Consider the following 69596-nt stretch of genomic DNA (forward strand, 5'->3'; position numbering starts at 1 on the left):
AAAACTAAACAAATCCAACATTTTATGCAACCCTTTAAAATCATTCAAAACATAATTTCTTCATAAAATCTAAACAATTTCAACATGACATGTTCTCAAACTCAAAACATAATTTCATAAAACATAAACAGTTTCAACATGACATGTTCTCAACAATTTGCATAATTTAAATCTCTACCGCAGAACTTAACACTTAAATCAATTCAATACTTTTCACTCTCGTACTTTTTCTTAAATATCATTGATATAGTTTAAATATAATCGAAGCTAATCAAATCATCTCAAAGCATATACATTTCATAATATGGTTGGTTCGGTTTCATAAACAATATATATATTTTTATCAATCCATTACGTATAAAAATATATACTTTCTCAGTGAGTGGAATACCCACCTTGGCTGCATTGGACTCCAACCCGAACACTCCTTGGACTCTAGTCACTTGGACTCTACATTGGAGAACCAATTAAAGTCTCCAATCCGAACATGATCCTGCAAACATTGGTATCGTTAGACTACACTATTGAATCTCATACTCTATAACATCCTAACTACCCGCATGCTCACACGTCACATAACCCGCGTGCTCACACGTCGCGTTACCCGCTTCTAAAGCTAGCTAGGTACCTTAAACTATTATTAGGTCAATCATTGATTATAGGTCCACATCTTATCTTGTTTATTACTACACAATGCATTTACTATTTTTACTAGTGCATTTATTTTTGTTGTTTAACATTATTATTCATAACCCTTTTTATGGCCGCTTGTTTTATTTACCAAGTTAGCAATATATTTTGGACTCATATATATGCATATGTACATACATGTACACATACAACACTTAAACCTAACCAATGATACTCTAAAATACTTAGTATACATGGGTAGGTGGATTAGGTACTTAGTTTCCTTATTATCATATTAGCTATCAAGTCTTATAGTTTGTTTATCCACTTAGGCTAACTAAGTGTATTCGGTCTATATATGTATATAGACATATATGTATATGATGCTTATTAATGCCAAGCACAACCCCAATACACTTGGGTACCCCATAATACTTGGATAGGTGCATTAACCATTTAATCGCATAACTAAATAAATCGGAACCTATTAATGTGTTTCTATAAGCCTACTAACTTATACTTATCAACTTAAGGTTATTTGGGTAATTTACAACCCTTTGTTCTTCTTGTCTTAACCGCTATATTTAATACTCACTCTTTATTAATTACTAGCCATCTAAGTAATTTAGATTATATAACCCTTACCTTATTTAACATATTAATTTAGTAATTCTCATTAGATTAGATTACAATTACATACGGTAGTATATTTATTAACTAAAGCCAAGTATTGTTCTTAGGCTCTAGGTTTGTAATTTATTCCGTTTCTTTAACCATTAAATACAATTACTATTATATTTACTACTTTGTCCTTTTAACTAAATGTCCTCTAGACTATGTAACCATAATGATTTAATCAAACTAAACTATCAACTCGTATTGCAATATTATACCTTGTGTCCAATCTTGATGCTTATTCATTGTATTACCCCTATATTTATTTCCTATTTAAGATTACCATTCTTAACATTCACTTGTTCACAAACAATTTCCAATAGCCACAACCATGTCAAAGGATTAGCCCACACTAAAACCTTCATCCACATAAAGTCTCCTAGCCAAAATGAGCCTTAATTATTAAAACAACTCCAACCTTTCGGTCCTCTAATACAACACTACCTCAATTCCACTTCGAATTCTTCTTCAATCAACCATCAACAATCTATTCTTAAAAATCACAACCACCTTCACATCAAACCCATTGGAATTAAGAGTTGCCAAATCAACCCAAAACACCAATCACTCCAATCCAACATTAAACTCAATCTCTAACAAGTAAACATAAACCATTGACATCATCAAATCATCCATCACACCACCACCATCTACAATTTATCAAATAACTAGCAATCTATATCCTCCAACAACCACATACCCAAGTTAAGGTAAAGTCCTCACAACCAATCCATTATAAGTTCAAATCTAACTTCTTACTAAATAAAAGCCTCAAGACATAATCAAAACACTCAATTAAACAATCGGAAGTCAAAGACCCCAAGAGAACCAACCAAAACTCCACACAATCACAACAAGGAGATCAACAAAACCTTTTAAGATTCAAATCACTAATCCAACACAAAATATCATATAATCATAGCCATCTATAACCAAAATCACAAACCAACTCAAATAAACCCCCAAAACAGGACACTTTCGAGCCTCTACACCCTACGGGTTCCATCAAAATCATTAAGAATCACGTACATATATTATGCCATTCAATTTCCAAAACAGAGGAAATAAATCAAATACCAAAGACCTAAAATCCATCTCCAATTCGGCTAATACCCCCACATGAACCCTAGATTTCAACCTATAAATCAAACTCCAAAGATAACCCAAATCAATTCTATGAAAACCCATACCATAAATTCGAACCCATATGTTGCAACAGTAATCATAATCAACCGGCCAAACAGTAGAGAAACCCCAAATAAAATCATGAAACCCTAATTTCAACAATCAACAATTAATCTACAAAATTAGCAACTAGGAATTAACAAGAAATTACCTAGAGGATTTTCCTAGAAAATCCACCAGAAATTGCTACTGGACCGCCGAAAAATCGCTCCTGGAGGACCGGGTCTTCCTCACGGTTCAGCGGGTCATGGGTTGCAGGTCTCGGGTTTGTGGGGTTCTGGGCAGTCCACTACCGACAGATACCACCGGAGAACGGCCTCCATCCGCCGAAAATCGCATCTCAAGCCGCTGGATCGCCTTTGGTTCGGTGGGTTGTTCGGGTTTCACACAGATGGGTCACGGGTTCTCGAACCGCCCGGGTTTTCCCTCTCGGGTCTGGCGGGTTGTGGGTCACGGGCTTGCCGGAAATCAGCTCCCCTTGCTCTCTCCGTCGGGTCTCTAGCTCACGGATCCTCCGGATCCTCTCTCCCTCGATCTCTCGGTCTCCCTCTATCTCACGCTCTCTGTCTCATCTCATTGTCTCTCAACTCTCTTTTCCTCTCAATCTCCCTGAGTCTCTCTCACTCTCAATCTCTCTGTCTCGCATCCCAGTGTCACTCGGGCAGAAGGAAGAACTAAGGAGAAAAGAAGAACAGAGGAAGAAGAAAGAAGAACAATCAAAGAGAAGAAGCAGTCGTCGACTGCTATCCACCGAGGAGAAAAAGAAGAAAAAGAAAAGAAAGAAAAGAAGAGGAAAATTAAAATGGATAAGGGACACGTGGCAGGTTGTAAATGGTTGGGAGGGATTTCCTTTTATTCAAAGCCCCCTACTTATATAAATTAAAGAAGAACCCCATTTTATTAAAACCATATCATTTATTAATTAACATTTGACCCCCTGCATATTTTTAAACCACACATTTGTTAATGTAATTAATTACTCATTCAATTAGGACCCACTATGATAACTATAATTATATTCCTATTATTTTATCTTAGGCTTATTTCATTTTGGTAATATAAATATCATCACCTAAAATACAATCATTAGTCTCACCATTTAATAAATACAATTTATTAAATGCTAAATTCCGATTAATTTTTCTTGGTCTTCACATGTACACTTAGGATTATGGTTTATGGCTATATATAGTGATGAGTGTCAAATATTGCATATGTGAACCCCTTAATTTGCATTTACTAAACCTTTAGCTTTGTTATTTTCTAATGTTTTTGGCTAGTTTTGGTATTTCAGTATTTTGCCGGTCATTGAGAGAAAACAATAGCTTTAAGGTGAAAGAAAGCACACTTTGAGAAGACCTAGATGATGTGGTTATGTTCAACCAAATCAAGAAGATGACTAAATCGAAATTTCTCTAATTGGAGTCAAAAGCGGATTGGACTAAATTTCAGATTCTGCCTATGTCACAGTATTTTGACTATAACTTTCAGCTCAAATATCAGATTGAAGTGAATCAAGTGGCGTTGGAAAGATAACTTAATTTTATACAAATCATAATGAAATAGTATTTTCCTAATTCGGACGTCTTCTATGCTAAAAGTGTCCCGTAATAAAAAACCACAAATCTGGACGGATTTGGAGTCATTTTCCTTCTTGGATTGAGTTTTAAGTTTCCAACTCAAACTAGGAGACTAACCTCCGATTTTTCTAGGAATTATAGGGCTTCTAGGATTTGTTTTCTCCCTATAAATAGACCTCTAAGCCTCAACAAAAAGGGAGAAAAAGTGAGAAGCTAGAGACCAAAATATTCTTTTCTTTTTAGTTTAGTTTTTCTTTAGGTTAGGTTTTATTTTTAATAGTCATGTGTAGCTAATTTTTCAACTAAGGTTGAGGAGAAGCCTCACCATTGAAGAGCAACAATATTTTCATGTAAGTTTATACTATCCGATTTTATTTGGTTTAATTTTTCCTATGTTTTACTTCTTTTCAATGTGTGGAATGATTCTTAGATATCTTTTGTGATTCAAGGATACATTTGATGATTTGAGATAATTTCACATAATTGATTGCTTGGGTTTTTATTTATCAAAACGTTGGATATTCATTGTGTTTCGTTCTACGGATACATTTGATGATTTGGTTAATACCGGATATCTTTTGTGATTTGTGCAAAGAACAGATTCATTGAATGATTTAATGATTTTTTGAAGCATAGTAGAACATACATAAGATTTGTATGGTGAGAACTTCGGATGTGTATTAATGAACATAAGAATATGTTGCTATGATTTTGTGGGTGTGGATTCCAAAACCTTAGTATCTTTTCTTTTGTTTTATTTTACTTTATTTAGTTTATGTTGTTTTTCTTTTTATAAAAAATCAAATATTGTTTTGGAACTAGGTTAAGATTCAATTAGTTTAGAAACTAAATTGTTCTTCAAAAACATAATTCCCTGTGGGATCGACCTCGCACTTGCAAAACCCTTTATTGCAAATGATTCGTGCACTTGCGAGTACAATTAAAATTCACATCAAGTTTTTAGGGTTAGTGTTTATGGCATAGTATATACACTTAGGGTTGTGGTTTATAACTATATATATATAGTATATACTTTTAGGGTTAGGGTTTATAGCTATATATAGTATGTACACTTAGGATTATAGTTTATAGCTATATATAGTATATGCACTTAGGGTTAGGGTTTAATTTTCTAGTTAAGTTTTAGTTTTAATTTAGGGTTTAATGTAGTATATATACTTAGTGTTAGGGTTTAGTTTTAATTTATAGTTTACGGTTTAGTTTTAGAGCTTAGGGTTTAGCTATATGTACAGTACACACACTTAGGGCTGCATGAGTTTGTATTTTTGTTTATGTGGTTAAATTATATATATATATATATATATATATATATATATATATATATATATATATTTAATAAAAATGCTACAATGGACGACGTGTATTTTAAATACACGTCGCCCATTGGGGACGTGGCATAATACCACGTCCCTGATTGGACATGTGTACTTAGTACATGTGTCCAATTGTTTGGCTAGAACAGCTGTGCGGGAGTTCTCCCGCATGCCACCTGGCTGGATAATTTGATTATAATATATATAATTTTTTATAATTGTTTATATATAGTATAATATTTTATAATATATATATATATATATATATATATATATATATATATATATATATATATATATATATATATATATATTCGAAATGGGTAGCTTTTCTCTCGGTATAATCTCTCTCTCTCTCTCTCTCTCTCTCTCTCTATCTCTCTCTCTCTCTCTCCCCCTCACAGCGGCACCGGCCAGCTCCCCGGCCACCGCGCGTCTGCCCTTCCCGCCGGTGACACGCTCCAGCTCTCTCTGCTCGGGTATCACTCTCTCTCTCTACCTCTCTCTGTGTATCTCTCTCGAACATCTCTACCTCTCTTTCTGCCTCTCTCTCTACCTCTCTCTCTCTCTCTCTCTCTCTCTCTCTCTCTCTCTATCTCTCTCTCTTTCTCTCTCTGCCTCTCTCTCTAATATCTCGCTCTCTCTCCCTATCTCTCTCTGCCTCTCTCTCTCTCTCTCTCTCTACCTTTCTCTCTCTGCCTCTCTCTCTCTCTCTCCCTCTATGTAATGTAATGTAATGTTTGGTTTTTTTTTTTTTTTTTTGGTTTTTAATTTTTTCCCCAAAAAAAATGCAGGTACAAAAAATACAAGAACCATATATTACACCACAGAGTACAGGATCGATTGTGAGTAATTTTCAAATTTGGTTTCCTTCATTTTTTGGCTATAATAAATTTCATACATTTTACTGTATTTGTTTATATATTTTTCCTAATTATTTATCATTCCAGTATTACTATATATTGTTGGGTTTGTATATATATTGTTGTGTCATTTTTTTGGTGTTGCTGTGGTTGGTTATTATGCATGAGAAATATGCATGCGTACAGTTTTATTTTTTTGGTGATATATTTTACCATTTACAAATTTGTGTTGTTATTATCATTTTTGGCGATTATCATATTTTGGTTTTTAGCAATTCTAAAAAACTGAAAATATGGAAAAATGAATTCTAAAAATGGTTCTCATATACAAAATCACTTTTTAAAAATAAAATTCTGGAATTGTTTAAACTAAAATAGAAACAAGTATATCGTACTATTTCAACATTTTTGGCTATAGAGAGAAAAATAAAATTGAAGCAAAAATAAAAACCTTAAACCCTTAAAACAAAACAAAAACCCTAACCCTAAACCCTAAAAAAAACAAAAAACAAAAACCGTAAACCCTTTTTTTTTTTAAAAAAAAAATCCTTAAACCCTTGAAAAAAAACTAAAACCCGAACCCTAAACCCTTAAAAAAAAAAACCTCAAAAAACACCCTAAACCCTTAAAAAAAATAAAAAAATAAAAAACCCTAAACCCCTTAAAAACAAACAAAAACCCTAATCATAAACTTTAAACCCTATACCCGTAAAAGAAAAAAAAAATAAAACCATAATCCTAAACCCTAAAAAAACCAAAAAAACCCTCAACCCTAAAAAAAAAAAAAAAAAAAAAAAAAAAAAAAAAAAAAAACTATGAACCCTAAACACTAAATCCTAACATCCTAACCCTAAACACTAAATCCTAAAACCATAACCCAAAAAAACCCAAATCCTAAAAATGGTTCTCATATACAAAATCACTTTTTAAAAATAAAATTATGGAATTGTTTAAACTAAAATTGAAACAAGTATATCGTACTATTTCAACATTTTTGGCTATAGAGAGAAAAATAAAATTGAAGCAAAAATAAAAACCTTAAACCCTTAAAACAAAACAAAAACCCTAACCCTAAACCCTAAAAAAACCAAAAAACCCTCAACCCTAAAAAAAAAAAAAAAAAAAAGTCCAAAAACTATGAACCTTAAAAAAAAAAAAACAAAAAACAAAAAACAAAAACCGTAAACCCCCCCCCCCCCCCCCCTTTTTTTTTTTTAAAAAAAAAAACCTTAAACTCTTAAAACAAAATAAAAACCCGAACCCTAAAAACAAAACAAAAACTTTAAACCTTTCAGAAAAAAAAAAAAACTAAACCCTAACCATAAACCCTAAAAAAAAACTCTAAACCCTAAACCTTTTATTGTAAAAAAAAAAAAAAAAACCTTAAACCCTTAAGGAAAAACTAAAACCCTAACCTTAAACCCTCAAAAAAACCAAAAAACCCTCAACCCTAGACCCTTAATTAGAAAAATCAAAACCTCTAAACCCTTAAGGAAAAACTAAAACCCTATCCCTAAACCCTAAAAAAAAAAAAAAAACCAAAAAACCTTTAAGAAAAAACTAAAACCCTAACCCTAAAAACAAAACAAAAACTCTTAACCCTTAAGAAAAAAAACTAAACCCTAACCCTAAACCCTTTATAGGGGAAAAAAAAAAAAAAAAAAAAAACTTAAACCCTTAAGGAAACACTAAAACCCTAACTCTAAACCCTCAAAAAAACCAAAAGACCCTCAACCCTAAACCCTAAAAAAAAAAACCCTAAACCCTTAATTAAAATATCAAAACCTCTAAACCCTTAAGGAAAAACTAAAATCTTAAACCCTAAAAAAAACTAAAAAACCCTTAAGAAAAAACTAAAACTCTAACCCTAAAAACAAAACAAAAACTTTAAACCCTTAAGAAAAAAACTAAACCCTAACCCTAAACCCTTTATAGGAAAAAAAAAAAAAAACCTTAAACCCTTAAGGAAACACTAAAACCCTAACCCTAAACTCTCAAAAAAACCAAAAAACCTCAACCTTAAACCCTAAAAAAAAAAAAAAAAAAAACCCTAAACCGTTATTAAAAAAAAATATTAAAAAAAACTAAAACCCTAACCCTAAACCCTGAAAAAAAAAAAAACCAAAAAAACCCTCAACCCTAAAAAAAAAAACCCAAAAACTATAACCGTAAAATTGTAACCCATGTTCTTTATTTTTTACAAGTTTATACTGTAAGAAATTTGATTTGTTTCAGTCTCTTAACCATATACAGCGCAATATGAACAAGTTTTGGATGTCAGCATGTAGGGGTATGACACAGTATAACAACGGGTGTAGGGCGTTTGTGGCATTTTCCATTAGAAACTGTATGGCCGTCTAGGGCTGGCAATTTTGACACGACCCGACAACCCGACACGAACACGACACGAAATTAGCGGGTTTGGGTCTACCTTAAACGGGTTTGGGTCATAAACGGGTCTACCCGTTTATGACCCGTTTATCTTGGTTTGGCGGGTCGGGTCGCGGGTCACCCGCAGGTGACACGCCAGACACGATTAACTTTTTCTCTTTTTTTTTTTTTCTTATTTCTTTTTTGGGTTAAAAAAAAAGAAGAGGAGAATGGCCTAATGGAAAATTGTCAAATTGGGGGGAATGATTTGAAAAGTGAAAAGTTGAAAACAAAAGATTCAAAACTCAAAAGAATCAAAATAGTGAAAACACAAACAAATATATATATATATATTCATAGATTCTTAAATTCTTAAATAATATCACAAGTTTCTTAAACTCTTAGCTTGTTAATAAGTAGTAACTTAATATATATATATATTCATAATCACTTACTAATTTTATGTTTATTTTATCTATTTTTATGTAGAATTTTCTAGCATTTGATGGAGTCGATCCTGATGTACAAAAGACTCAATTGAAACTTTATTTGGATGAACCCAAGTATTTGGAGAAGAACACGACATTTGACATCCTTTTATTTTGAAAAAGAAATGAATTTCGTTATCCTGAAGTAGCTGCCATGGCTCGTGATGTTTTGAGTATTCTTATTTCTACTATTGCTTCAGAATCCACTTTTAGTATTGGTGGACGTGTGATTGATCAATATAGGAGTTCACTCAAGCCTGATATTGTTGAGGCATTGGTTTGCACTAGAAATTGGTTATATGGAAAGCAAGGTAATATAAGTTATTTGCATATTTAATTTCTTCATTTACTTGTATTTTTTCATCTTATTTTAATGAAATTAATTTCTTTTATCTTTTGATATAGAACAAACTTCAATGAAGGTGGATAACGAAAAAGAGGATGTTTTGACATTTGATAGGAGATCCCCTATTTTTTCTTTTGTTCTTATGTTATTGTTTGTATTTTAGCATGTGAGGCAAAATGGTACAATCTGTTAGATTGATATTGAATTGTAGAAAGTAAATGATGTTAGTTGACATCTTAAACTTTTTTACCTCCCAATGTAATTATTCTGTTTTTTTCCTTTAGGTATTGGAGTTGAATGACAAAGATGGGCATGTCAAACTAACCTGCGTTGGACTCAATCTGATGGACAATTATAATGCAGTTTGTTGTATTTGTAAATTTGTAACGATGATGTAGTGTTTTTTTTTTTTTTGTTATTTGATTAGACAATTAAACGTATTAAGTGATTTGGTGCTAGCCTACTAGGAGACTAGGAGTAGGAGTATAAAGATGAATTACTAAAATTATTATTATTTCATTTAAATACCAACAAAAAACCCCCCAAAATAATAATAATAATAATATATATATATATATATATATATATATATATTTTTTTTTTTTTTATAAAAAAAAAAAAAAAAAACTTTTAAGCTAAACGGGTAAAACGGGTCGTGTCGGGTCATGTTGACCCGGTTCGACCCATTATGTTAAACGGGTCTCACGGGTCGTGTCGGGTGACCCGTGAAATTATCGTGTCGTGTCGTGTCTGGAGCCCCGACCCGTTAACATAAATGGGTCGTGTCTGGGTCTAGGCTAAACGGGTCGCGGGTCTTAACGGGTCGTAAACGGGTCGTGTCGGGTGACCCGTTTTGCCAGCCCTATGGCCGTCGATGGCCAAATTTACTGCCCATGCAAGAATTGTCGAAATAACCAGCGTCACACTCTAAATTACGTTCTTGCCCACCTGATAGGAGGTAGGGGGATGACTCCGGGATACAATTTGTGGTATATGCACGGTGAGACCACGATCGAGTCTGCTGTTTGTGGTGGATGTTTGAGTCATCCTAGTGGCACAGATTCGGCTGCCGGTGACACTGAACAGCGTGAATTCACAGAATAAGGGGGACCTTGGAACAGGGTGGTGACATGCGCGCCATGTTGCGTGACGCCTTCGGCGTGCACGATGTTGCTGACGACGTCAGTACGGATTTGGGGGGAGTTGACGAAGGAGCCTTTTTCGGGGACGCATTGAAGTACCAAGAGTTGTTACAGACTGCCGAGAAGCCACTTCACCTTGGTACCAAGCATAGTAAAATGAGTGCTACTGTATACATTTACAATTTGAAGTGTGTTGGAGGTATTAGTAACAAAAGTTTTCAGAGATTCTCAAGTTTATCAATTAGTTGTTGCCTCCTTGTGATGAGACATTGCCAGTTAATACGTATGAGGCGAAGAAGTTCCTAAGTTCCATGGGTTTAGGGTATGAGAAGATTCCGGTGTGCCATAATGACTGTATGTTATTTTGGAAAGACAATAAAAACTTAGATTCATGTACCGTATGCGGAGAATCTAAGTGGAGGGCTGATACACATATAGGTGAGGATGGTGAGATCATATCATCGAGGAAAAAACGATCGATAAAGATGTTGAGGTAGTTTCCACTCATCCTGCGGTTACAAAGGTTATTCATGTTTGAGCATACTGCACCCTATATGAGATGGCATGCAGAAGGCTGCAATAGGGATGGCGTATTGAGGCACCCGGCCGACGGTGAGGCATGGAGATCGTTTGACCCACTCGTGTCTAGTCGTTCGTGAAGACCCACACAAGGAAGGACGGCACTTACCTGAATGAACATACACGGGTCTTTATGCGTATGCTACTGATTTATTTTACTAATATTTCTAAGTTATGTGTGTGATATGGCATTATTCGATATATGGGTATTTCATGTTGATGATGTACAGGAGAGGATAACGCAGAGTTTATCCAATGATCCAGCCGCCATGCAGAGCGTCTCAGCAGACACGGTCCGCTGGGCACTGAACGACTTGTACGAACAGGCGATTGGGAGGCCTGAGCACACGGGGAGGGTTCGGCAGGTTGGCCCGAACGTTACTCCTGTTCGGGGGATGTGTTTCTCATTTCTCATACATGCCTCACTCACAAGAGGGACTATCTCAGGGCACATCTCGGGATTGGGCCGAAAATGCTCGGCAGATGGCGAAAATGCAGGAGATGCTACGTGTTGAGCGAGAGAGGAATGACGTCTTGGAGCAGTGCATGCGACAATTCGAGGCCTTCATGTCCTCTATGGGAGTATCACCTGCATGTGTTGGTGCTCAGCAGTCTTCACCTGCAAACGTAGGTAGTACGTCGTCTGTTAGTAGTGCATCTACAGGTATGATTTATATTGTGTATACGACGAAATTAATTTTAATTTGTTTTCATTACCACTTTAAATTTGCGTATAATATTATATGTTTTAATTGCTTTTATTACTTGCAGGTAATGCGACAACGATTGGTCCGTTGTCGCCTATTGAACGACGGCTGAGCCAACACTCCCCTGTTCCTACACCATCGCCTGCTACACCATCCCTTGCGCAGCAATCGCCGGTTGCCGGGAACACGCCTGAGACGGTACCTCGTGATCTGCATGGACGCTCTTCGGATTTGTAGATATTTTGTGTAATTGTTTTTGTTTGTAACGAATAGGTTTATTTTTTGTAATTATTTTTCATTTGTAAAGATTTGCGTAGTTAACAAATACGTTATTAATTATTGATTTGTGTAATTTGAGTTTGTCATATTTTTGGGTAAAATAAATATTGCGTTATTTGTGGTCAGAAATAAGAAAATTTTAAAAAAAAAAAAAGTAATTAACCCAAAAATATTTTTTTAAAAAAATGAAAAAACTAAATTAAAAGACAAATTTAAAAAATATTTAAATTAAATTAAAAATAAAATTAAAGAATTAAACAAAAAATTAAATTAAAAAAAATACAATAATTTTTTTTTTTTTAAAAAAAAATTGCCACGTGTACTATTGTTCACGTGTCTGACAGTTGGACATGTGTATTCCAATACACGTGTCCGACAGTCAGACACATGTATTGAATTAATACACGTGTCTAAGCAGATACGAGTATTGGAATACACGTGTCTGATAGTCAGACACGTGTATTTAATACACGTGTCCAACTGTCAAACACGTGTATTCCAATACTCGTGTCTAATCTGGCACGTGTATTAAGATACACGTTTCAAAATGTGCAGTTAAACACTTTCTGATCTGACACGAGTCGCACGCGTGACTATTTACATGTGGCAACCTATTCGACACGTGTACAGTGTCCGTACACTGTTACTACTCTCTTTCATCAACTGCAGCAGAATACTACGTTATCAAGAATACTATAAAAACAAAGAATTATTCAGAATTGGATATGTAACCAAATACATAACATAGGCCTGCAAGCTAGACTACATTTACTCCCAAAAAAAAATGTCTGCTAGAACAAATGGATTATACAGGCTGCTTGGAATAGGAAAAAAGAAAAGGTAGTAAATTACCTAATCATTGCAAGTGCCTATTGTGAAATGTTCAAACATCTAGGATAAAGAATTTCATTTACTTATACATATATAATTTTTTTGGGGGGTGGAGGGAGTGTTGAGGGGAAGGCTCAAAGTAGAGCAAATTTGCTGGCTTTTACTTGTATATTCCCCTCTAAACATTAGCGGTGTGTCCTTTTGTTGTGGGGCAAGTGAATTTTATGTTTCTTTTGCAGGTATTAGGAACAGCATCGATGGTCACTAAAACTGGGAAGCATGTGATGTCCTGAATATTATTTCTCATTTTAAGAATAAATTTAATGGGATAAATGATTGAAATTAATTTTACGACTAAAAAATACAATAAAACGTGCATAGAATATTTTATGGTCTAGAGAAATAATTTATATAAAAGAAAAATTGTAGAAGAGAAATTAAAAAAAAAAAATTAATAGAAAATGAAATAAAAGTAAATATATATATATATATATATATATATATATATATATATATATATATATATATAATAGGAGGAACAGACCTGCGCCCCACATTCAAAGAAAATTTGTGAAGGGCATTTGCCCCTCACTAAATAAGGCCATGTGGCCATTTAAAACTAAAGGGGCCACTTCAATTTTAAAACAAGGGAAAAGACCGGGTGGTCCTTTTAGAAGAAAACTGGACGGCAAGGTTAAGGAGGCAGTGGCTCTTTTGCGTCAGTTTTGAAAATCAACACCAAGGGGGGTTTCTTCATTTTCTCTTAGGGATTTTCATAGAAAAACCATAATCTATGAAGATTTAACTGTCCAATCTTAGATCCGACTTTGATAATGAAATCCTGGAAGCCCGATCTATGTTACAACCGATTGTTTTGAGGTAAATCGCCAAACTCGTATTTTTTTTTTACATTTTTGATAAATCTTGTAGAAATGAGTTTAACTTGTCATTTTCTCTAGATTTTGTGGTTTGAAGTTGCTAGGAGCTTCCCGAGCATTTTGTCTTTACTTGGCGAATTTTTGGCAAGTTTTCTATAGACCTTAATTTTTTGCGTATTTTATTTAAGTGTTGTTTTATGAGTTTAAACCTAAGTAAATACTCATGGGTTAACATTATTGTGGTTATGTAGCGCTATTATGTAATGGGTTAGTGGAAATATAACTTGAGGATTAGTGTTTAATATTATGGGTAATTATTTAGGGTGTGATTTTTAATACCTAACCCTAAGCAAATATTTTGGGTAAGTATTATTTTGGTTTAGTTAGTGTCTAACCCTAGACTAGTGTTTTGGGTTAGTAGAGTTGAAGTTAAATTAGTAAATAAGGTTTATGGGTGTGTGTTTGGAACCCTGGGAAATTCTATGGGTTTCCATAGGTTAGCTCTTGGGACAACTTAAGAGCTAAAAATGAGTTCAATATTAGAAAAATGTTAATAATGTGCAATATGTAATTTTACAATGGCACATTGCAAGGGATAATTTAGGAAACCTAGTTGAGCCAAATCCGTGTAGCCAAGGTGAATATTCTACTCACTGAGAAATTACTATTTTCATATATTATAAAATTGCAAAATATATGTGGTTTATAAATCCGAACCGACTGTATGTTGACAATATGTTTTGGCTGTTTTAAGTAGTTTCAATTATGTTGAAGTATTAATGATGTTTATGAGAAATGATATGCGACTGAAAAGTGTGATTTGAACTGATTTAAAGGATTTGATTGTGAGATGTTGGGATTTAAATTAAATATTGATAGAAGAATTGATGTGTTAAATTGGTTATGGATTTATATTGTAAGCATGTGTTAAAGGCATAATTCAAGAAATGAAATGTATTGTTTTAAGGCATGAGCATATGAACGCTAAATGTGCATCGAAGTGTGGTTTATAGCCTACGGAAAACTTTACTTGGGTTAATTCCCATGAGGCTTGGATTAATTTCCATGAGGAACTTGGGTTAATTCCCATGAGGCATGGATTAATTTTCATGAGGAAACCTGCATGAGTATGTATAACATTGTTTTTATGAGTGTGATGTTTTTATAGTATAAGTAGTTTTGCTAGACATACTATTATGCATAAGAGTCTCAATGGTAAAGAGTTTATGTATATTTCTATCGGATGGTTGCATGATTTAAATATTATTGTTTTCTAAATATCACTGAATCAAAAGTATAATAGTAGGTGAGGATGTATGTAGTTTCCAATAATGGGACTTTTACGTATAAGCTCAGCTGCGTAGTATGCTTTAAATGTTTTCTATTAGTCGGTGTTTGTTATATTAGCTATGAGAGTGTACGCATGATTAGAAAGAAAAGAAAAGTTAGTTTTTTGTGAAAACACAGTGAATAGTATACCTCTGAGGTCTTAGTGTATTATTTATGTTAAGACAGTGGGCTCATAATTTCACCTATAGGGATGTGGCAAACCCCCACAACTGTATAGAGGATGTCTCTTTAGTTGCAAGTACTTCAGAGTTAGATGACAATCCAGTAGCGTCATATCAGGGATATTACGACTGAGGCACACCGCAACAGTTGTAATGGGTTGGACTATAGTGTCCTCTCTTTTGGTATATTTTGTATATGGCTTGTGACGTGGGTGTTACGTATTCTTTTGTATAAGCCATTTTTGTTATATAATGTAATGGTGTTAAGCTTTAAATAGATAGACATGTGTATGACTCTTTTGTAAAATCAACAGGTTATGTTTTAATTGTACTTTTCCGCTGAAATTATGATGGTATCATTATATTTTCCGCTATTAGATATAACTCTAATTATCAGGTATATGTTATGGGGCATGTGCCATATGTTGGCTGAGCGACAAATAGTCATGCCACTGTGACAACTTGTTTTAGGTTTGTAAAAAAAAAAAAAGGATCGTCACAATCCGGGTAAGCTTAAAGATGATGTTGCATCCTTTGGTGGGACTACAATTGCTGGTATTCATGAGTTGGAGAAAGGTGGATTCCGTGGAACTTTGATGAATGTTGTTATTGCTGTTGCTAATCACAGCCGAGAACTGTCCCAAAGCTAGTCATGTCAATTTATTCTGTGTCATCACTGGTAATGTTGTTAGGACAATGGAATCTGCCTTTATATTTTATTTATTTGCTTTAACTTTGAATAGGTGACCTCCTGGCCCTTTTTTTTTTGGCTTATGGCTGTATACAATTTTTCGGCTTATTAAGGGTTTAGCTTGCTTTAGAGAAAGGTGAAAAAACAGTTTGCTTCCTGCTTATTGATTGGACAACTTCATCAAACTTAAAGAGTCATAAAAAAAAGTTACTTGATCTTAACAAAAGTGTGTAAATTTGATTCCTGACTTGATATATGAAAATGGTTCAAAGATCCTAAATTCGTCAAGCAAAACTTTACATGTTTGCATGTATAAAGTTTACTACTTGAATAATAATATTTTTACATCAATAACCAATAAGCTTGCTTTAGAGGGGCGATCACTTCCCATTGGAAACCTCCTGTTTCCTCCCCATCTTCGGTTGGATGGACCACGAATTATAGAGGAATGATCAATGCTAGTTTTAAAGCCATGCCTTTATTAATATTGAGTAACGTCTGTTATCAAATGTAATTCTTCTCGTTTAAGTGCTCAAAGCCTCAAAGCATGAGGTATCATTCAATACCTCTCCTTTTCTGGGAAAAGATGATGCCAACTAGGTATATTAGTAGATTAGGATAAAAGCAAAGATCGGTTCCATGAAATTACGTTGTATATGATACAAATCTTGCCCGATGGATAAAGGAAGATGCATAAGTCATTATCAATAATAAAAGTGTCTATACTTAATTCCCTGCTTAAACATTCGAATAAAAGCAACAGTCCTGTGTTTCCATGCTAAAGTTTCCAAGTATTATCAAGCATATATGAGTTAAACTGGTGATATTGCCTTGTTGGGTGTGTAAACCTTGCTACGACCGGAATGGAGCCTCAGCGTATTATTTCCAATGACCAGCATCACTCGAGGAAGGTTTTCAGAATAGAAGCTGGTGAAGGAAGTAGCAGCCATGACCGGCCTGCCATTACCATGGAGGAAATGTTTAAAAATTTAATGAAGGAAGGAGATGAAGCAAGAGCGGTGAAAGCCCTTAGATCCGACCGCCCACAAGCAAAAGTACAAAAGGTTATATTCTTGCTGTAAGATCATAAGTATTTCGTTAAGTACTTTGAGCCAAGAGTGGCATCACTCGGTCCTATCCATCATGGCAAGCCAAAGTACCAGCTAGGAGAGAAGTACAAGCTTAAATTGGCATATGAGTTCGTCCAAGATTGTGGGAAGAATATAAATCTCTTATACGAGGTCGAGAAGAAAATCAAGCAATTGAGGGAATGCTACGAGGAGGAGGTGACGAAGAAGTATAATTGTTGATACAATTTTTGTCCTGATGACGTGGCAGCCTCCGATTCGCCTCTTAGCCTGTAACCTGCAACAAGGGAAAGACCCGTCGGGGGTTGGCCGGTGGTGCCTCCTCCGACGCCTAAGTTAGCAGGGAGAATAAGAGAGGGTGATCATATTAGATAGATTATTATTTTACCTTTTAGTTGATAGGCATATATATATAGACTCATTTTTTACTGTTGATGCATAGTAAAAGTCTTGTTATTGTACAGTGTGAACAGTGTCCAGTAAGGTGTGAAGATATTAGGCATGGTGCAACATGCTGATTTCTGGCCTGATTTGACCAGTACTAAGATCCTAATAAATGCTAAGGATCCTAGTGACTCCCGACCAACCATATGTTCCCGAGACCTTGGTCATTCCCGACCAAGCATACATCCGAGTAGTCATTCCCGACAGAGCATATAATCCGACAGGTGTACTACCCGAGTGGGGAATAATAATTCCCCAACAGTGTATGAGACTAGTCAGGGTTAATCCCGGGAATCTCTCTTCGGCAAGGAGGGATGTTGTCTTCAATAATTGAAGCAGTCGTCAGGGAGCAATGCTTATCCCTTTCGCAACCTTCCTTCAGTTTGACATCTGAAGTATAAGCCTTGCCATGAAGACTTAAATTAATCGAAGCCAACGACATTGAGAGTGAATATTAAGGGCACACGATACAGAGATTGTACTCCCATCAACCACTAGACTCAATTAAAGGTCTTCTCAGAGCATCAGTTAGAGTCTTCACAAGTAAGCAGCAGGGAAGCTTAATAATTCAAACAAAATAAAGACATCGAATGCTCCTTCCCTCACACGCACAGAGCTAGTAGTCAGGTACACTCGGTGTACGGTTCGAACAGACCAACAGAGTTTTCCATCTCTTTCGCAAGAAGCTTTCTTCTTTTATTAGAGCCAATTTGCGGGCCCATAGGGGCCTCTCCCAACTCGGTACCATAATCAGACCTCCAAACTACATGCCCATAGATTTGGCGAAGGTAAGCTTCGCTTTTCAACGTAGCAATCATTATAAGCTCTAAATTGGAGCTTGAAATGAGCTCGGGATAGAGCTTTTCCTCCTTTTCATCTCTGCAGAAAAATTAACGAAGCACCTCTCCACTTATCTTTCTGGAGGGCCGGGTATCTATTTGGTATGGTTCAAGTCAGGATGTGCTTCAACCGACCATGAGTCCATGAACGTGAATCTTTATTCGGATGCTCCAACGAAAAATACAAACAGGTCTTCACCAAACAATACAAGCAACTACCGGAGATTTTACAGGACTCCGAATGAAACAAGCAGGTTCTTGAGGAAAGGGAGGTTGGTGAAGTCAAGCACCTGGGTCTGGAGATCGCTTCCATGTGCATATCCACATACTTCCATACGTAGAGTTTGTTGGGTACTTTGACGAAAATCCCATTGTTGGCTTTCACCTGGAGAATCCCAATCCAGTGTTCTCCTGCATGTTGCTCGGGAATTTGATCTATATGCTAGCCAAGCCACAGTGGATAGGCCGAGAACCGAGATGCTCCATAAAGGTTCAGTGGGAGATTTTTCGAAGAATTGAACTTGTGTTGGGCTCACGATAGAGATAAATATACATAGGGTTTATTGGGCATTGTCTCGGTTGAATGCGGACTAGACCGACCAACATGCCGCAGAGTCTGCTCACAGAAGATATGGACTGGACCGTTGAGTTTGCTCACAGATGTCATGGCCCATTGTTTGTAAAACTTGCCAACGAAGACAAAAGAAATCAGAGGGGGACGGGCCAAGATGGGAAATCTGTGACTGACCCGCTGGTCGGGAGCATCGTGGGTCTACATGGGCCATGCAAACAGCTCAAGAGACCCTACATGTAAACCAGACCTGCCCAGAAGATTCCCCGTGTAAACCAGGCTTACTCAGAAGATTCCCCGCGTAAACCAGGCTTGCTTAGAAGACCCTGCGCTCTGATTGTGAGTTTGGCATATACATGCACATAACCTCGACCGGAATCCAGAGCCGCGTGACGACGCTAACTCGGCCAGTGACCGGAACCGAGACCGAGCCCAATCAACCAGGGAGATCCTAATGATCGAGTCGATATTTTAGAGAAGCCGTTCGGTATAGAATCCATTCTTTTCGTGGTTCCAGATGCCTTTCAAGTTGCTGTATTCCTTTTTTGTTTTTGAACCGATAAAGGCATCGGTTGAAATGGACCAATAAAGCAACCCTGGTGGTCGAAGAAGAAAACCGGCGCCCTTTGAATGGGCATTGCTGGGGGTCGCTGGCAGTCTGGAGGGTGAGCTACAGAGGTGCACTTCGAGGACACACACGGGTCTCCGCAACCTAGGTGAAGACGAGGCTCTATGACACCAAAAAATGGACTTGAAAGCTTTTAAGCCCAGCTCTCGGTCTGCATTACTGCATCTTGAGTGCACTACGCGCCGAAATCCTGACTCGGCCGAAACCCACAGCTACGCGCCGACACCGACTTGGCTGGTGAACGAAACCGAGACCAAGCCCCTTGTACTAAGGGGATCCTGACGATGGCAGCATGAATCACGCCTCACAGGGAGTGGCCGAGTTGAGATTTCTGAGAAGCCGAGAGGGAAGAATTGGTGTAGAACCCTTTCTTTTCATAGTTTCAGATGCCTCTTGCATCCCATATCTATTCATACCTTGGGGTACCAAATCGAGTCCCGGTGGTGACAGTTCTGAAGACCCATTGGAGTTCCCGATCAGCCTTGCTCACTTGTAGCCTCTATTTGCTGAGAACCTCGATGGTTCCGCATGCATGCGCCATGCAAACCGCTCGGGGTCCACTGGAGCCCACTGCGTAAGTTCTAGCCTTATAACCAAAGAAGACCGTCCAAGTCTCGGTGATAACCTTCTGAAAATCTGGAGTCCGTTCGGGGAGATGATACCTGTTGCCTTTGCCCCAAAACACGCCCTTTGATCGGAGCATACCGTAACCGTGCTTGGGGTCACGCTAGCCAAGCTGCATGCATAACACGTGTACAAGAATCTGCATGTGTCATGTAGACTCGGCTACACTAGGTGCCGAAATCCTGACTCGGCTGAAACCCACAACTACGCGCCGACACCGACTTGGCTAATGACCTGGACTGAGACTGAGTCCCTCAAACTAGGGAGATCCGGATGACGGCCGACCCACTAGCGACAGAACTGATTCTGGCTGGCCCCGATCCAAAGGCTAATCTAGCAAGTTGCTTCAAACCGGAATGGGCCTCTCGCTACTGGCTTGGGTGGATATGAGTTGAGAATAGATAGGTGGGCCTTCCTGCTACTCTGTGCCTGCTCAGTGGTATACACCTTGTCTGTCTTACTCGGGTTGTTGAAGGAAGCACCGTTAAGGGGCCTCACTGCTTCACGTTGATGAGTTGGATCATCTGGTTCTCGGTACTGTGGAGGTCATCTGGATCGACAATAGGGAGGTTGGCAAAAAAACCGATCAATATCGACGCACCTAGAGCTCGTTCTACTGTGTCTTCCTTACCGCGAGTCGGTGCAGAGGTTAGTAACCAGACGGAGAGAGAAAATCAATGTTTCATGAATGGGTACTGTCGTGGGTCAGTGACTAGCACTGGAGGTGTCTTGGTATTCTTCGAGTTGTAAGGAAATTAACTACCGAGTTCAAGATCCAATGCAATGTACCTATCCATATGAGCATCCAAGTTTTGCTCCCCTTGCCGAGACAAAGTGGGCCCAGTTCTGTTGTCCTTTGTTTTTTATTCTTATCGAAGTCATCGAGGTCTCAAATTCCTTCTTCTTCTTTCCAACACCGACTCGCGTGAATACCCACAACCAAATGCAACAAATTTCAAAGTTTCCCACGTATCTCCAACAGACTTAGCAATGGCAGGAAGGAAGAGGCGATGTGGAAACCCCATCTTGAGTTCTTGACTTTGTAGCCGAAGAGAACCTATACAAAAGGCTTTTGATGAAAATAAACACGGATCCGAAATCAGTGAACACCGACTCAGTATCTCCAAATGCGAACCAAAACTGATAATTATGGATTTGCTGTAAGTAAGCCCGGATCTACTATCCATAAATTCAGATATGTGTAAATCCACAGTTGACGAAAGACGTGCTCTGCCGGTCACCACTTCTAGATTTTTCTTTTTGCAAGAACGATTGAATCGTTCCCACAGACGACGCCAAACTGTTGATACGATTTTTGTCCTGATGATGTGGCAGCCTCCGATTCGCCTCTTCGCCTGTAACCTGCAACAAGGGAAAGACCCGCCGGGGGTTGGCCGGTGGTGCCTCCTCCGACGCCCAAGTTAGCAGGGAGAATAAGAGAGGGTGATCATATTAGATAGATTATTATTTTACCTCTTAGTTGATAGGCATATATATATAGAATCCTTTTTTACTGTTGATGCATAGTAAAAGTCTTATTATTGTACAGTGTGAACAGTGTCCAGTAAGGTGTAAAGATATTGGCATGGTGCAACATGCTGATTTCTAACTTGATTTGACCAGTACTAAGATCCTAATAAATGCTAAGGATCCTGGTAACTCCCGACCAACCATATGTTCCCGAGACCTTGGTCATTCCCGACCAAGCATACATCCGAGTAGTCATTCCCGACAGAGCATATAATCCGACACGTGTACTACCCGAGTGGGGAATAATAATTCCCCAAGAATAATGATAAAGAGCTCGCTTGGATGTTGTTCATTGACGGCTGTGCAATACTACAATACATATGTTATGCTACAAATGACAAGTTCAAAGAGTTTAATATAAAAGCCGACAGCGCAGCCTTTGCTCAACAAGATTTGTTCTTGCTGGAAAACCAAGTTCCCTACTGTCTCCTCAACTTATTGATGAGTTTGAGCGGGAAGGAAGATGATTTGAGAAAATCGATTGAAAATTTCATTCGAGACGTTACTTATCAGCAAATCAAAGGTGAAAGCTCTCATGATTCGAAGCCCACCCATCTTCTCGACCTTCTGAGAACAAAACTCTTGGGTCCTCCGCAATGCTCCATACCCAACGGTCCCAACCCATCCTTTGAAAAGATGCGTAGAAAGAAACAAGATCAGGACCCAGATTGGCAATCGTATCGCAACGTGCAGGAGCTTAAAGCAGCAGGAATCCAGCTGAAATGTAGAAAAAATAGTCACTTGAGAAACATAAGTTTCAGTAGACGATTTGGTTTCTACCCCGGATACCTTTGGCTTCCTCCAATTACAGTGGATGACTCAACGGGCCCCAAGTTCATGAACTTGATAGCTTATGAAATGTGTCTGGACTTTGAAAACGACTTTGGCATCACCTCTTATATATCCTTCCTAGATTCACTCATCGATGAACCCATCGACGTCAAATATATGAGGAAGGCACACGTACTCCACAACTTCCTTGGCAGTGATCAAGAAGTGGCTAACCTCTTCAATGAGATAGGCACCGACTTGGTGCCTAACCCCGAAACGTATAAGGATGTCAAGCTCCAGATTCAGGGCTACTACGAAAACAAGTGGATGACATGGATGGCTCAAGTCCTTCACGATCATTTCAGAAGCCCCTGGACTGTAATTGCTTTCCTTGGTGTGTTATTGGGACTTGGTCTAACCGCCACTCAGACTTGGTACGCAGTCGACTCTCCCCCTGGCCCCTGTGATGACTTCTGCAAGAAATCCCCATGAAACTCAACACGAAAGAAAAGATACGTGTATATATATATATACACGTATTAATTGTTTGCTGTTCTTTAATTCCAATTGCATCTACCATATATCTACTTAGCTAAACTCGCATGGTTTGTGTGCTTAATTAAGTCGGTTGTTTCCAAATAAAAGAACCTCAAGAGTTCTACACACACATATATATATAGGTCATCCCTAGACCACATCATTGTATTTTATTTATTTGTTTGACTTGTATTTGGTTTTTCTATGCAAGTTTGGGTGATTGTACATTCGATTCTAATTATTAATTTCGTGTAATGCGTTTGAAATGAAATAATTATGATTTGATTCTTTCTGTTCCTGATCCCTTTTTCTTTGGTTGTTTTTTATGCTAAATAATGGGCTCTAGTTTTAATTAGCCTATGATGACATGTTAAACATAAGATTTAGTGTACACAACAGCGCAAATTATCTAATTTCTGGATCACAAATGCGGTTCAGTATTAGTAATTACTTCAGTCCAAAAAAAAAAAAAACGTTTAAACTGTACTTATGCCCTTTTTTGTTGTGCCAGTAGCCGAGGAACGAGTCTCAGAGGTATTTATAAGCGTAATGATCTTCAGTGATGATAGAAGGGAAGAAAATTATTTTACCTTCCTCAATTTAGATAATTGTAATTATAAGTAACACTTTGGTCCCATTTTGAGAAGCTTTATTAATGATTTTAGATAAATTTGGTCTCTGATTTAGAAAATATTTTTATGCTAGCTGGTTAATTAATTAAATCAGTTTGTGATAATCAATTATGGCCACAAACATTGAGTCAAATTTGTGACTAGCTAGCTAAGTAATCGCATCCTAATTTAAGGGGATCCTCAATTCCTCATCCCTCAACTTCGCTCTAAAGACATCTCAAGAGGACAAACACAAACTAGATAGTAGAAGAACATGTTAGAGTATAGTTAGGGGTACTGTACAAGCGGGTGGTTATTGACCATCTAATAACCGTTAATCGTAAAAAATTGCAGAACTGATTTTGTTGCCGGCTGTGAAACAACGTCTAACCGCCTAGGAGGGGTGGTTAGCAGTTCTTGGGGTGGACGGATGCGGTTAATAACCGTATATAATATACAAAACGGCGTTTTGGTGCATGCATTTGATATAGGATTTTTCGTTTTTGAATTTAATGACAATGATCTTTATTTAATAATAATAATACTATTCTTGAGCTTTTTTACATTTTGAAGCTTTCTAATTATTTAAAAAGGCCCAAAAATCATCTAAAATAAGCCATAAAAAGAGGCTCGATCAAGGAAGACTCAAAATACTAAAATAAGCCCAGAAGGTAAATTTCTAAAAACTGGTTATGCGGTGCGGATATGATTTTCAATAACCAATAACCGCCTAAGGCGGTTGGGGTTGGCAGCTAGAAGTAATAACCGCTAACTGCAATCGCTCGTAGACCCCTATTAGAGTATATTTGAATCACTCCGAAGTATATCTAAAATAGTAATTAAATATAAACCAAGTTGGTTACTTATCTTGAACATATCTAAAATGGTTAACTAATAGATTCAAATTAGTTAGCGATCAGTACTTCTGTTTCTTGCGGATGAAGTTACAACCAATAAATAGTGCTGCAAAGTGAAAAATGGATTGCATCTAGAAGAAGCCCCATTAATTCTTATGTAAGCAAAGCAAAAGCAAAAGCAAAAGCAAAAGCAAAACAAAAGGGTGAAGAGGTTAGAGGAGAGGTCATTATCAAAACAGCCACAGGCATCTTTGAACTACAATATTTATCAAAGGCTGCATTTGATTGCAAGCTTGTATATGACAATAGAGATCTTAAGTTCTTGGGATCAAGATCTTCTAAAGTTTTTAGGATTAAAAAAGAAGTAAAGTTCTTAAAATTATGATCAAGATTGAAGGTTTTGGTTGCCATGATGCCTTCGAACACATTTACTAGCTACCATCGCCACCTACATGCTTGCTTATAGTTAGAGAAAGAAGAGGATTCATCTTGGAAGAGATTGAAGTTCATAGATAAAATGGTTGAGATGAGACAGAATAACCTTAGATGAACTTACCCATGTGAGAGTAAAAGCGTGGCCGCTTTCTTTGGTATTGACCATACCTAGAGCTTTCGTAAAACTTTCACATTGTACAGGGCCATAAAAATGCAAGCTAAGTGAAACACTTGGAGAATCAATAAATAAACGCGTGTGATATGCATGACTAGTCTAATTGCTAGATTTGTCCATTCAAGATTTGCTCATCGATCACCTTGCCACATAGTTTTTTGATATATTTACATTAAGTGAAGGTTCAAGTTTAAAAGACAAATTTGTTGAAGCGACTTATATATTTTCACAAAAAAATGTACAAAAGATCATTGTCTTTTACTAATTTTCAAAATTATTTGAAATATTGGGAGATCGATAGATTTATTTAAATAAATAAATAAAATTACATATTTTAGGTATTTCAAATAATTATGAAATACATTTTATATTTAAAAGTTTAATGCATGTACATTTAATTTAATTGACACTACAAAAAAACATGGGAATACTAACCTGTAGAATTTTATCCATGAGTGATTACAGTAACGTAATAATTATTTGATGCGTTACTGATATATATATATAAATGTGTAAAATTTACTTTGTAACTCCTTTGTAACTTGAACATTTTATCAAGAGGTTGAACATGGTTCATAAGAACACCGTTTCCTCTGTTACACGAATCTTTCTACTCTTCAAATCTTGTAGTTCTTGTTTGCATTACTTTCTCTTGCATCTACCCAAATGGAAGGGTCTCTAATCTGCTTGCATTTGGTAGTTATGAGCTTGGGAGGATCTGCAACAAAAGAAGATGGAGACCTAATTGCTAAATTATTTGGATCAGTTGGCAAGATGTGGAGAGCCGATGAGAAATTGTTTGATGCAATCACTGGTCTGAGTTATATGGCATCTGTGAATGCATAAGAGCCATACTGTTTGATATCTTGCCGCACAAAACTTATATTCAATGGTTTTAGCCATTTTTATTTAAAAAGGTTCTTGGGTTCATCAAGTGAGCACAAATTATGTATTTGTATTTGCAGAGACAGAGATTAGCCGGCTGCAATTTATTTTAACCTAGATTCTTTTTCCTGAAAATGTTCAGTGGCAGTGGCCCAGCATATGTTAGAGAATAAGATCAGCAGAGATTTACAAATCAAATCTCTGCACCACGCTAGATCAGCAGCACCACTTCAAGAAGATCTCTCTGCAACACGCCAGCCTCTCTGCAACAAGTCATTAGCCATTCTCACGCCAGTCTGCACAGCAAGCCATTCTCTCCTCTGATTTCTTACCATACCTTCAACCCATATTTCCATGTAATCAGCCTTTGGTTTTTTCCTTTGTACTCTACTGGTCTTTACCATTTCTTAAGTCTATATATTAGTGTATTTGTAACCAAACTATGTAATGAAATTAGCAAGATGTAGTCTTTACTTACATTGTATTCTTCTCTTCTCCTTCTTCCCTTCTCTGTTTTCTGCCTTCCTTTTTTTTTCTTTTTTTCTTTTTTTTTTTTTTTTTTTTTTCTAACATGGTATCAGAGCACGAATAGGCCAACGCCTTGTCTCTTCTATCCTTCACATGACAACCACAGAACCAGTTCTCCCAAAATCTCCCTTCTGTTCAACGAGATGCCCAGCCCCTAAAACCACAACATTACCCAGACTCCATTGCTGCATATGCCCAGCCAGCCCTCCATTCCTGTACCTGCGTTCTCAATCTGCTTTGCGCCTCAGTCAAACCTTCTCTGCCACCCTCTAAGCTACATCCACCTTCCCATGAATCTTACAAGCCCCCAGCAAGGCCCCAAACAAAACTTCGTCAGGCTCCACCTCCATTCCCAAAATCAACCTTCTCGTCCTCCGGTGAGCTTCTGTCAGCTCCTCCAAAACTCCGTCCATATCCATACAAAACTGTCCTTTCCCTTATCTCCTTTTCTTCTTCAGCCTTCTCAACATCTTCTTAACATCATCATTTTCAATTCTACATCCACTCAATCCAAAAAAACAAAAAAAGAAAAACCCTTTGCTCTGTCGGACCTTTCATCAAACACATCATCTATCACCTTCTCCACCCAAATCCGACACGATCGTGTCTATTTCTCTTAAGAGAAACACAGACCAATCTCCAAAGCCCAAGAACCAAAACAAACACAGCGATGCCACTGCCCCTGTTCCTCCGCCGAACGCAACACCACCGGCCCACCGTTCAACTTCTCTTTGATCCTCTAGTTTCTGAAATGCTCGTACCCTGCAGTCCACGCCTAGCGCCTCATCCAACCAATGTCCTCGCCTTCGTCATCAGCATCGTTTTCTCCTTCTGCCTCACATAATCCTCCATTTGGGTGCCCGTATTTCCTCGCCGGAAATCACCCAACCTCGTCTCCGATCCCCTTCGTATATCCTTCTCTCTTCTGTCAGTCCACCATACAAGGCCCTGCCGCCTCAGCTCCAACTTCGCGCACTGCTCCAGCCGTCCATGTCTCAGATCCCGCGCCTCCTTCTTCAGTTGTCCACGCCCAGAACGCATCATACCGTTGATGGTACATCTCTATACCATACTATTGCAGTTTCTTCTTAGTCTCACGTTGCAGACTGCAGTTTCCTTGTTTTTAATTCCTTTTGATCTACTGGTTAATACGTCTATTTAGTGTATGTATACACCCAGAAGATGCTAGAAGATTGAGTAAAAAAAATAAAAAAAATACCCACGTCTCATTCCCTTGAGTTTTTCTCTCATGATTTATTTACTACATGTCCGTCTCATTCTCTGTTTTTTTTTTTTCATCACACACGTCATCCATTTTCATCTCCACCTGCCACACGTTTCTTACCTTCAAATGCTCCTCTTTTGTACGTTTGTCATGTCATCATCTCTTCCTTTTTAGTTTTTTACCCTCTTCCGTTGCATTCCAAGTCATCATAGTATAGTCTATGTTTCACAATATTGTCTATTATTATATTTTACTTATTTTTTTTATACTCTTCCGTTATCTGGCTTCTTCATATATTTTCACTTTTCTTTTATTTCATTGATGGTCTCTTTTGTGTGGTTTACCTAACCTTACGTTTCACTTTTTGTAAGGTGTGTTTCAGTTGTATTTGTTAAGGTTAGTTAGTTGAACATGAAAAAAAAAAAAAAAAGAAAAGAAGAAGAAGAAATCAGTGAAAAGAAAGAAAAAAAAAATGAAAGAAAAGTGCAAAAAAAAAAAAATCTCTCTTCCTCATAATTGGCCATCTTCTCTTTGCCCATTGTTGGCCCAATTCCTACCTTGTGGCAAATGTTCAAAAGCTTAAGCTCATTTAAGCCATTTAATTTGTTGACTCTTTTCTCTTTGCCCATTATTGGCCCAATTTCTTACTTGAGGCAATGTTTAAGACCTAAGCTCATTTAAGTCTATTGGAGGCTCTTTTCTTGGCACATTGATGGCCCTAATTTTGTCTTTGAGGTAGAGTTTAAAAACCTAAGCCTATTTATGCCCTTTGTTTGTTCTTTTGGTCCATTGTTAACCCAATTTTTTGCTTGAGGTAATGTTTGAGACCTAAGCTCACTAAAGCCCGTTGGAGGCTCTTTTCTTCACTCATAGTTTGTCCTAATTCCGGCTTTGAGGTATAGTTTGCAAACTCGGGCCAATTAAAAAAAAAAAAACGATAAGAAACAAAAGACGAACTGAAAGAAGTTCCTCACATCGGTTTGCGAGGAATGTTAGAGAATAAGATTAGCAGAGATTTACAAATCAAATCTCTGCACCACGCTAGATCAGCAGCACCACTTCAAGAAGATCTCTCTGCAACACGCCAGCCTCTCTACAAAAAGTTATTAGCCATTCTCACGCCAGTCTGCACAACAAGCCATTCTCCTTTGATTTCTTACCATACCTTCAACCCATATTTCCATGTAATCAGCCTTTAGTTTCTCCCTTTGTACCTACTGGTCTTTACCATTTCTTAAGTCTATATTAGTGTATTTGTAACCAAACTATGTAATGAAATTAGCAAGATGTAGTCTTTACTTACATTGTGTTCTTCTCTTCTCCTTCTTCCCTTCTCTGTTTTCTGCCTTCCTTTTGTTTTTCTTACAGCATATATATACTTAGCCATAGAAGCTTTGGCTGATGGAGGAGTGGCTGCAGGTCTACCACGAGAACTTGCACTGGGTCTAGCTTCTCAAACTGTAAGTACATTTATACTGGTATTATGTTCTTATTCAATTAGTCATGTAGTTTGCTGACACTTTTTCAGGAACTAGGAGTTGATTGATCTCTTGGCAAGATACTTTTAAGCTCACTCCAAATCACCAAAATATATAAACAATTAGATATTAACAACAGACCATTAAATGTAGTAACTTTGACAGCTCTTAGTTGGAAGTGAAGTATGGATTTCTGATTTCCATAGAGCAAATACTATCGTCAGTCTGCCAGAAATAAAACTTGTATCATTGGCAGCAGAAAAGCCAAACTCATCAAGATTAAATCCTTGAATTTACAGATGTTTGTTGTCAAATTAATATTGAGGATAAGGTTGTTTGTGTATTATCTAGGATTGTGTCAAATGTATGGCGCAAGTTGCCGGGCCAAACTGCAGTTTTCATTGGGCAAAACAAGTTGGTGTCATGTAAAATACATTATTTGCACAAATAATGCATTTGAAGATCTCAAGAAAATTGCAAAATCATAACATAGAGAAAAGAATGTTGAAGAATGTCATAAAATATATGGTGTCTCTTAAATTTGAGACCAGAATTAACTTACATGTGTTACACTGTTACTACTCTCTTTCATCAACTGCAGCAGAATACTACGTTATCAAGTATACACTGTATACTATAAAAACAAAGAATTATTCAGAATTGGATATGTAACCAAATATATAACACAGGCCTGCAAGCTAGACTACATTTACTCCCAAAAAAAATGTCTGCTAGAACAACTGGATTACAGACTGCTTGGAATAGGAAAAAAGAAAAGGTAGTAAATTACCTAATCATTGCAAGTGCCTATTGCGAAATGTTCAAACATCTAGAATGAAGGATTTTATTTATTTATACATATAATTTTTTTGGGGGGTGGAGGGAGTGGCGAGGGGAAGGCCCAAAGTAGAGTAGATTTGCTGGCTTTTACTTGTATATGCCCCTTTAAACATTAGCAGTGTGTCCTTTGGTTGTGGGGCAAGTGAATTTTAATTTATGTTTCTTTTGCAGGTATTAGGAGCAGCATCGATGGTCACTAAAACTGGGGAGCATCCAGGTAAGCTTAAAGATGATGTTGCATCCCCTGGTGGGATTACTATTGCTGGTATTCATGAGTTGGAGAAAGGTGGATTCCGTGGAACTTTGATGAATGCTGTTATTGCTGCTGCCAAGCGCAGCCGAGAACTGTCCCAAAGCTAGCCATATCAATTTATTCTTTGTCAACACTGGTAATGCTGTTAGGACATTGGAATCTGCCTTTCTATTTTATTTATTTGCTTTAACTTTGAATAAGTGATCTCCTGGCCGCCCTTCTTTTTTTGGCTGTATACAATTTTTCGGCTTATTAATGGTTTAGCTTGCTTTAGAGAAAGGTTAAAAAACAGTTTGCTTCCTGCTTATCGATCGCACAAACTTCATGAAACTTAAAAGAGTCATAAAACAAGTTACTTCTTAACAAAAGTGCATGTGTACATTTGATTCCTGACTTGATATATGAAAATGGTTCAAAGATCCTAAATTCCTCAAGCAAAACTTCACATGTTTGCATGTATAAAGTTTACTACTTGAACAATAATGTTTTTACATCAATAACCAAGCTTGCTTTAGAGGGGCTCACTTCCCATTGGAAATATCCTGTTAGTTTCCTCCCATCTTTGGTTGGATGGACCACGAGTAATAGAAGAATGATCTAATGGTAGTTTTAAAGCCATGCCTTGATTAATATTGAGTAACGTCTGTTATCACATGTAATTCTTCTCGTTTAAGGGCTCAAAGCCTCAAAGCATGAGGTATCGTTCAATACACTTCTTTTCTGGGAAAAGATGATGCCAACTAGGTATATTAGTAGATTAGGATAAAAAGCAAAGATCAGTTCCATGAAATTACGTTGTATATGATACTAATCTTGCTCGATGGATAAAGTAAGATGCATAAAGTCATTATCAATAATAAAAGTGTCTATACTTAATTCCCAACTTAAACATTCGAATAAAAGCAACAGTCCTGTGTTTCCCGTGCTAAAGTTTCCAAGTACTATCAAGTATATATGAATTAAATGCTAGGACGACAGCCACATTACCAAATTTAATTGCCTTGTTGCGTGGAAACTTGCTACCACCGGAACCCATATCGAATGGAGTCTCAGTATGTTGTTTCCATTAACGAGATCGAGAAGTTTGTCAAAATAGAAGCCGGAGAAGGAAGCAACAGCCACGACGGGCCTGCCACTATCAGGTATATAGAAACTGATAATTAAATAAAGAGATGAAAGATACAGACACAAAGGTGGTTCGGTTTATGATCTACATCCATATGTTAAAATCTTATAGGCTACATCTTTTCTTCATATTTAATCTGAATACAAGGTTCTATTTATAAGAGAAATGATTGTTGTACAACTTTCGTATAATTTTTGTACAACTCTAACAACTTTTTTTTTTTTTTTTTTTTTTTTTTTTTTTATGATCAACCATTTGATTTATTTTCCCACATGTTAGCCCTAAATAACTAATGATTGATTTTAAAAAAAGTTGTTAGAGTTGTACAATAGTTGTGGAAGAAATATATATTACTCCTACTTATAGAGTTTTACATGTGATTTGAATAATTTCAAATACAAACATATCCCTTATATTAGGGTTTACAAATCTCTTAATTTACGGTAATCAACTCATCTAAATCATTTGATTTATGAGATACAAATCAACAGTTATCTTAAAGGATTTTGATCCTTTAACATGCCCCTGCAAGATGAACGGTCTTTTTTAGTGATCGTTGATCTTGAATATCGAATGGCTGAAGAATGGCTACTATGACCTGAATTGAAATATCGATTGCTATGATCTGAATTTTGTCTTTGACATCTCTGGCCAGCATTGGTTACTTTGACTAGAATTTTGACATTGGCGACTTTGGCTAGAATGGTGCCAACTATGCGCCTGAAATTGGCCACATGGGCCACACAAATGACTCTTGGGCTTTCTTTCTCTTTCTTCTTCTTCTTCTTCTTCTTCTTTTTTTTTTTTTTTTCTCGGTTTCTTCTTCTTTCTTTATTTTTTCTCCTTAAAACAAGAACCTTTATTATTATTATTATTATTATTATTATTATTTTCACTCCTCGAAACACAAAGTTCTTCTCTATGTTGAAAAGATTTGCAAAAGTGCTAACTATCAAGAACTATATATATATATATATATATATATATATATATGATCGAAAACTGATGTTAGCCAATAGGTTTGATACCATATAGAAACTGATAATTAAATAAGAAGATGAAGGAAAGAGATGAAAGATATAGAGATTAAGATGGTTCGGCCTATAGCCTACATCCACACGTTAAAGCCTTATAGGCTACAGGAACAAAGTTAGAAGTTCTTATGGGTAGAGACCAACGGCCAACAAATTGTTTTGGTAGGGGCCAAGTAAGCTAAAGTTTTACTTTTTACCTTATATATATATATATATATATATATATATATATATATATATATATTTGAGTAATGATTCACTACCACCTAAATATACAACTTTTCACCACATTTCCTATGTGGCAAGGTGGTCCCCCACCTTAATTTATTTTTAAAAAATAAAAAAACTCAAAAAGTAGTGGGAGACCACCTTACCACATAGGCAAGGTGGTGAAAAGTTGTATATTTAGATGGTAGTGAATCATTACTCTATATATTTAGAATTATTTTTTTTTCTTACCTTATATATATATTTTTTTAAAGAAAATTTGGGGTGGGGGCATGGCCCTGCTAGCCCCCCCTCCCTCCGTCTTTAATAGGCTACATCTTTCATTCATATTTGATATGAGTATGGTGTTGATCTATTTATAAAGCTTTACATGTGATTTGAACTATTTCAGATATATATATTCTTTAGATTAGAGTTAACAAATCCATTAATTTACGGTAATCAAATCATCTAAATCCATTGATTTATGGGATACAAATCAACCGTTATCTCAAACGATTTCTATCATTTAACACCAGGGAGGAAAGGATTAAAATGTTAATGGAGGCAGAAGCAGAAATCAACAACAGGGAGGAAAGGATTAAAATGTTAATGGAGGCAGAAGCCCAAATGAAAGCGGTGGAAAAGGCGAAAATACAAAATGTTATATTCTTGCTACGAGATCATAAGAATTTCGTTAAGTACTTTGAGCCAAGAGTGGCATCACTCGGTCCTATCCATCATGGCAACTCAAAGTACCAGCTAGGAGAGAAGTACAAGCTTCTATTGGCGTCTAAGTTCATCCGATATTGCAGTGGCAACAATAAAATCAATTTATACGATCCTATAAATTGTTTATATGAGAAGATTAAGAAGGAAATCAAGGATTTGAGGGAATGCTTCGAGGAGAAGGTGACAACAAAGTATGATGATGAGTCCCTCGCCTGGATTTTGTTCGTGGACGGTTGCGCAATACTACAATACATATTTTGTGCTGCAAATGACAAGTTCAAAGAGTTTAATATAAAAAACGACAGCGTAGCCTTTGCTCAACAGGATTTATTCTTGCTGGAGAACCAAGTTCCCTATTGTCTCCTCAAATTATTGATGAGCTCGAGCGGGAAGGAAGACGAGTTGAGAAAATCGATTGAAGGTTTCATTCGAAACGTTACTTACCAAAAAACGAAGCCCCAACAAAACGTTAAAAAAGGAGAAAGCTCTCATGATTTGCAGCCAAAACCAATAGAAACAGAGCCCACTCATCTTCTCGACCTTCTGAGAACAAAACTCTTGGATCCTCCACAATCCTCTGGAAAGACACGTAGATGTTCATGGACAAGACTCTTGGGTGATTGCCGCAAATTCTTTGGAAAGATGTGTAGAGAGAAACAAGAAGAGGACCCAGATTGGCGATCGTATCGCAACGTGCAGGAGCTTAAAGCAGCAGGAATCCAGCTGAAACGTAGCAAAAATAGTTACTTGAGAAACGTAAGTTTCAGTAGACGATTCGGTTTCTACCCCGGATTCCTTTGGCTTCCTCCAATTACAGTGGATGACTCAACGGGCTCCAAGTTCATGAACTTGATAGCTTACGAAATGTGTCTGGATTTTAAAAACGACTTTGGCATCATCTCTTATATATCCTTCCTGTTGGGTGGTCCCTCCTATGTGGGAACCAACCCACTTGCCTCTCTTGACTTGCAAGAGGCAAGAGAAAGAAAGAAAAAGAATGTTAGTGGCTGGCTTTACAGCTGTGAGTGGGAGAAAAGAAATCAGAGAGTTTAGTGGAGAGAGCTTCGTCCAAAAATCAGGAAGAGTCGAGAGAGAGAGTGAAAAATCAGAAAAAGAAGAAGAGAAGAAGGCTGCAGTGAGTTTCTGGAAACTCTGTCCAGATTTCATCAAGTGCTCCGATCAACGAGCATTTGTGGTCCGATTGAGCTGAAATTTTGTGTGGATGTTCATGACACGTGAATCTTAGTTGTGAACGGTGGAGATCAGATTCTGAGCATCCGATCGTGGTTTTTTCAGCCCGTGAACAGTAGCTTTCCTCTTTGGTGAGATTTTTCCTTTTCTCTTGTAGAAATTGATTTGAGCCAAGAAATTGTATTTCTTGAAGATAGTTGCTGATTGTATATGCCTCTAGTTGAGATTAGAGAAGACTCATGTATTCCCGTAATTATTGATAGTGGAATTGTTTGAGTGACCCAGTGGTTTTTTTCCCTCTCACACTGAGAAGGTTTTCCACTTAAAATCGTGTGTCTTGTGCTTGTGGTGTTTGGATATATATTCTGCATATATATATTGCTCTATTTGGTAGTTTCCTTGTAGATTCACACAAAGAGGGAGTTTGGGCATTGTTGTTACTCCCATCACTTCCTAGATTCACTCATCGATGAACCCAACGACGTCAAATATATGAGGAAGGCACGCGTACTCCATCACTTCCTTGGCAGCGATCAACAAGTGGTTGAGCTCTTCCATGAGATAGGCACCAACTTGGTGCCTAACCCCGAATCGTACAAGGATGTCAACTTCCAGATTCAGGACTACTACAAAAACCATATGATGATCTGGACGGCTGAAGTCTTTAACAAAAGTTTTAGCAACCCCATGAGTATCGTGACTTTCCTGGGCACAGTAGTATTTGCACTTGCTCTAACTTCCATTCAGACTTGGTACGCAGTCTTCCCTTCCCCTGGCCCCTGCGATGACGTCTGCAAGCTGAAATTAGAATGAAACTTAACACGAGAGAATTTGTTTGCTGTTCATTCCAAGGGCATCTACCATCTAGCAAGTTAGGTAAGACTATGGTTGTTTCCAGAATAAAATTAGAACTTTAAGAGTTCTACATTTAGTCGTTATTTCACATATATAGGTCATCCCAAGACCACATCCTTGTATTTATTTATTTGTTTGGATCGGATTTGGTGTGAGATTAGTGATTGTGTAATATCTGTGATCAAGTTAACGATCGATGACTACTTGATCCAATATGTTGCCTACCTATTTTTATGATTTCATTTTCTATGTTCCTCCCTTTGTCTTAATTTGGTTTTTTCTTTTTTTATGCTACATAACGGGCTGCAATTTTAATTAGCCTATATATATATAATGAGACATTAAGCATAAATTATTTATTTTTCGGAGTGAAATTTATGACTAGCTAGCAACGTAATCGCGCGCAGCATAATTTCAACTTCGGTCTAAATTAAGACATCCCAAGAGGACAAACACAAACTAGCTAGAGGTAGAAGAAGAACATATCTGCTTAAAATGGTAAAAATAAACCAAGTTTGTTACTTTTCTTGAACATATATATCTAATAGAATGAAGTTACGTACAACCAATGAAAAGGGAAAAATGGATTCAAAGAAAAAGAAGCGCCATTACTTAGGGGTGCGTTATTGCGATTTCGTCGGCAAAAAGTACAATTTTAAATCAAATCACAGAAAATCAATCGTTTGGAAATTGTATTTTTTTAAAAAAAAAATTGTGATTTGAAAACATAGAAAACTGTTTTTTCAAATCACATGCAAAATGTTTTTTTTTTCTTTCCTAAACACGGAATTTTAAAGGTTAACTTCCGATTTTAAAGGTCAAATTGGAATTTTGTTAAACGCTTAACTGCAGTATTAAAAAATTACTTTTTTTCGAATCACACATTTTAAAATCGCAAACCCAAACGAACCTTAATATCTCAGTAAAAGCAAAAAGGTGAAATGGTCATTATCAAAAGAGCTAGTAGAACTATACAAGTAGTTGCGATTAGTGGCTATTGGCTATAACCGCTAAGCGCAACCGCTTAAAGCGGTTATTGAATTTTAACAACCGCAACTGCTCTACTTAGGCGGGTACTAGTTATTTTATAACCGGCGATTAGCAGTTAGTGGTTATAGACAGTTATAATCACCCCGTTTGTACAGCCCTCATAGCCCCACAGACAGAGTCCCACAGACATCTTTGAACTGCAAGATATACCAACACTAATCTCCCTAACTCCAAGCAACTTGCAAAATATGTAGGGACAAGACAAGGTTATAATTAACTTCATCATAAACCAATAGTTTAATCGCAAAAGAGCTAATTAATACAAATTAACTTAATTGCTTGTATGAGAATAGAGATCTTAAGTTCTTGGGATCAAGATCTTCTTAATTAAGTTTTTAGGATTAAAAAAAAATAAAAAATCACTACTGTATGTTCTACATATATACTTAAAAAACAAACAAATTTTAGTTCAATGCGTATAAATTAATATGTCGTACGTGCATCACGTTTAACTCCAATTGTGTGACGAACAAAAGGCATAATATATTATCTTTTTACCTTTTTCAGGAGAAGATAAGTATCTCAAAAAAAAGTGTAATAGTTCTAGAATGGAACCATTAAACCATAGAACCCGGCCATGCATTTTTACAAAAGTATGCTTTATATATACTTGGCTTGACTCAATGATAAAATCATAAAGAGAAATGCTACATACAGTGGCGGAACTAAGATTTTGGTTTAGGTTGTAAATAATTTTTTTTTTTTTTTTTTTTTTTAATAAATGAAAAAAAAAATCTAAAGTTCATAAAAAATTAATTAAAAAAATATAACTAACACAATAAATAAATAATACAATAAAATTTAATTATCGCTTAAAACATATAAATATAACTTACAATATATTTTGTCACACCTAGTCTTAATTTATTCAGTTGTGTTCGACGAGTTTTCATACCTTGAAATCGTTACATGATTTATTCATTGCTAATAGTCTTGAGTAGATATCCAAATATGTCTTCTTCTTCTTCTTCTTCTTTTTCTTAAGGTCTCAAGACTCTCAACTCTTTGTTTAAATTTGGCTGTTCCTTAAAAAAATTAAAAATTAAAAATAAAATAAAATAAAAAATAAAATTGTAAAAGCCTATTTCAAATTCATTAAAGTGAGCGTTCACTACAAAAATAGCAGCATTTTGACGCGTGTCTACAGTACCCGTTACTGTAGACACGTGTCTTTGGAGACACGTGTCTAATTGTATAGCCGTCCAAAATGGACACGTGTATTTAATACACGTGTCGAATTTGACACGCGTATTTAATACACGTGTCTAATTTGACACGAGTATTTTATACTCGTGTCCAATTGGACACGTGTATTAATACACGTGTCCAATTTGACACGAGTATTTTATATACTCGTGTCAAATTAGACACGTGTCATAAATACGCGTGTCCAATTTGACACGTGTATTATTACACGTGTCAAACTGTTTTTTTTTTCCAAATATATATTAAAAAACTTAATTCGGTGTTGTATTAATTTTTTAAAACAAAAAACAAATAAAACTCCTTATCTTATTAATCATACAAATCTTTGAAAATACGGTGTACATAAATTATACACATAAAATTAGGTTTGAAAACTATATGCTATATGTAAATTATATGGTTGAAATTTATACTTTTTAGGTTCTTTATTTATATATATATATAGTATACTATATTGTACTATATGCATAATTAAACAAATTTGGTGCTATATATCTAATTAAACCAAATAGTTCAAATTAGGGTTTAGTTTTGTACACCATCTACGTTTAGAAACAAAAAAAAAAAAATTTAAACATAACAAAGTTAAAAAACCTATAATTAATACTATATATATAGATATGCATGCATGTAAACGGTTTAGAAACTATATACAGTAACCTTGTTATTTATGGCTATATATAGTAAATGCAATTATTTTAAGAGTTCTGCGCTACATAATGAATTAAATATTTATAGTTTAGTCCTTCATATAGTACATACATTTAGGGTTTATGGCTATATATAGTACATACACTTAGGGTTAGGGTTTATAGCTATATATAGTATATATAGTATATACACTTAGGGCTACGGTTTATACCTATATATAGTATATATACTTAGGATTATGGTTTATCGATATATATAGTATATATACTTAGGGTTTGAGTTTTAGGGTTTATAGGTATATATAATATATACACTTAGGGTTATGGGTTATAATTTAATTGATTTTACATTTAATGAATAATAATGTCAATATATTTTTCACGTGTCATTACTGTACACTTTTAAATATATATATATATATATATATATATATATATATATATATATATATATATATATATATATATATATTAAATCATGAGCAGTTCAAAATTAGATTGTTCCGATATATATAGTATATACACTTAAACTTATGATTTATAACTATATATAGTATACATACTTAGAGTTAGGGTTTATCGCTGTATATAGTATATACACTTAGGGCTAGGGTTTATAGCTATATATAGTATATATACTTAGGGTTAAGGTTTATCGCTATATATAGTATATACACTTAGGGTTAAGGTTTTATGGTGTATAGGTATATATAATATATACACTTAGGGTTATGAGTTATAATTTAATTGATTTTACATTTAATGAATAATAATGTCAATATATTTTTCACGTGTCATTATTGTACACTTTTAAATATATATATATATATATATATATATATATATATATATATATATATATATTAAATCATGAGCAGTTCAAAATTAGATAGTTCCGATATATATAGTATATACACTTAAACTTATGATTTATAGCTATATATAGTATACATACTTAGGGTTAGGGTTTATCGCTATATATAGTATATACACTTAGGGTTATGGTTTATAGGTATATATAATATATACACTTAAAGCTATGGGTTATAATTTAATTGATTTTACATTTTATGAATAATAATTTCAATATATTTTTAACGTATCATTATTGTACACTTTTAAATATATATATATATATATATATATATATATATATATATATATATATATATATATATATATTAAATCACGAGCAGTTCAAAATTAGATTGTTCCGATATATATAGTGCATATACTTAGGATTATGATTTATAGCTATATATATATAGTACATGTACTTAGGGTTATGATTTATAACTATATATATATATATATATAATATATACTTTTGGACAGAGGATTAGGGTTAGGGTTTATGACTATATACAGTACGTACCCTTAGGATTATAGTTTATAGCTATATATAGTCTATGCACTTAGGGTTAGAGTTTAATTTTATGGTTAGGTTTTAGTTTTTATTTTTTATTTAGGGTTTAATATAATATATATACTTAGTGTTAGAGTTTAATTTTAGGGTTAGGGTTTAGTTTGAAATTATAGTTTACGGTTTAGTTTTAGCGCGTAAGGTTTAGCTATATGTATGGTACATACATTTAAGGCTGCATGGGTTTGTATTTTTTTTTTATGTGTTAAATTATATAAATACATATATATAATTTTTTTTTTTAAATAAATACAATTGGGGACGTGTATTTAAATACACGTCCCGGATTGGACACGTGTACTCAGTACACGTGCCCAATCCTTTGGCCAGGACGGCTGCGCGGGAGTTCTCCCGCGCGCCACCTGGCCTTGCTGTGCGTCTATATGTATATATATATATATCGGAAATGGGTAGCTTCCAGAGGAAGCTACCCATTTCTGATCACTCACTCACTCACTCTCTCTCTCTCTCTCTCTCTCCCCCTCTCCGTCGACACATACAGCCGCACCGGACAGCTTCCGGCCACCGCGATCCGCCCTTCCCGCCGGTGAGACGCCCTCTCTCCACCTCTCCTCCTCTCGGTCTCTCTCTCTCTAATATCTCGCTCCGTCTCTCCCTCTCTCTCTACATTTCTCTCTCTGTCTCTCTCTTCCTCTCTATCTCTTTCTCTCTCTGTCTACCTCTCTCTCTCTATCTCCCTCTTCCTCTCTATCTCTCTCTCTCTCTCTCTCTCTCTCTCTCTCTCTCTCTCTCTCTCTCTCTGTATCTCTCCCTATCTCTCTCTGCCTCTCTCAGTATACTCTCTCTCTCTCCCTCTCTCGCTCTCTCCCTATCTCTCTCTGCCTCTATCTCTCTCTGCCTCCCTCTCTCTCTGCCTCCCTCTCTCTCTCTCTGTATCTCTACGTGTCTGTCTCTCTCTCTGTGTAATAATATGAAGTTAGTTTTTTGTAATTTTGTGTTTTTTATTTTTGCTGATAGTATTAATTTGTTCCTCCCAAAAAATGCAGGTACAAAAAATACAACAATCAGTTGTATATTACATCACAGAGTACAGGATTGTGAGTAATTTTCAAAAATTGTTTTCTACATTTTTTGACTATAATAAATTTCAAATATTTGTGATAGTATTTATTTATACATTTTTCTTAATTGTTTATCATTGCAGTATTACTATATATTGTTGTATCATTTTTTTGATTTTTCTGTGGTTGGTTATTATGCATGGAAAATATGCATGCGTACGGTTGTATATTTTTTGGTGATATATTTTACCATTTACAAATTTGTGTTGTTATTATCATTTTCGACAATTATCATATTTTGGTTTTTGGGAATTCTATAAAACCGAAATCTGACAAAATGACTCAACAAAATGATCCTCATATAGAAAATCACTTTTTAAAAATAAAATTATGGAATTGTTTAAACTAAAATTGAAACAAGTATATTGTTCTATTCGTTTTTGATATTTTCTTAAAAAAATAATTTGAGAAACATAAAATGACCCAAAATATTTAATTTATGACCAAAAACCCTTAAAAAAACCAAGCTCCTTAACCCTAAACCACTAAAAAAAAACAAACACCCTAACCATAAACCCTAAATCCTAAACCCTTTAGAAAAAGCAAAACCCTAACGAACCCTAAAGCTCAAACCCTATAACAAAACAAAAACTCTAACCCTAACCCTAAACCATTTTTTTTAAAAAAATACCCTAACACCCTAACCCTAAACACTAAATTCATAACCGTAAACCCTAAGCCCTAACTCTAAACACGGAACAATAAACCCTTTTTTTTAAAAAAAGAAACATCCTAAACCCATATTTGTTTTTGTTTTTTTAAAAAAGAACATTCAACTCTTAAAACAAAACAAAAACCCTAACCCAAGAAAAAACCCTAAACTAAAACCCTCTAAACCCTTAAGAAAAAACTAAAACCCTAAACCCTAATCCTAAACCCTTTTTCCAAAAAAAAAAAATCCTACACTTTCTAAAAAAAATACCCTAAAAAAAAATAATAAAAAAAAAAATCCTACACTTTCTTAAAAAAATACCCAAACCCTAAACCCTAAAAAAAAAAAATCCTACACTTTCTTAAAAAAATACCCAAACCCTAAACCCTAAAAAAAAAAATCCTACACTTTCTAAAAAAAATACCCAAACCCTAAACCCTTAAAAAAAAAATCCTACACTTTCTAAAAAAAAAAACCCTAACCCTAAACCTTAAACCCTAAATCCTAAACCCTAAACCCTAAAAAAAAAATCCTACACTTTCAAACCCTAAAAACCCTAACCCTAAACCTTAAACCCTAAACCCTAACAAACCCTAAACCTTAAACCCTAAAAAAAAAAATCCTACACTTTCTTAAAAAAGAAACTGTAACACTAAAAATAAAAATCCTAACCTTAAACCCTAAACCCTAAGAAACTAAAACCCTAAATCCTAAACCCTAATCCTAGATCCTTAAAAAAAAAAAAAAAAAAAAAAAAAAAAAAAAAAAAAAAAAAAAAAATTCCTACACTTTCTAAATTTATACCCTAACCCTAAACCCTAAACCATAACAAATCCTAAACCCTAAACCCTAAACCGTAAACCCTAACAAACCATAAACCATAAACCCTTATAAAAAAAAAATAAAAAATAAAACCATAAACCCTAACCCTAAACCCTTAAGAAAAAAAAAAAAAAACAAATCCTACACTTTTTTTTTTAAAAAAAAAAAAAAAAAAAAAAACCAAACCCTAAACCCTTAAAAAAAAAAAAGAAAAAAAAAAAAACACTTACACTTTCTAAAAAAAAACTAAAACCCTAAATAAAATAATACTACAATTTCAAAACAAAAATAACCCTAAACCCTAACAAACCCTAACCCTAAACCGTAAACCCTTACAAACCCTAATCCTAAACCCTTAAAACGAAAAAAAAATAAAATAATCCTACACTTTGAAAAAAAAAAAAAAAAACCCTAACCCTAAACCTTAAACCCTAACAAACCCTAAACCATAAACCCTTATAAAAAAAATAAAAATAAAACCATAAACCCTAACCCTAAACCCTTCAGAAAAAAAAAAAAAAAAAAGAATGAAATCCCACACTTTTTTAAAAAAAAAAAAAAAAAAAAAAAAAAAAAAAAAAACAAACCTTAAACCCTAACAAACCCTAACCCTAAACCCTTAAAAAAAAAAAAAGAAAAAAAAAACACTTACACTTTCTAAAAAAAAACTAAAACCCTAAATAAAATAATCCTACACTTTCAAAACAAAAATAACCCTAAACCCTAACAAACCCTAACCCTAAACCGTAAACCCTTACAAACCCTAACCCTAAACCCTTACAACGAAAAAAATAAAATAATCCTACACTTTAAAAAAAAAAAAAAAAAAAACCCTAACCCTAAACCCTAAACCCTAACAAACCCTAAACCATAAACCCTTATAAAAATAAAATAAAATAAAACCATAAACCCTAACCCTAAACCCTTAAGAAAAAAAAAAACGAAATCCCACACTTTTTTTTAAAAAAAAAAAAAAAAAACCAAAATACCAAACCCTAAACCCTAACAAACCCTAACCCTAAACCCTTAAAAAAAAAAGAAAAAAAAAACACTTACACTTTCTAAAAAAAAACTAAAACCCTAAATAAAATAATCCTACACTTTCAAAACAAAAATAACCCTAAACCCTAACAAACCCTAACCCTAAACCGTAAACCCTTACAAACCCTAACCCTAAACCCTTAAAACGAAAAAAAATAAAATAATCCTACACTTTTAAAAAAAAAAAAAAAACCCTAAACCCTAACAAACCCTAAACCATAAACCCTTATAAAAAAAAATAAAATAAAACCATAAACCCTAACCCTAAACCCTTAAGAAAAAAAAAAACGAAATCCCACACTTAAAAAAAAAAAAAAAAAAAAAAAAAAAAAAAAAAAAAAAAACCTAACAAACCCTAACCCTAAACCCTTAAAAAAAAAAAGAAAAAAAAAACACTTACACTTTCTAAAAAAAAACTAAAACCCTAAATAAAATAATCCTACACTTTCAAAACAAAAATAACCCTAAACCCTAACAAACCCTAACCCTAAACCGTAAACCCTTACAAACCCTAACCCTAAACCCTTAAAACGAAAAAAAAAATAAAATAATCCTACACTTTAAAAAAAAAAAAAAAAAAAAAAACCTAACCCTAAACCCTAAACCCTAACAAACCCTAAACCATAAACCCTTATAAAAAAAAATAAAATAAAACCATAAACCCTAACCCTAAACCCTTAAGAAAAAAAAAAAAAAAAAAAAAAAAAAAAACGAAATCCCACACTTTAAAAAAAAAAAAAAAAAAAAAAACCAAACCCTAAACCCTAACAAACCCTAACCCTAAACCCTTAAAAAAAAAAAAAAAAAAAAAAAAAAAAAAAAAAAAAAAAACACTTACACTTTCTAAAAAAAAAACTAAAACCCTAAATAAAATAATCCTACACTTTCAAAACAAAAATAACCCTAAACCCTAACAAAACCCTAACCCTAACCCTAAACCCTTAAAACGAAAAAAATAAAATAATCCTACACTTTGAAAAAAAAAAAAGAAAAACCCTAACCCTAAACCTTAAACCCTAACAAACCCTAAACCATAAACCCTTATAAAAAAAATAAAATAAAACCATAAACCCTAACCCTAAACCCTTAAGAAAAAAAAAAGAACGAAATCCCACACTTTTTTTTTTAAAAAAAAAAAAAAACCAAACCCTAAACCCTAACAAACCCTAACCCTAAACCCTTAAAAAAAAAAAAAAAAAAAAAAAAAAAAAAAAAAAAAAAAAAAAAAACACTTACACTTTCTAAAAAAAAACTAAAATCCTAAATAAAATAATCCTACACTTTCAAAACAAAAATAACCCTAAACCCTAACCCTAAACCCTTAAAACAAAAAAATAAAATAATCCTACACTTTAAAAAGAAAAAAGAAAAACCCTAACCCTAAACCGTAAACCCAAACAAACCCTAAACCATAAACCCTTAAAAATAAATAAATAAATAAATAAAACCATAAACCCTAACCCTAAACCCTTAAGAAAAAAAAAAACAAAATCCGACACTTTTAAAAAAAAAAAAAAAAAAAACACTTACATTTTCTAAAAAAAAACTAAAACCCTAAACTCTAACCATAAACCCTTTAAATTCGTACACCCCAATTTTTTTACTGTAAGACGTATGATTTGTCTTGTCCTCTTAACCCTATACAGAGAAATATGGACAAGTCTTGGCTGTCAGCACCTAGGGGTACGACACGGTATAACGACGGATGTAGGGCGTTTGTGGCATTTGCCGTTAGTAACTGTATGGCCGGCGATGGAAAAATTTACTGCCCATGCAAGTATTGTCGAAATAACCAGCGTCATACTCCAGATTACGTTCTTGCCCACCTGACTGGAGGTAGGGGGATGAATCTGGGATACAATTTGTGGTATATGCACGGTGAGACTATGACTGGGTCCGCTATTCCTGATCAGTGTTCGAGTTATCACAGTGGCACAGATACCGCTGCCTGTAGCACTGAACATGGTGAAGTCACAGAACAGGAGGGTGTGGCCGTGGAACAGGATGATGACATGCACGCCATGTTGCGTGACGCCTTCGGCGTGCACGATGTTGCTGAAGCCGTCAGTACGGATCCGCAACAAGTTGACGAAGATACCTCTTGCGTTGATGCATTGAAGTACCAAGAGTTGTTAAAGACTGCCGAGAAGCCCCTTCACCCTGGTACAAAGCATAGTAAATTGAGTGCTACTATACACATGTACAATTTGAAGTGCGTTGGAGGTATTAGTAACAAGATTTTTTCAGACATTCTCGAATTTATCAATCAGTTGTTGCCTCCTTGCGATGAGGCATTGCCAGATAACACGTATGAGGCGAAAAAGTTTCTAAGTGGCATGGGTCTGGGGTATGAGAAGATTCCGGCGTGCCGTAATGACTGTATATTATTCTGGAAAGACAATAAAGAATTAGATTCATGTACCGTATGTGGAGAGTCTAAGTGGAGGGCTGATACACTTGTAGATGATGATGGTGAGATCATATCAGCGAGAAAAAAACACCCGGTGAAGATCTTGAGGTGGTTTCCACTCATCCCACGGTTGCAGAGGTTATTCATGTCTGAGCATACTGCGCCCCATATGAGATGGCATGCAGAAGGCCGCACTAGGGATGGCGTATTGAGGCACCCAGCCGACGGTGAGGCATGGAGATCGTTTGACATTTTACATCCAGATTTTATGGCAGAGAGTAGGAACGTCCGGCTTGGTTTGACAGCAGATGGATTTAATCCATTTGGGAACATGAGCACATCCCACAGCACATGGCCTGTAATGCTTGTGCCCTACAATTTGCCACCGTGGATGTGCATGAAACAGTCGTCCTTCATCCTGTCCCTGGTTATCCCTGGACCGAGCTCACCAGGTATGGATATTGATGTTTACCTTCAGCCATTGATTGATGAGTTGCTAGAACTGTGGAATGTAGGGGTACGGATATTCGATGCTTCAAAGGAGGAAAATTTTATTATGCGATCCCAGTTGATGTGGACAATAAACGACTTGCCAGCGTATGCAGATTTATCTGGTTGGCCTAACAGGGGTGCGAAGGCATGCCCTTGCTGTATGCAATCGACACGTTCTGTACGCTTAAAGAACGGTTGCAAATTTTGCTATATGGGGCACAGGAGATACCTTCTGGCTGAACATCTGTGGCGGCTGAACAGGAGAACATTTGATGGTACTGAAGAATTTGACAGCCCGCCGATTGTGCCATGCGGAGACGAGATCCTCCAACAGTTGGACGGAGTTGCGTTTGGGGATGAGACCGCGGGTAAGAAGAAGAAACGGAAGAAGCGGAAGAAGGGTGCAGGGAGTTCCGATGTTATATGGAAGAAGAAAAGTATATTTTTCAGATTGCCGTATTGGAAAGACAATTTGCTTCGGCACAATCTTGACGTTATGCACATAGAGAAAAATGTCATGGACAATATACTTGGCACTATTTTGGATATAAAAGGAAAAACGAAGGACAACTTGGCAGCTCGGCTAGACTTGCAGGAAATGGGGTTGAGACCTAAGTTGCATCTGTTCACGGCCGCCAATGGTAAAACGTATATTCCCGCTGCCTGTCACACCATGTCTAGAGAGGACAAAGAAGACTTTCTGAAGGTTCTTCGAAATGTGAGAGTCCCGGACGGGTACGCCTCGAACATTTCACGATGTGTTCGGCTCAAGGACCGTATAATTTCCGGCTTGAAGAGCCATAATAGCCACATATTGATGCAACAGCTTCTCCCAATTGCACTGCGTAAGTCATTGCCTGATAAAGTTGTTAGACCTCTTGTGGAGATTTCTGCATTTTTTAGAGGCATATGCTCAACAAAGCTATCACAAGAAGATATGGACCGACTGCAGGGTGACGTCTGTATCACTTTGTGCAAGCTAGAACAGATATTCCCTCCAGGGTTTTTTACCAGCATGGTTCACTTGGTCGTGCATCTTGTGCGCGAGTGTAGACTCGGCGGACCCGTGCAGTATAGATGGATGTACCCGGCAGAGAGGTAAAATTCGGCATAATATGTAAATATATAATTTGATTTAAATGTAACCATAACTGACGACAATTAAATTGTCGTGTATGTGTGTACACCAGGAGTCTGGGGAATTTCAAGTCTACTGTGCGCAATAAAGCGGCTCCTGAGGGGTGCATTGCGGAGGGGTACATAGCGACCGAGCTGGTAACGTTCTGTTCAAGGTATCTGAATCACGCACCAACATTCCACAACAAACCTCAGAGGAATCCTGATGGATCCAAGGGGGCGGGCACGCGTGTTACCCTGAACCGGTTGATAATGCACCAGATTCATCGTTATATTGTGTCCAACTCTGAAGAGTTTCACAATTTGCGGACGTAAGTAGTGTTTATATATTTAACATAATTCGAATAATGCAATTAATAACAATTACTACATAATTGTATACGCTGAATGTAGGATGCACAAAGACGCGCTTAGGCGATCATGCACTAGAGGTCGCATTACGGAGGCTCTTATTGAAGCACAACATCATGAGCAGTTCTGCGAATGGTACCCTGCATATGTAAGGAAATAGTTGTAATTTTGAAATTGGATAAATTTATGCGGGTTCAATATAATTACCCAATACACGTGTTTAATATTTGTAATTATAACATAGGTCGATGGCCTTGACGATCAACGTAGGGAGGAATTGGGCCACGACTTGGTTATGCGTTGTAGAGGGCTGAAGGAGACAGCGGTCATGTACAACAGGTACGTGGTAAATGGGAAATTGTTTCGCACGCTTGCCCATGATGTGGGAAGGAGGACTCAGAACAGCGGCGTATGTGTTCCTACCGTTGAAGGCGAAACGTACTACGGGCAGTTAACCGATATAGTTGAGGTCGAGTACTATGACAGGACTACGTACGTCCTATTTAAGTGCAATTGGGCAGACCCCACGATGGAAAGAGGATTCAAAATAGACGAGTATAACCTAGTGTTTGTCAACTTCAATCACCTCGTCCACAGGGGAGAACTGATTCATGACGAGCCGTACGTGCTTACATCTCAGGTGGATCAAGTATTCTACGTCAAAGATGGAAGGAACCCAAATTGGGTTTGTGCGGTTAGGACCAAACCGCGCAACGTGTACGACGTTGGCCAGGGGGATGGGAGTAATGAGGATGGTACAACCTACCATGAGTGCGTACCGCTCGTACTAGCCACTGATGACCTACCCGATACGAATGATGAATTCGAGTACGACAGGCCCGACATTGATCCGATTGAAGCTCTCGTGATACAATGATTGATGTATTTCTTGTGAGTATAATTAGCTTGAACTCAACACACTTGACTGATATATATATATATATATATATATTGTTTGTACAATTCGCTTGAACTGAATACGAATTTTTATTATTTGCATAAATTTCGTTGTATAATTTGCATATTCATTAAAAATATATTACAAAAAATATTCTAATTAATTTGTCTACATTTGTTCGCAGGTATTGATGGACCAGGGACGCCCTCCTTATGCATATCGGGCACCTCGCCCACCCGTGCCCCCCATGACCACGCCCACTGATTTGACGGCAGTATATAGTGCGGCATGGCCACACCACCCAGACGGGGCTTATAGACCATTGTTGCCGGGTATGGTGGCCGTGCCCACGTCAGATCACGGGCAGACCAGCACAGCTGGACCTTGCAGCTCTCCATTGTCGGAGCTGCCGACATTATCTCAGATAGGGTTCACCCAACCGGGTAACGCCTATCGATTGTGGGTGCGAGAGGGGATGGGGTCACAGGGTTATGCGCCGTACTTTCCGTATACGTATAGTGGACCTATGACGTGTAACCCTGATAGTGAGACGCAGGATGGTAGATTTCCACTGTCACAGACCGGGGAGATGCAGATGCCGGCTGTGGGGTTGGGACAGATACCAGCACAGGCGGCGATGCAGGGCCAGATTTTGGGGCCGAGACAGATGCCAGCATCGGGGGCGAGTCAGGGCCCGTGGCATGTAGAGAGCCAGATGCCGTTACCTGGTGAGAGCCAGATGCCGCTTTTCGGTGAGAGTCAGATGCCAGATGTGGGGGGGAGCCAGAGTACCCATAAGGAGGACGTTGCGATGTTGGGTACCGATCAGTTGGCCCCCGGTAGCCCTCAGAATATGGATTCGGATGATGATCAGCAGCCTCCACTAGCCGGAGAGGTTGGTGAGGAGGTTGCAGGCGACCCAGCGACGCAGCACATAGGAACTGGGCAGATTCGGTTGATGGGTAAGTACATATGTAGACATCCTTAAAAATCATATTATGTTACCAAAATATTTTTTTTGGTTTGGAAAAAAATAACTATTTGATTACATTTTGTTTAGGGTTGGCAATCCGGGTCGGCGGGTCGGGTTCGTGTTGACCCGGATGACCCGATTACACAATCGGGTCAGACACGAACCCGACCCGATTAATAATCGGGTTGAAAACCTAAAACCGAACACGACCCACCTGCAAAACGTGTTACCCGAACACGACCCGGGTAACACGTTTACCTTCAACCAAAGTACCAAACCAGCAAAGTAAACCCAATTTGTTCAGAGAAGACTGAGATTCAGAGAAGTAGAGAACCCATTGTTTATCAAAACAAAACCAATACAACTATACAAGCTAACAGTAACAGATCTAATGGAAAATTCACCTAAATCGACACGATTAAGCTCTGAAAAAAAAAAGTGAAAACAGGTTGATTCGTGAGGCTATGTGAACTGTGAAGGTTGATTCGCGAAGGAGGCGTGAAACTGTGAAAGTGAGAACAGAAAATTGAAAAGAAATGAGATGCGAGTCGTGGGTCTACCGGCGGTCATGGGTCAACCGGTCAAGCTCTTCCGTTCGTGAATCAGACGCGGGTCTGTCTTCCATTCTCCTCCCTTGCCGGCTCCGGTTTTGAATCAGACACCGGCGGTCGTGGGTTTGTCATCTTCTGAGGGCAAGTCGAGCTTCTCCGGCGGTCGTGGGTTTGAGAGGGGGGAGGGAAAAGGTTGGCGTAGAGAGAGGGGGAAAAGGCCGGTCCAGCCTATTTTCCCGTGTCGTGTTCGTGTCGGGTTCGCGGGTCGTGTCAAAAATTGCCAACCCAAATTTTGTTTATATATATATATGTATATATATATATATATGTGTGTGTGTGTGTGTGTGTGTGTGTGTGTGTGTGTGTGTGTGTGTGTGTGTGTGTGTGTGTGTGTGTGTGTGTGTGTGTATGTGTGTTATTTAGTGTTAACCAATTAAATGTTGAATATATTTTTCATTAGGGTACAACCCAGACGGGACCATTTATTATGAGGTGATTGACGACCCAGCGAGAAACTGGGTGCTCCCGAGGGGGAAGAAGGTTGTATTGCAGTACAATGCTGTTATACAACCTGTAGGACGAGCCTGCAATCGTTTTCGGCGGGCAGAGGGCAAGATGATCAGGAGTGGGTCCTACATACACATGCGGGACGAATGGGCGAGGGTAAATAGGAAGATTAAGCAGGCAATGTGGAACGCGCTGATGGTATGTTTATGAATATAATTTAATTATTTATTTGAATTAAACTTGAGATTAATGTTTTTCTTGAAGTTTTTAAACCTATAATGCTTTGATTGAAATGTGCAGGAGGAGTTCTATCTACCTGTATCAGTAGACGTGCGCAGGGCACAACAGGAGGCGTGGAATGATATTGGCCGTAAGCACCGCTCGTGGAAGTCGAGGTTCAAAACCCAACTACGAATTGGAGACGGTGACACGCCCGAGAGGTGACACGCCCGAGAGTATCCGTGCGAGAATGCCGGAAAATTTTTTTGAGGAGTATGATGCAGAAGATGTAGACTTCCTGCTGAGAGATTGGTGCAGAGAGCATAAAATCGTATGTAGGCCAAAAAAATGTCAACTATTTTTTAATAACAGTTCATTTAATTTTAGTTTTAATTTAAGTGTGTCAATTGTTACATTTTTATTTTCATGTTCAATGCGTAGGCAACCTCTGAACGGATGAAGAGGTTGCGGGAGCGGAATGACCTTCCCCATTGTGCGGGATCTAAAAGTTATGCCAGATTTAATCACGAGGAGGTAATTAAATATATATGTTTATGTTTTTAATATTTGTTGGTAATTGTTTTTCTTTTTCTTTTTCTTTATACTATTTTTATCGATATCTGTTTGTTATATATGTCAACTGCATGACGACAGACATGTACATCTGGCACACCCCCCACTCGCGCCGCGTCGTTCGTGAAGACCCACACAAGGAAGGACGGCACTTACGTGAACGACCGTACACGGGTCTTATGCGTATGCTACTGATTTAGTTTACTAATATTTTTAAATTATGTGTGATATGTCATTATTCAATATATGACTTTTTCATGTTGACGACGTACAGGAGAGGATGACGCAGAGTTTATCCAGTGATCCAGCCGCCACGCAAAGCGTCTCCGCAGACACGGTGCGTTGGGCACCGAACAACGCTTACGAACAGGTGGTTAGGAGGCCTGAGTATGCAGGGAGGGTTCGGCAGGTTGGGCCGAACGTCACACCTGTTCGAGGGACATGTTTCTCATATAGGCCTCGATCACAGGGGGGACCATCTCAGGGCACGTCTCGGGATTGGGCCGAACAGTCTCGGAAGATGGAAGAGATCCAAGCGGAGCTACAGGCTGAGCGAGCGAGGAATGACCGGTTGGAGCAGCGCGTGCAACAGTTCGACGGCATAGAGCAGCGCTTGCGACAGTTTGAGGTCTTCATGTCCTCCATGGGAGTACCAGCACCATGTGTTGGTAATCAGTCTTCTCCTGCACACGTAGGTAGTACGTCGTCCGTTAGTAGTGCATCTGCAGGTATGATTTATATTGTGTATAGGACAAAATTAATTTCAATTTGTTTTCATTACCCCTTTAATTTTGCAAGTAATATTATATACTTTAATTGTCTATATTATTTGCAGGTAATTCGACAACGGTTGGTACGTTGTCGCCTGTTGGACGACAGCTGAGCCAGCACTCCACTGTCGCTACACCTTCGCCCGCTACACCATTCATTGCGCAGCAATCGCCGGTTGGCGAGAACACGCCTGGGACGGTACCTCGTGATTCGCAGGGACGCCCTTCAGATTTGTAGATATTTTGTGTAATTATTTTTTGTTCGTAAATATTTGCTTGTTAACGAATATGTTATTAATTATTTGTTTGTGTAATATGATTTCGTGTTGGTTTTGGGTAAAATAAATATTGCGTTATTTGTGGTCGGAAATTACAAAACTTGAAAAATTCAAAAAAAAATTTAATTAACCCAAATAAATTTTAAAAAACAATAACAAAATTATTTTTTTAAAAAAAAAAATCCAAATTCAGTTTTTTATTTAATTAAAATTTTTATTTAATTTTTTAATTGTATTTTTAATACAATTAAATAATTAAATTTAAATTTGATTTAAATAAAAAACTGAATTTGAATTTTTTTTTTTTTATTAAAAAACAATTTGACACGTGTATTCCAATACACGTGTCAAATTGTGCAATTCGTGACATGCACATTTGAATTACGCGTGTCAAACTGCACGTGTCTAACTGTTTGACACGTGTACGACACTGTACATGTGTCAAACTGCACGTGGCTATTTGCATGCATTTTTGTAGTGGTTGTTGCTGAATATTTAAAATATATATAAGGAAGAAGAAGAAATGGTGAGTGGGCGTAAGGCAAAGTTGGCTTGTTGCTCAATAAAAATTCTCTATTAACAGCTCATTAAAGTGGGCATCAAATGTCAATTGGCCTTTTACGACTCACAGTCTTGTCTCTCTAGCCTTTATTCTCTTAAGAATAAAGCAACATCCAAGCGTCCAACAAGTAAGTGAAACAACGGATTTGCTAACTCTTTTTCTCTCTCTTTTTTTTTTTTTTTTTTTTTTTTTTTTTTTTTCATGTTCACACATAAGGGGAGGGAGAAGGGGGATTCGAACTAGTGACCTTCGCTTCATGAGGCGTGGTCCTCAGCTGATTGAGCTACCCCTTTGTGACTAAATGATGCCTTTTGCAAAAACTAAAAACTTCATCTTCAACCTTCGTTTCATCTGAACAGTTCTGCGCCATCTCTGACCTAATTTACAAAAACGCCTGAAAATGCTGAAATAGTGACAAATCGTTGGCTTGAATTATGAATCTCGTTCCTTCAGAAAATAATTTGCCCCCTAATGAGTGGTTAAGGGTGCGCAACAAGGATATTCAAAAAAATTCCAAAGGAGATAAGGAAAAGTTTTGGAGGGGGCACTTGCCCCCTCTCGACCCCCCTTCCCTCGACCCCTGGCTACATGTACTTAAATTTTTATAAAGGGAGTCTTATTAAGATGATGTGGAACTTATTCATTGGTACTTGTAACATTTCTTTTTATTAATTGTTTTAATCATCTCTAATAAATAAGCTTTACATCAGTTAGTAAGGCTCTATTTGTAAAAGTTTAAGTACATGTAGCATTTCTCAATCATAAAATAACAACAATTTTGTAAGTTTATACCAGCCTTGTTGTGTTAGGGAATACTTCTTCACGTGTATCACATTCACATATATTCCTCCATCTTATTGTTTGAAGCACGACACATCACGTAACATGCATGTTTCCCATGCTTAAGTTTCTTAATACTATCAAGTACTATATATGAATTAAATGCTAGGACGACAGCCATATCACCATATTTAATTGCCTTGTTGCGTGCAAACTTGCTACGACTGGAATGGAGCCTCAATATATTGTTTCCATTGACGAGATCGAGCTTCACTTGAGGAAGATTGTCAAAATAGAAGCCGGAGAAGGAAGCAACAGCCACGACCAGCCTGCCACTAGCTACCAGGGAGGAAATGATTAAAACGTTAATGGGGGCAGTTGTTGATGAGTGTTAAATATTGTGTATTTAGACCCCTTAATTTACATATACTAGACCCTTAGTTTTGTTATTTTCCAATACTTTTGGTTAGTTTTGGTATTTTAATGTTTTGCAGGTCTTTGAAAAAAAATGTCATTATTTTTGTGGAATTGACAAAGAAGCTGGGAAATAAGATTGAGGCAGCAGCTCTACACGTTATTGGCAAAAAGGTGTCGAAAGAAAATCCTTCAAATTCCAAGATTTTAATGAAGTTGGCAAAATCTTTTATTTATAGAAAGAATCCAGATTGAGCACGTCACTTTATTTTCATCATAACTTTCGGTTCAAAATTCTGATTGCGTTGATTTTGATGGCGTTGGAAAGCTAATGAAAAATGAAACAAATAAGTCAGAAATAAGTTTTTCCTAATTCAGACTTTTACTATGCCCAAATTACCCCGCAATAAAAGAGCGCAAATATGTGCGAATTTGAAGTTTTTCTTTTCCGGCTTTGATTGAATTTTCAAAGGACTTGTAAGACTTGGGGACCAGACTTTATTAACCTGCAGCACCGACAAACATTAATGACACGGTCTCCTTCTCAATAAGGTGCAGCGTTTTCTCTCCATAACAGGAACAATGGCCGGCACTTAAATTCTTTCCAAGTTTAAAGAAGTAGCTCTCAACCCTTTTTCCAAGCTGGGACCACCGAAGTCTCCTTCCAAACCTGTAGCTGTGCACCAAATCAAGACAAAGCGATCTTTCTTTCCAGGCTTAGCATGCAACACGGAATTGTCTTTCCACGCAGACCTGGCAGCAATTAATTAAAGGAGACCTGATTTCTTTCCTTGCAAAAACTTTCTTTCCTTATGGAGAAGAAGTCCTAGAGATCCTCATAAAGCACCGAATCGTTTTGGCATATATGTAATTCTTTCCAATTAAACTAGGTAGCCGAGACCCTACTTAGCACTATATATAGGAGTCTTTTCTCTTGTAAAACGTGTGGAATGTAAGCAGAATTTCAGTTCTCTTCTTGCAACGTTTTCTTCTTCCACACTTTGTAAGTCTCTCAATGTTAATGGATTTAATTATCTTTTCTCTATCTTTCAATTCCATGAGAGGCTAAATCATTAACTAAGGTTGAGGATGAAACCTCACTTATGATTAGCAACATTATTCTCATGTGAAATAATATTCTTCCAATTTAATAGTTTAATTTTTTCCAATTGTTTTACTTAAATTCAATTTTATGGAATGATTCTTGGATATCTTTTGTGATTCAAGGATACATTTGATGATTTAGGATAGTTCCATAAAATTGATTGTGCTTGGTTTTCCTTGTTTAAAAAATTGGATATCCCTTGTGATTTATTCTTCGGATACAATTGATGTTTTGATTTAAATTGGATATCTTGTTGTGATTTACGGATACACTTGATGATTTGATTTAAATTAGATTTTTTTTGTGATTTGTGTAAGAAACGGATACATGGGATGTTTTGATTTAACAATTTGATGCAAAAGTAAAACATACTTAAGAGTTTATTGTGAGAACTTTGGGAAAATATTATTGATCATGAGAAAATATATTGCTATGAATTTGTGAGTGCTGATTCTGATACCCTAGTGCTTTCTTTTACTTGATTAAATTCACTTCACTTTTGTTTATGTTTATTTTTAAACAATCTCTCAAATTTCTTGGAACTAGGTTAGGATTAAATCAATTTGAATTTAAATTTCGTTTTCAAAAACACAATTCCCTGTGGGATCGACCTCGCACTTGCAACCCATTAACTGCAAATGATTCGTGCACTTGCGAATAATTAAAATTTTCACAACAGGTGTTAGAATGAAAGCGGTGGAAGAGGCAAAAATACAAAAGGTTAAATTCTTGTCATGAGATCACAAGCATTTCGTTAAGTACTTTGAACCAAGAGTGGCATCACCCGGTCCTATCCATCATGGCAAGCCAAAGTACCAGCTAGGAAAGATGTACAAGCTTATATTGGCGTCTAAGTTCGTCCAAGGTTGCACTGGCAACAATGAAAATAATTTATACGAGAATATAAATTGTTTGTACGAGAAAATTAAGAAGGAAATCAAGGAACCGAGGGAATGCTTCGAGGAGAAGGTGATGACGGAGTATGATGATGAGTCCCTCACCTGGATGTTGTTCGTGGACGGCTGCGCAATACTACAGTATATATTATGTGCTGCTCCTCCTACTGCTCCTCTTACTGATTCTACTGCTCCTGTTGCAAATGACAAGTTCAAAGAGTTGAATATAAAAAATGGCAGCTTAGCCTTTGCTCAACATAATTTGTTCTTGTTGGAGACCCAGGTTCCCTATCGTCTCCTCAAGTTATTGATGAGGTTGAGTGGGAAGGAAGCCCAGTTGAGTGAATCGATTGAAAGTTATATTGGAAACATAGTTATCTGCAAACGAAGCAGCGAAAACCAAGAGAAAGATACCCGACCCATCATCTCGACCTTCTGAGAACAAGACTCTTGAGTCCTCCGCAATCCCCTAGAAAGACACTTAGATGGCCGTGTAGAACGACACGTGGAGAGGACCACCTAGATTGGCAATCGTATAGCAACATGCAAGAGCTTAAAGCAACAGGAATCTAATTGAAACGTAGTGACAGTAACTACTGTGAGATATATATATATACACACACACACACACACACAAATCATTTGCTTAATCATTAATTTCTTAAAATACAAATGGATCCTCACAGTGGCACGACGATGTGTCGCAAAGCCAACATATGGTACATGCCCCATAATATGTACCTAATAATCAAAGTAACATCTATTTAACTATGTAGCGGAAAACATAAACCTAATAGCAGAAATCACATCTTAAATATCTATCACAAATAAATAACAAGAAGAGCCATTTAACAGTCTTTCCTCAATATAAATACATAACAGAATTGACTTTATATAATAACAAGTGACACAAGCGTCACAACATCCTATAAAAATAGTGGACACCCGTAATCCAGCAATTACGATCATTGCGATGAGCTTCAATCATAACATCCTAAGTGCACTGCTACCAAACCATCCACTATATCGGAGTACCTGCAGTCACAACATCGGAATCTGTACAGTTGCAGGGGTTGCCGCGTCCGCATAAGTGAAATTATGAGCCCATCATCTTAGCATAAATAAATATATTAAGACCTCCGAGGTATACCATTCACTGAGTTTTCGCAAAGAACCAAATTTTCCTTTTTAGTCTCGCGTACACTATAACAGCTATCAATTTATAAACTTTTGTTTAAAAACCCCTATAGCTGATATTGCAAACACCAACTAATAGAAAATATTTAAAGCATATTATGTAGTTGTAAACATATATAGAAGTTCCAGTCATCCTACCTTGGAAACTACATACATTCCCACCTACTATAATATTTTTATGATTGATGGCTCAATGGTACAAAGACACAGCGTTACCAAATGTGAGTAATTTCGTGTCGAGTGCATTATAGCTTCGTGCCTTTGAACAATAGCTGATCATGCGAGCACTATAGTGGAACTCTAATATACAAGCACGTCTTTATTGAAGAACAAATGACATTCCACCTACCAACCACAAGACACTTACATTACTCAAATCTAGAAGCGTAGTAATCTAAGTATATTAAAAGCTCAATGCCTTTAAATCATACAAATAGAAATATACATATCATAAGAATAACACACACATGTAAACTATGTTATGCATGCTCATGATAGTCTTATTATTCTTTGTGAGGCTTACCCTCTCTTCATTATTATGAGGCTTACACTTTTTCTTTATTATGAGGTTTACCCCCTCTTCGTTATTATGAGGCTTACTCTCTCTTTTGTTTTTATGTTCATACTTTATGCTTTACAATTCAAACTCTATAACCTACTCTTTGCAAATTATGCTTTCTGTTAGTATTTTGGCCTCATTCTGGACAAAATCACTTGTGTGTAAAGATGCTGTAAACAGGGATTTCACTATTCAGAGCACTCTCAGAAGACTCTGCACTGTGAAGAAATCGGTTCCCTGTCAGCCATCCGGACGATCGTGTCATCCTGTTCGGATGCTCATCTGTCCACTATTCCATCCGTCCGGACGACGTGCCATACTGTCCGGACGCCAGACAGACCAAGTATCATCCGTCCGGACGACGTGCATTTCCGTCCGGACTCTCCACTGTGTCGAGAAGTTTCTATCCAGCTTGCATCCGTCCGGACGTCTCAACAGCCCGTCCGGACGCCTCTCAGTACTCGACCAACTTCAGATTCTTTCCAAAGTTCAAAAATGGGAAGACTAACTCAACCGTCCAGACGATGTGGTATCTCGTTCGGACGCGCGTCTCCTTAAGGCAAGAATCATAATTCAAATGTCACCGTCCGGACGTCAGTCAGCCTTGGTCCGGACGCGCATTCAACAGTTATGGAAATTGCCGATTCGACTTCAACCGTCCGGACGACTGCCTACCATGGTTCGGACACGCGCATAGCAGATATGAAAATTGTGTGTTGAAGAATTGTTGTCCGGACGTTCATCCCCCATGGTCCAAACGCGCGAAGCCTTATATGGAAGTTACTTGGAGCGGACGTGCGACCGTCCGGACGCGACTCTTAAACAGGAAAGATTTCTCGCGAAATATTCGAAAAATCCTGTCGTACAGTTGTCCGTCCGGATGGCCCAGGTTCACCGTCTGGATGGCGTCCGTACATATTACTACAGTCGCCCATTCTGCACCTCAGCCTATAAATAGAGGTCCATGGGCATTGAGAACTGCAAGAATTCGGTATTGAATTCCACAAGAGCTCAGAGAAGCTCAAGTTTCCTCTAAAGCCGTTACAAGTGTGCTGCGCTACATCTGAAGTCTATCTTAGGGGTTGGCCCTAAGGTAAAGGATTCCATTGAAGACCCCATCAAGTAGGAGACCTGGTTGGAAGGCGTTTGTGTTGGGTTACACGTTAGAAAGCAAGGTACGACCACTGCATCAGGGGTATGTGAATGTTACTGCTTTGTATCTAGCTTTGTCTTCTGAATAGTAGATATCCTGGGTTTGGCTGCCCCGGAGTGGTTTTTCTCTTAATTGAGTTTCCATTTCGTCAACAAAATATTGGTCTCCTTTAATTTCCACATTTAATATTTTGTTGCACACTGTTCACACACACTTGCTTTGTTAATTAGAAGTCCAATATTTTCCACTTTCTTCAAACAATAAAGCAATCAACATGTATTGTTATCATTCTACTTTACATAATTTAAATCCCAACCGCAACACACATTCAAACACTTAAAATCAATTCAACATCCTTCATTCATGCATCATTTTATAAACATCATTGATATTGTTGAACATAATTGAAACTACTCAAATCATCCAAAATATATAATTCAACATACATTTGATTTGGATTTGTAAACAATATATATTTTGAATTCCATAATTATATAAAAGTAGTTTTCTCAGTGAGTAGAATACTCACTTGGGTTGCATTGGACTCATGACTCGAACTCTACATTGGAGAACCCATTGGAGTCTCTAATCCGGACACTATCCTGCAAACATTGGTATCGTTAGACTACACTATTGAACTCTATACTCTATGACACATTGACTTCCCGCGTGCTCACACATCACATTACCCGTGTCTAAGTCTAGTTAAGTATTCTAAACTATTATTAGGTTATTATTTAAGTTTAGGTTCACATTATATTTTATTCATTAACTCTAAGATGTATTTACTATTTTCATTAGTTTATATATTATTGTATTACATTATCATTAGTAATCCTTTTTTGTAACGCATTGCTTATTTATTAAGTTAAAAATGTATATTTGACTCATATACATATATATGTATACATATACATACATATAAGCATGCAACGCTTAATAAGCTTAAACCTAATCCGATGATACACTAAAATACTTAGTGTGTATGGATAGGTGAATTAGTTACTAAATTACCTCTTACTGGATTCAAAGTACATTTATGTACTTCTACGTTCTTATTAATTCATATTTGTTGTCTAAGGGTTACATGGAAAATTATCATTTCATGGTATTCACATCTTAACCATGACTTTAATGCTTAACCCTTATTAGTCACTAACCACACAAGTAGTTTAGGTTTAGGACTTTAACCTTATTTAACATTATAATTTAATAACTGTTATTAGATTAATTGATAATTCCATTTGTAACATATCTGTTTACTAAAGCTTGAAGCATATGCATAGACTTTTAAATTAGGTATTATACCTATTGTTATTAGTTCATATCTCTTAGGAATTCTACCTCGATATTAGTTATGTTAATATTTCAATACCTAACTCGCTATCTATGTTCATTTGACTAACTCGATTATCTATTCTTGTATTTCTTTTACATCAAGTTATTTACTTATTCCCTTAATTAATTTCTAATTAGGTAAACATTCCAATAATTAACTCATAGAGCCTATTACTTAATACTTTAAAACATTAATCTTCCTCATGCTTTCTCTAAAATCCAAACCAATTAACACAACAAGTCCCTCTAAATTAGCCCAAATGATCCATAACAAAGAATCCCAACAAATACTGGAAACCCTCAATTACATATTAGAATCAACCCCTCTATGAGTCATATAAATAATCAACAACCCAATTCTTTAAAAAGTATAATCTAAAACTTCATCTAATAATTAAAACATCCAAATAGGCCATAACGAAGAATCTAATCATTTATCACAACCAACTACTACAAAGTCTACAATCTTCCAAAACCACTATACCCCAATTCATCTTTAAACTCTTCTCTATCCAACCACTAACAATTTATCCTTAGGTTAATAATCAACTTATATCAACACCCATAATCAAACTATACTCCAAACTAAAAATGAACACCAAATCCCAAGATATTAGTAATTCCAATATAAGATCAATCCTCCAACAAATAACATAAGAATTAATAATAATCATCAATAAACCACAATTTACTTCCAAAATTCCATACACATCATAGCCCAATTTCCACCAATGCCTAACACCAATTCTTAATCAACATACCCATACAAGCATAACAAGGAATCCAACCATTAATCACAACCAAATTCAGCTTCTACTAAAACACACATATACAACCGACCAAACACCCAAAATGTTTCCACAAGAGGAAAAAGATTACAATACCCATTCAAATTTTCTACTAAAAATCTAGGCAACCGAAACCCATCATTTAGTTCAAGCTTCAAACTCAATCAACAACGACCTAGAATCCATTCTAAAAATCAATCCAAAACCTAAATACCCATTTGGTCATCAAATAGGAAAAAATCAAAACACACAACCGGTTTCATCTCCAAATAAACCCCAAAGAAGAAGACCCATTCGTCCAACCCCAAAAATCCATTTCCATCAAACCCTAGATTTTCTTTTTAAACAAAATCAAAATCAAAGCCGTAACAATATAATACAATTTTCATGCTATTTAGAAAATGGGTAACCGAAAATACAAGGAAAGGTTAGGGATTTTACCATTTTTATTCTCCTTCTTCACATGGCCGGATCTCTCTCATTCACGGTCTCTCTGGTGCACTCCAATCTCGGTTTCTCTCCATTCGGTGGCTCTCTCTTACGAGCTAGGTGTGATGAAGAGAAGGGAGGAAGAAAAGAGAAGAAAAGAGGGAGAGGCAACGTGCGTGCGTGCCACAGAGATGGAAGAGGGAAGAAAAGAAAAAGAAAAGGAAAAGAGAAGAAGAAAGGAGTGACGTGTGATCAGGAGAGAAAAATGGGGAAAAAAGAGAAAGAAAAGAAAGAGGAAGAGAGAGGGAGTGTGGGGATATGTGTCGGTGTGTGAGTGGTTCGGAGGAGATAATGTTATCTACTCTTAGCCAACCGTGTGCTGACACGTGGCAAGGTAAATTTTATTTTTATTTTAAAACCCCAACTTCCATTAATTACATCAGGACCCGCATTATATAATATCTCTATCATTTAAGAATTAATATCTAACCCTAACATTTAATATAACTATATTACACCCATGCAATTAATTATTTATTACCCAATGACTCATTAGTATTTTAGTATTCAAATTATATTACTTTGTCTTAAACCCATTTTATTTCAATCATATAAATTTATCTATTTAGGATTTATTATTAGTCCCATCAATTTAATAAATATAATTTATTAAATGCTAAACTTTCTATTTATTTTCTTGGTCTTTACAATTACTTAATAAACATAAGTTTTATTAGGCTATTCGATTTATACCTTGGATTCCTTTGGCTTCCTCCAATTACGATGGATGACTCATCGGGCCCCAAGTTCATGAACTTGATAGCTTACGAAATGTGTCTGGATTTCGACAACGACTTCGGCATCACCTCTTATATATGCTTCCTAGATTTGCTCATCGATGAACCCAACAACGTCAAAGATCTGAGGAAGGCACATGTACTCCACAACTTCCTTGGCAGGGATAAAGAAGTGGCTGACCTCTTCAATGAGATAGGCACCGACTTGGTGCCTAACCCCTTAACGTATAAGGATGTCAAGTTCCAGATTCAAGGCTACTACGAAGACAATTGCATGACCTGGATGGCTCAATTCTTTCAGGATCATTTCGGCGCACCTTGGACTATCCTTACTTTTTTGGGTGTGTTATTGGGACTTGCTCTAACTGCCATTCAGACTTGGTACGCAGTATACTCTCCCCCTGGCCCCTGTGATAAATTCTGCAAGAAATCACCATGAAACTCAACACTAGAGAAAAGATACTAAGAATGTGTTTGTTGCTCATTCCAAGTGCATCTACCATCCCTTAGACGGTTGTTTGCAATTGCAAAGAATAAAAGAACCTTACGAGTTCTACAATATTGTATTGATTTGCTTACTTTGGTTTTGGTGTTTTTATTCAAGTTTATATCAAATAATTAAGGGTGATTGTATTGATATGTATACTTTGGTTTTGCTGCTTGGATAAGGATTCTAACAAATTCTCTACTCGAATTTGGTTGAATTCGGGCAGATGATTGTGAGAGAGCACTTATGGGACCTACCTAATTGGATAATTAATTGGGCAGCCCAATTTTTATTTGGTCAAGTTGGTCCTATAAGTGCTTTCCCACAATCATCTGCCTGAATTCTCTCAAATTTGGGCAGAGAATTTAAGGAGATCCTAATCCATGTGCTTATATGCATAAGCGTACCCTTCTTGATACAGCGTGTTTTTAAAGCTTTGATGGCCACGAACTTATCAGAATTTAGCAATTAAGCGTACTTTTGCGAGAGTAGTACCGGAATGGGTGACCTCATGGGACGTTTGGTTCAGGTGAGCCAAAAGTGGACAATATTATGTCGTTGAGGGTGGGTCGCTACATTTATATACCTAGTGCTGGCTACATTTTTATTGTATTAATTTGTAAGGAAATTTTCAAATTTTATTGTATCAAATTTTTAATTTAGTATATCAAATTTTAAAATATTTGTAATCTCACCCCTAGCCTTTTCTTAAAATTTTGAGTTAAATTAGATGACAAAGAGGTGAAATGACCCTTATAATCTGTTAATTTTTTTTTTTTTTGAAAAAACCTTGAAAGTCACAGAACCCAAGCACTTGAAGTTTGTGATGCACCAGATCGAGCTCCATGGTCTTGTCCCACGATCCAAAGTATTACAAGCCCAGCCGTTCATTCAAGCTCTTCTTCACCAGACCTTCATGGTCTTGTCCTGGAATCGCCGAAGCATTTGTGGTTGCAGGAGGTGTCGCCGAGTTTGTGGCTCCTGATGGGGTTGGATAAGTTGTTGCAGAGTTGGATGATGGATCTTCGCAACTAGTTGTTAGAGCAAAGGAAACTATATCCTCAAAGTCATACATTTTTTGTACTTTTTTATCATGTTTCTCTCTACTTCTTGCTAAAAAATAAGGTTGTTCCTGGTGCTGTGAATCCCTTGAAGTCTATTTGTCATCACGTTTGTCTGTGAGTGAATGTTGTTCATCAAGCTCCACCTCAACGATTTGTTTTTCTTTTTGGTTGTCAGTTAATGCTTCATCCTCTTGAACCTTGTTCCGCACTGTACTCTCTAGAAGCTCATCTAAGTTGACATTCTCAGACTTCTTAGATTCAGGCTCTATACCCACAGGTTCTGCACTTGACCTGTCCTTATACATGGCCTGTTCATTACAAGTAAATTTCCTACTTCTAATGATCTTCCGATTTTGATCATCCTAAAACCTATAACCAAAGGCCTCATTAACTGTATCTTTAATATTTGTAGTCATATAGAGAGTACATGTCTTGTATCCACGAGCCAAAATCCTGGCTCCCGTGCTAACTTTCCACTTACCACCAGGAGCAGAGCCAGGAATTAGTTGGTGGGGGGGCTGAACCTAAAAAATAAATATGTATATATAGTCCTTCTATATGTGCGCCCGCTTGTAAAATAAAAGAAAACAAGTCTTAAACAGTTAAACTTAATTTCATACTAAATCATAAGTTATAACCGTATACAAAAGTTACATGTCTATAAAATCATATTTAAAAATAACTTTTCTTTTGAATACAAAAGCGTTCTAGTTTGCTATAGACATGTACAAAAAAAATCCAAAAAGGAACTTCATATTTCCTTCGCATTGTGCTCAACCTCAAGGGTCTATCATAGAATAAAATTCATCCATTATCATCTCTGTCGTGAAATCCTTAGCAATTTCTTTCTCGATATAAACTACCAAATTATCTGCTAGAAACTCATCTTTCATTCTACTACATAATCTAGTTTTTACAAGTTTCATGGCAGAAAAGGCTCGTTCAGTAGTAGCAGTAGATATAGGGAGAGTCAACACTAGACGAATCAACCTGTCAATCAAATTATAAATCTTCTATTTTCCTAAAATTGCTAATCCTCTGCACAACTCAGATAAAGTGGACATTTTCTGAAAATTTGAATGTTTTGGCACATCAAGCTTATAATGATCCAATTGAAATCTCAAAATGATTTTCTCTTGCTCAGTAAAATCTTGAGGATAGAACTTCTCAACTAAGCTGCATATATCATCGATCTTAAATGATTTGTATGCATCTAGAGGCCTTAAAGCGGGCACTAAGACGAAGAAGTTCCACTGCATGCTCACTAAATCTATTATCCAGTTCTTGCAATTGGAAGTCTATTGCAGCAATAAATACATCAATTCTAAAATGATGCTCCATTGTCATGGAAGATTCTTCATTTTTTTTTTTCACAAAATGGTTTAACAGTATAAAGGAAAGACTCCCACTCTTCATTTCTCAAATTCTGAAGAAGTGATTTTGTAGTTGAAACCACTTTCATGGCATTTAAAATGTCTTGAGAATTTTGTTGCAAAGCTTGACAAGGGCAATTAGTAAATCCCATAATCTTTTTCATCAAATGCAAGATCAAAACAAATTCAAATGATGTTAATACCATATAAGCCGCTTCAGCATCACCACGTTGTGAATAGTTGATTCCCTCCTTTGAGATAATGTCAAGAACTGAACAAGTTGCACGGAACATTATTATCATGCTGCAAACATAATTAAAATGAGAAGACCATCGAGTATCTCCAGGTCGTTGCAAAGTACCAATTTGGTTTCCCCCCCTTCCAATCTCAATTTCATTAGAAGCAATCATACTTTCAATCTCAGTAACTTGAGCATATTGCAATTCATCATTGTGTTTTGAAGAACCAACAACAATGTTGATAATAAAATTCAAATTCTCAAAGAACTGATGAACATATTTTCCTTCTCTAGATACTGCAACTAAAGCTAATTGTAGCTTATGAGCAAAGCAGTGCACATAATATGCTTATGGACATTCTCTAAGAAATAAAGTTTATAGCCCATTCCATTCACCACGCATATTACCACCTCCATCATATCCCTGACCTCAAATATTCTGAATTTTGAGGTCGTTACAAGAAATGACATCACATATCTTATTTTTTTAAAGTTAATGCAGTAGTATCTTTGATATGGACAATATAAAAGAATCTCTCTCGAATAAAACCGTCTTTATCAACAAATCTCAAAATGATTGCCATTTGTTCCCTTTTTGACTCATCCCGAACTTCATCAACAAGAATGCAAAATTTAGCATCCCCAATTTCTTTGCGAATCACATCTTGCACTTTAGTTGCAAAGATATGCAAAATTTCTTTTTGAATTTGGGGTGATGTAGGTTTGGCATTTCGTAGAGCATTTGTCAACACAACTCCATCAACTTTATCATTAAAAGTTGCTATTAACTTTATCAATTCAATGAAGTTACCTTGATTTTTTGAGTTGGAGCTTTCAACATGACCTCTAAATGCATATACTTGGAATGCTAGCCATCGAACACTATCTATTGAGGTTTTGAGCCGCAATCGATTATTCTCTATTTCCTATGATGACTATTTTTCAATCAACTTGCCAATATGTTGTGAATAATTCTTCAGATCTTCACAACATTTCACAGCAATTTTATGTGGTGAATTTGGATCTGTCCCCACATGCCCCATTAAAGGACATTTCATTACATCGTTCACCTTTTTCCAATTCTTAAACTTTTCATTGTAAATGCATCTGATCCTAGACGGCCCTGTTGATTTCTTAGCAAAAATGTAACATGGATGACAAAAGATGGCATCCTTTGATTCTGAATACTCCAACCAACTTGAGTATGTTTGAAACCAAGAAGCTTAAAATCGACGATGATGATTCTCCGATCCTGAAAGTGGATATTCTGTAGGTGAAAGAATAGGTTGACATGGGCCAGCTCTAAGATAAGCACGTTGCATTTCATCTTATAAGTTTACAAGATATTCCCATATTTGCGGACGTTTCCTTGGATCACGTTGCAAAGTGGTGGTATCAATTTCTTCAAGAAAGATTCTTGGACATTTAGAAGGCCACTCATTAAGATCTGTTGCTAACGGTCTATTTAAAAGTGTATCACTATCAACCTCTGAATGACTTACATCTTTTTTCTTAAAGAATGAATCTATTGTTTTTGGTCTGCTCATATTTTTCTAAGCTGTAAAAAAAAATTTATAGATTAATAAATTAACCGAAAAGTACCCCTAGAAATATAAGATCTTTGTTAGAATTTTTTTAATTATAATAATTCTTATTAGCATTAACAATTGAAAATGGCAAAAAGCAACGAATAATTAACCAAATCAAATAACCCATCAAAATAGCAAACAAGAAAAAATATAAACTACTTGACATATAAATTAAGCGCAATTAATAAGGTATAAGAAAAATGAGTACCTTTCAGTAAATCAATGTTATCTTGAGTTTGAAGGATTTCTTGAAAACAAATCAAAGACAATAATGTACTAGTTGAATGTTGCAAACCAATAAAAAAATAATAATAAATTAGAAGAATAAGTGATGGAACACAATTAGAAAAAAAAAAAAAAAAAAAAAAAAAAAAAAAAAAAAGGCATACTTAGTTCCTTTTTTGTGTATTTATTTTGTAAGTTTATTAAGAATTCAATCTAGACTAAATACTGAAGAAAAAAAATTAAATAATAAAAACATATAAAAAATTTTATCAATCAAAGATAAATACTAACAAAGCATATTTGATTAATTGGCTATTTATCATATTAATCACATAATCACAAAAAAAAAAAAAAAAAAAAGGGGTCATTGATTAATTCCCTCCCCAATGTACAATATTTACTCCCCAATTATTTCCCTCCCCACAACAGCACTACTCATCCAAGTGATCCAACAAAATGACAAATACAATTTATCAATTTATCAAAAAGTAGTTTTTTTAAGCCCAATAACCCATTGATTCACTCATGACTCATTCACAGACTCACAGTATTCACTTCTAGTTTCTTAGTTTCTAGGACCTTCTCGGCTTCTCACCTTCTGCCTTTAATATTTTTCCTTTCCCCAACGCACTGTCAACGCACAAAGGCAGAAAGGCACAATTGCCTCAAGCGAATCAAGCCTTCACAGAATCACAATCACAACCTTCAGTTTCACTCCTCCCGTCCTTCGTCTCCTCGTCTCCTCTTGTCTTCCTCACTTCTCTAGTTTTCTCTACACTCTTTTCTTCTTCTTCTTTTTGTTCATAGAAAAGCCCCAAATTTTAAAGCAAAAATTGCAAAATAGCCTACGGCCCTACAAAGAAGTGAGATCTAGTAGATAACTCATAGCGTGATAGATAATAGTGCTGGTGGATCGGTGGTGCGTGGACCGTGGACGACAGACGGCGTTTCCTCCAAAGCTGTTCTTCTCAAATCTCAATCTCAGTTCTCTGAGTTCTCTCGAGCCTTCAGTATTTTCAAGATGCGTTTTTCTTTTCTTTTCTCTTAGGGTTGAATGTGAGAATGAGGTTGAGGGAAATTTGAGTTATTGAAAAGTAAATTTTGCCCTTTTTTTTTTTTTTTTCCCTTGTGCAGTGTATTTTTTTTATTTTTTGATTGACATTGCCAAGTTGGGCTGCCGTGTTGAGGAGGATTTGCTATTTTGCTATTGCTATTTTTTTTTTCCTTTTAAATCTACTGCGTTTGTCGTGGACTTGCATATATATATATAAAAAAACAAGGAAACAATTATATTTGTAGTTATTGTAAAGTTTTTTTAGGAGAGGGGGGGGGGGGGGGTGATTCTATTTTTGCAGGGGCTAATGCTTAACCTAAAAAAAGAAAATAAAAAAATTGAGGGCTTTGAAATTTTTTTTTTTTTTGGGGGGGGGGGGGGGGCATGGCCCCCAACAACATATGTGCCTCTACCCCTGCTGACCGCCATGAAAGCTAATAGCAGTCCCTTCTTCATCAAACTGTCTTACTAAAATCAAATTCTGATTCAGTTCTAAAACATGTCTGACTTTCAGCAATGTTCATACTGAGTCATTGTGGACTCTAATGCGAACATCACCCATGCCCACAATATCCAGCGCTAATTCGTCAGCCAAGTACACATTCTTTTCTGAAATCTCCAGCAACATAGCTTTCGAGAACTTCATGGATTGCAGTGGTAGGGAAAGAAGTTCCTGAGTCCAAGACCCAAGAATCAAGAGGACTGTCGACAGAGAGAATTAAGGCATCATGCATTTCTTTTGCCACCACGTTTGTAGAGTTGTTCTCAGTGTTCTTCCTTGGCTCCTTGCAATTCTTCTTAAAGTGGCCTATCTTGCCACGTACAATTCCAGCATTCTAGTTGGTTACCAGATCCAGATTCGCTTCTACCGTTTCTGGATCTTGATCTGCCTCAACCAAAGTTTCTACCA

The 69596-nt window shown here is 36.4% G+C and overlaps 2 protein-coding genes and 2 pseudogenes across 2 annotated transcripts; all 4 read left to right on the top strand.

Moving 5' to 3' along the window:
* Positions 1-16952: 16952 nt before the first annotated feature.
* Positions 16953-23090, top strand: LOC133872680 (UPF0481 protein At3g47200-like; annotated as a pseudogene).
* A 2775-nt stretch (positions 23091-25865) lies between these two features.
* On the top strand, positions 25866-30620 carry LOC133872681 (pyrroline-5-carboxylate reductase-like). Its single transcript, XM_062310254.1, has 4 exons — positions 25866-26033; positions 27725-27731; positions 29206-29297; positions 30327-30620. The coding sequence occupies exons 1-4, from the start codon at positions 25866-25868 to the stop codon at positions 30513-30515; spliced, it is 456 nt and encodes a 151-aa protein (XP_062166238.1). The 3' UTR covers positions 30516-30620.
* Positions 30621-31332: 712 nt separating this feature from the next.
* Positions 31333-35561, top strand: LOC133874365 (uncharacterized). Its single transcript, XM_062312263.1, has 3 exons — positions 31333-31550; positions 33315-34429; positions 35156-35561. Exons 1-3 carry the CDS (start codon positions 31450-31452, stop codon positions 35509-35511), a joined length of 1572 nt encoding a protein of 523 aa, XP_062168247.1. The 5' UTR covers positions 31333-31449; the 3' UTR covers positions 35512-35561.
* A 14059-nt stretch (positions 35562-49620) lies between these two features.
* On the top strand, positions 49621-63095 carry LOC133872683 (uncharacterized; annotated as a pseudogene).
* The last annotated feature ends 6501 nt before the right edge of the window (positions 63096-69596 follow it).

Source organism: Alnus glutinosa, chromosome 7, assembly GCF_958979055.1.
Source record: "Alnus glutinosa chromosome 7, dhAlnGlut1.1, whole genome shotgun sequence".
Taxonomy (NCBI): domain Eukaryota; kingdom Viridiplantae; phylum Streptophyta; class Magnoliopsida; order Fagales; family Betulaceae; genus Alnus; species Alnus glutinosa.

What these genes read in the sequence shown, in the direction of transcription:
- LOC133872681 (XM_062310254.1), top strand. Translation starts at nt 25,866, where the DNA reads ATGGAAGGGTCTCTAATCTGCTTGCATTTGGTAGTTATGAGCTTGGGA. An exon ending in TGGGTCTAGCTTCTCAAACT is followed by an intron (nt 29,298 to 30,326) that starts GTAAGTACATTT and finishes TTTCTTTTGCAG; the next exon opens with GTATTAGGAGCAGCATCGAT.
- LOC133874365 (XM_062312263.1), top strand. Translation starts at nt 31,450, where the DNA reads ATGGAGTCTCAGTATGTTGTTTCCATTAACGAGATCGAGAAGTTTGTC. An exon ending in GACGGGCCTGCCACTATCAG is followed by an intron (nt 31,551 to 33,314) that starts GTATATAGAAAC and finishes ATTTAACACCAG; the next exon opens with GGAGGAAAGGATTAAAATGT. An exon ending in TTATATATCCTTCCTGTTGG is followed by an intron (nt 34,430 to 35,155) that starts GTGGTCCCTCCT and finishes ATCACTTCCTAG; the next exon opens with ATTCACTCATCGATGAACCC.